General features: G+C 34.5%; 9 protein-coding genes across 13 annotated transcripts; 6 read left to right on the forward strand and 3 right to left on the reverse strand.

The window, feature by feature from the left end:
- The first annotated feature begins 7,160 nt into the window (after positions 1–7,160).
- On the forward strand, positions 7,161–10,291 carry LOC105958135 (Tetratricopeptide repeat (TPR)-like superfamily protein). The gene has a single exon (XM_012982141.2). It carries the CDS (start codon positions 7,486–7,488, stop codon positions 9,985–9,987), a length of 2,502 nt encoding a protein of 833 aa, XP_012837595.2. The 5' UTR covers positions 7,161–7,485; the 3' UTR covers positions 9,988–10,291.
- A 199-nt stretch (positions 10,292–10,490) lies between these two features.
- LOC105958136 (adagio protein 1) lies at positions 10,491–14,624 on the reverse strand. The gene is made up of 2 exons (XM_012982142.2): positions 14,067–14,624; positions 10,491–12,262 (listed from the first exon to the last, which is right to left on the reverse strand). Exons 1-2 carry the CDS (start codon positions 14,324–14,326, stop codon positions 10,663–10,665), a joined length of 1,860 nt encoding a protein of 619 aa, XP_012837596.2. The 5' UTR covers positions 14,327–14,624; the 3' UTR covers positions 10,491–10,662.
- A 1,633-nt stretch (positions 14,625–16,257) lies between these two features.
- Positions 16,258–18,583, forward strand: LOC105958123 (uncharacterized). Its single transcript, XM_012982124.2, has 3 exons — positions 16,258–16,831; positions 16,952–17,049; positions 18,185–18,583. Exons 1-3 carry the CDS (start codon positions 16,567–16,569, stop codon positions 18,239–18,241), a joined length of 420 nt encoding a protein of 139 aa, XP_012837578.2. The 5' UTR covers positions 16,258–16,566; the 3' UTR covers positions 18,242–18,583.
- Positions 18,584–19,757: 1,174 nt separating this feature from the next.
- On the reverse strand, positions 19,758–22,148 carry LOC105958134 (uncharacterized). The gene is made up of 2 exons (XM_012982140.2): positions 21,690–22,148; positions 19,758–20,099 (listed from the first exon to the last, which is right to left on the reverse strand). Exons 1-2 carry the CDS (start codon positions 21,877–21,879, stop codon positions 19,978–19,980), a joined length of 312 nt encoding a protein of 103 aa, XP_012837594.1. The 5' UTR covers positions 21,880–22,148; the 3' UTR covers positions 19,758–19,977.
- Positions 22,149–24,853: 2,705 nt separating this feature from the next.
- LOC105958133 (cold-responsive protein kinase 1) lies at positions 24,854–28,027 on the forward strand. 2 transcript variants are annotated; one of them, XM_012982139.2, is made up of 7 exons: positions 24,854–25,174; positions 25,675–25,860; positions 25,940–26,070; positions 26,581–26,794; positions 26,882–27,113; positions 27,261–27,411; positions 27,508–28,027. In XM_012982139.2, the coding sequence occupies exons 1-7, from the start codon at positions 25,144–25,146 to the stop codon at positions 27,838–27,840; spliced, it is 1,278 nt and encodes a 425-aa protein (XP_012837593.2). In that variant the 5' UTR covers positions 24,854–25,143; the 3' UTR covers positions 27,841–28,027. The 2 variants fall into 2 exon arrangements, with proteins under 2 accessions (XP_012837593.2, XP_012837592.2); XM_012982138.2 differs by having other exon boundaries at positions 24,855–25,174; positions 25,666–25,860.
- A 7,123-nt stretch (positions 28,028–35,150) lies between these two features.
- Positions 35,151–38,156, forward strand: LOC105958132 (protein trichome birefringence-like 5). The gene is made up of 5 exons (XM_012982137.2): positions 35,151–36,211; positions 36,828–37,020; positions 37,111–37,304; positions 37,377–37,532; positions 37,629–38,156. The coding sequence occupies exons 1-5, from the start codon at positions 35,271–35,273 to the stop codon at positions 37,951–37,953; spliced, it is 1,809 nt and encodes a 602-aa protein (XP_012837591.2). The 5' UTR covers positions 35,151–35,270; the 3' UTR covers positions 37,954–38,156.
- A 1,527-nt stretch (positions 38,157–39,683) lies between these two features.
- LOC105958131 (nucleotide-sugar uncharacterized transporter 2) lies at positions 39,684–43,663 on the forward strand. Of its 4 annotated transcripts, none has more exons than XM_012982134.2 (7): positions 39,684–40,035; positions 41,051–41,202; positions 41,307–41,515; positions 41,635–41,728; positions 42,380–42,546; positions 42,637–42,807; positions 43,055–43,663. In XM_012982134.2, exons 1-7 carry the CDS (start codon positions 39,963–39,965, stop codon positions 43,350–43,352), a joined length of 1,164 nt encoding a protein of 387 aa, XP_012837588.2. In that variant the 5' UTR covers positions 39,684–39,962; the 3' UTR covers positions 43,353–43,663. The 4 variants fall into 4 exon arrangements, with proteins under 4 accessions (XP_012837588.2, XP_088680243.1, XP_012837589.2 ...); XM_088824117.1 differs by having other exon boundaries at positions 39,792–40,035; positions 41,055–41,202; XM_012982135.2 differs by lacking the exon at positions 39,684–40,035 and adding an exon at positions 40,380–40,398.
- A 4,428-nt stretch (positions 43,664–48,091) lies between these two features.
- Positions 48,092–51,411, reverse strand: EIR1 (Auxin efflux carrier family protein). The gene is made up of 6 exons (XM_088824116.1): positions 50,004–51,411; positions 49,399–49,687; positions 49,202–49,287; positions 48,936–49,093; positions 48,751–48,827; positions 48,092–48,593 (listed from the first exon to the last, which is right to left on the reverse strand). Exons 1-6 carry the CDS (start codon positions 51,319–51,321, stop codon positions 48,527–48,529), a joined length of 1,995 nt encoding a protein of 664 aa, XP_088680242.1. The 5' UTR covers positions 51,322–51,411; the 3' UTR covers positions 48,092–48,526.
- Positions 51,412–54,499: 3,088 nt separating this feature from the next.
- Positions 54,500–55,942, forward strand: LOC105958122 (homeobox-leucine zipper protein HAT4). Its single transcript, XM_012982123.2, has 3 exons — positions 54,500–54,894; positions 55,150–55,229; positions 55,330–55,942. The coding sequence occupies exons 1-3, from the start codon at positions 54,550–54,552 to the stop codon at positions 55,601–55,603; spliced, it is 699 nt and encodes a 232-aa protein (XP_012837577.1). The 5' UTR covers positions 54,500–54,549; the 3' UTR covers positions 55,604–55,942.
- The last annotated feature ends 2,282 nt before the right edge of the window (positions 55,943–58,224 follow it).

Below are 58,224 nucleotides of genomic sequence, written 5' to 3' on the forward strand. Positions count from 1 at the left end.
TAATGCTACTAGAAACCACTTAGTACATTTCATAGCTTCTTGTGTTTAATTAATAATGTCTGCACCATGCATATTTTATTCACCTTATTTTAATTTGTACACATGCTAAAATATATATTTAGCCCAAAGAAAGTAACATGGCGATTATTGTGGAGATAATTACAATTAATTGTTTCTTTCCATTAAGGATATTAGCATTTTCCCCATGCGATGCTATTTTAATAGGGAGAAAAATGATCAATTTAATAAATGACTAAAAATTTAATAAAATTTAAGATTTAATGAATTCAATTTATATCGTTATCTCTTGACATTTAAGATATATGAATGAAAAATAAGAGATTGAAGTTATAATGATTTTTTACGGGCTGGTTTCAATTTTGATAATAATTGAAAAATATTGTTCAAAAGCTAGCATAAAAAACAAAATTAAAAATAAGTTATTGCTTTCTAGTTATAAAAAATGAAAAAATTTCAATGTTATGTGTGATGCAAAACAATTTTACTTTCTAGTTGGAGAATAATTGAGTTTGAATTGATTAGAGTGGAATGGAATAAAAGAGGGGTCCTTATTTAAAAGACTTTTAATTTTTCTTCATGGTTGACTATTTTATGTTCTTTGATTCCGGTCAATATCAACTGTTAATTACCGCCACTTAACGACCATTTTGTATGGTTGGCAATGTAATCCGTCCCATCACATACCCGCCCCGCCCCATCATGTCTTGAATTTATCGTCCCGTTAGTTAACGGGATGGATACGGGTTTTATAATTTTCACCCGTAACAGATACCGGACTGTGGGTTTTAAATATATGTACAATACTCGTCTCGTTCCCAACCCGTTTATATATTTTTATTAATTTTTTATATTATAAAATACTAATTTTTACAGATAAATTTTAAGGGTAAATTTTACTTTCCCCTTTGTATTTGACTTGATATCGCTTTATCCCCTTCTGCTCTCAATTGCATCGATTTGTCCCCTTGTACTTTGGCTCGATATCACTTTACCCTATTTTACTCCCAATTGCATCAATTTGCCCCCTTAGACTTTGGCTCGATATCACTTTACCCCATTCTACTCTCAATTGCATTGATTTGCCCCTTGTACTTTGGTTCGATATCACTTTACCCCCTTCTACTCTCAATTGCATCAATTTGCCCCATGTACTTGAAAAATTGTCTCAATGTGGCCCTCGCCGTTAGTTTTCAGACATTTGACCTTAACACCATTTGATCTAAGTTTGAAAATTACTAAAAAGCCAACCCTCCCAGTTTAAATAATTATTAAAATGAGAGTGGAATGGGATAAAGTGATATCGAGCCAAAGTACATGGGGGCAAATCGATGGAATTGAGAGCAGAAGGGGGTAAAGTGATATCGAGCCAAAGTACAAGGGGGAAAATCGATGCAATTGAAAGTAGAAGGGGGTAAAGTGATATCGAGCCAAAGTACAAGGGGGCAAATCGATGAAATTGAGAATAGAAGGGGGTAAAGTGATATCGAATCAAAGTACAAGGGGGAAAAGTGTAATTTACCCTTTTGCAAATGTAAGTGTTGCAGTTGCTCATTTTTTTTTACAAATTTAAAAGTGATGTTTGTTTAGTTTTTTACCAAAAAAAATTTCAAAATAACTCTTAAAGGTTCTTTTTTCTCCATATATGATCTAACTGATGCAGTAAAAAGATTTGATTGGTACAGTAAAAAAATATTTTCACTAAAAAAACAAATAACTCATTCAATATAGTCGATCTAATCTCTAATCAAGACCAACATTACTTATGTTCTCAAATTATTATCTCAAAACATGTTTCTCAAAAAAAAAAATGAAAATAACTCCCGAAACCATTCCAAGCATTGCCAATGTCCCTCATTTGGCAATCATAGTGTTGTTTGCAAAATTTTCACTACTTTTAAAACCAATTTGTGTGTGATTTTGCTCAAACTTTAACCCCAGAAGAAGAAAAAAAAAAAGATTAAAAAATGGATAGATTAATTACCAATATCTCAATTCCGAAACACGCAAATTCCTTCAAGATTAAAAAAGAAAAGAAAAAGAGAGAGACCATAGTCTGGATCTGAAACAATATTGAATGACCATCTCAATAAAAAAACTTAAGCTGTTAGTGAAATGTATCATTTAATATCAATATATCCAATAATAACAAGATATATTCTCTTGACAGTATATGTATATGCAAAATTCAACTATCGTCCCCGTAAAATCACATCTCTCCTATCGAACCGAACGATACATACATACCGAGAACCACTAGAAACATTCTCCGTACGGTGGGAGACAAACACAAAAGAATGAAAATGTGCAAACAAAGGATGGTGACTATATACATTAGTGCAAAATCTTATATGATGCTCTTTTGTGCTGTTTTGGAACAATATGCCTTCCACTTGTACACTACTTTCACTTTAAAGGTGAGGCTCTCCATCAAAATTCATCACTTCATCCAAAAATCAAAAATTTAATGGTCCCATCATTTATTTAATTAATTTATTTTATTTTATTCAATTTTACAATCTATTAAAGAATTGAAAAAAAAAAAATTTATTCAATTTAGCCCACTAGATGAGAAACACTCGAAGTGCTTGTTGCGTTCTTGTGGATTATGACATGGAAAAGGACTTTTGGGGTGAATTATTGCAAATAAAGAATAATGGGGGAAGAAATTAAAAAAAGAATCTATCTACATTCATTACCTAAATGCTTTGTTTCTATGTTAGGGCTATAAATTATCTTACACCCCATGATGAAAGAATCTTGAATTATGGCCCCCCAAATATGCTTTGGTTTTTGATTTTGTTTTGGATGAGACAAATTGACATGCAAGAAGATGGATTTTATTTTTCTTGTTTTGGATTTAATTTTCTAAGGGTTTGCTACTTAAGTAAGATTTGTTTGGTATGCTATTCATACGTATTTTATGTAGGAGTGTAAATTAGCCGAGTCGGCTTATGGGCTTGATGAGCTAAGTCAAAAGCTCGAGCTCAAACTCGATTTTTACGAGTTCGAGCTCAAAAAAACTGGCGAGCTCGACTTGTTTATACCCTTAAATTTTCCCAACTGTTCATCGTTGTCCACATACTCAATAAATGAACCGAGTTGAGTTGAATGTATACGTAATAGGTGTATGAATTTTAAAACTTGTATTTTGAATTGATTATATTGGCAAAAAAGTTTTAAAAAAGTGGTCATCATCTGCCTCATTTTATATTTATTTACTTTTATTCATCATTATTATATATTATTCAAAAAGCTTACTAAGCAAAAAATAAAAAAAGGATTAAAAATTGTCAATCTATTAGAATAACAAAATAATTTCACAGCACATCATTATCAAGTGTTGGAGCTTTGTGAGAGATTTCGGTAAGATGAGATAAAATTTATTTGATATATTAAAGGTTGCATGAGCAAATGATTAATTAAAAGTTTGAAATTAAGTTAGTGCACAGTTAAATTTTTATAAATCAATATTTTCGGAACAAACAAAATCCTATTAATTTATCGAACTAATAATTTAATATGTTTACACCGAGTCGGAAGCGGAAAAATATATTATTGAAGCGGTGTTGTTTATTTATCGAGATTTTACTGTATATAGAAAGCAATATCAAAATATATATATACACTCAAACGTGTATTCATGAAATACATTACATAGGTGCAAACATACAAAATAATATTATAAGTGAAACAAAAAGGAAAAAAGAAAGAAAAAAATCAGCAACCGAATTCCTCTTCTGTCATTGTTGCAAACAAGTGATTGCGTATTTGTGTACCTAATTCAAAGAATTCTAACACCACAAGAAACAAATAATAGTAAAATAAAAAATAATAAAAAAGGTAATTAAATATGGAAATTATGAAAGGCTTTTGGTGTATTCGAAGCGTGACACGATTTTAGACAATTAAAAGTCGTTAAAAGTACATAAAACCTAACCCATGTTGTTCCACTAACAATTACAATAATACACAAAAATTAAAAGGCCTTTGTCTTCTCTCTTTTTAGGGGACAAACAAATAAATGACATCTTCCATTCTTTCTAATGTAAATAAATGTTAAAACACTCAATTTTCTTTATTTTTTTTGTGGCTTTGTAGTGAATATATATATCCAAACATACGATTGTATGTTTTATGTTAGGTGAAAAGTTTATTTGACGTTGCATCTAGTGAAATTGGGGTGAAAATCGGAATGGAGTTTCTGAATTTCATTAATTTCAATTCGAAAGTATCCGAATTTCGAATCTTATTTTTTATTCTGATTTTCAAAGTTCCATTTTCGAATTTCCGATTTTCGATCTGATTTTAGTTCCGAATATTTCGATTACTTTTAAATATATAATATACTTTTATGATATATTTTGTAATTCCGTACTATAACTTCTGCTATATTTTATATGAAAAATAGAAATACCAAATGATCAAATAAATTAAAACCTTAGAAAAATTAATTGGTATCAGAAACTCTATGTTGCATTGAAAATATTTGTTTCAATTTGTTCTTTCTACATATGATTTTATATTGGATTTTCTTGCATTTTCCTGCAAAATTTCAAAAAATATAGAAAAGTATTGTGAAAATTCCCATTATATCCGAATTTGGAACAAGAGATTATAAACTAATGTAATTTCTGAAATTCCGCTGATTCTGAAATTTCAGACTTTTAATTGAAACCCATTTCTTACTTCCCAAAAAATAGATTTTTTCGAAAAAAACATTTCCTATCCATTCCCCCAAGTGAAATATACCGTATGATTTTTAACCGTTGATCTGCACATAATCACACACATACCTACGCGTATGTGTGTTTAATGGGTGTTATTTAACCCCGTCACTAGTTAAAAAATCACATATTGTAGATAATCAGGTATAGTATATAGTAAGACCGTGAATTAGACAGAAAGAATAAAACTAATTTATCATGCATACAAAATAAACATTAAATATTAATTGTATATGGAATAACCTAAGCGCAAAGTGCAGAAACTTAATTTGGACACTACTACTATAGCATCATAGAGTAGTCATAGTCCAAAGATTGAATATAGCAAATGTGAAAGAGTTGAAACAAGTGAAGTGTATCAAAAGCAAGAATAGCACAAAATCAGTTAATAAAGTACAAGAAAAGTTGAAATGTATGACTTCTCTTCTTAATTATGCCTATCTTTATTTATATAGGTCAAATTTATTTAAAGAATCTTGTTCGTTCAATTCATACTCACCAACTATTAGGTCACTCTTTCACTTTGTCCATGCCAATCTTTGTACGGATATGTAGAGGAATCGGGTGCTGTAGATGTTACACTCGATGAAATACACTGGCTGATTCTGCACAATTGATCTGCATATATTACGCTCGCACTCATGTGTATGTGTGCTTAGTTAGTAGTTATTTGTATAGATCAATGGTGTAAAATTACCCGATTATTTTACCAGTTATAGCATCTCATAGGCCGTGGAAATTGGAAGAGAATCTTCGAATTTTCTCCATTACCATCCAAAAAAATTTGATTTTTTTTCACTTATTTCGATTTCTGATTTTTCCGTTTTCAAAATTTTCAGATCGAAATTGCGAGTGGATATGTATATAAAATAATGAAAAAGTCTTATTTAATTTTCCAAAATATTATAATTCTTTTTAATTTTTCCGGAAAGTATATTATAATATCAATATTTCTATATATTAATACGATTATAAATATAATGTATAAATGATATACATAATTTTATGCATAAGGTACTAAAATGGTACGGTAAAGAGAAAATGCTACATTTTTCAAATTTTAAATTGTTTTAATCGATAAACGGCGATAAAATTGAATTTTCAAAAGTTTCCCCAAATTAAAATTTAAAAGTGACACGATTTTCCAAAGAGAGAAACAATCTAGGATTCGACTGATTCGGTTGAAAATTCGTAAAAAAGCAACATTTAAATAATATTTTATTCAAAATCCACTAACTTAATGTTTATTTATTTTATTAATTAAATAGCTAAATCTATATTTATTTCCAGAGCAAATAACGGTAATCTTCTGAGTTAATGCCAAATTACGAAGAAAAAAAAACTATCATATTTTGATAATTACAACTAACCCCTCAACTGTGCATTATCTTATAAAAAAAAACCCTGCATAATGGGTGTGTAGAAAAAAACGTAGTTGATATAGGTAGTTGTATTTACTCAACCGAAGGGGTTGTTTCGTAATTTGCCATTGTTTTTAAGTTTAACAATTCCCAGGCCCATAGGCCATAGGCAGCCCCATCTTTAATAGATATTTATCTTATCGAATTTGTGCTCATGGGCCAATGCCCAATAGAATTATTAACTGTAGAAGAGTTTTAGAAATGATTTTACAAAAGCTTTTGAAATGTGATTATGAATTTTTATTTAGATTATAATCACTTTCCAAAGTTTTTGCTTATTTTTGCTTTTCTTGATGCTTTAGTCATACTTTTAAAAGCATTTACGCAGCAGCTTTTTTTTTGGGCTTAAAGCTACAATTTTTTTATTTATGTCCTTATATTATTTATATTTTAATCCATTTTTAAGAATATTTAAGACAATTTACTAGAATAAGATGCCTCGTAAAGTTTATTTTATAAACACATTAATTTATAAATTAGCTTTTGTTTACATTTACAAGAATTCTCAACTTTTAGAAATAAACAATTATTTCCAACTTTACTCGAAATCACAACCTCAACTTTTGCATAAGCTTTTGCAAACACCCCATAATTCTGGCTATATTCCACTTTCTTGCACCCTTAAAATACGTTGTTTTGGTACGTTGCGCCATCGGGGAAAAAGAAAAAAAAAAAAAGTATTATTTTGCAATTTGGAAATACAATAAATCATTCATTATGAAACTCCAATTTTATTTTCTTAGTCGTATTTTTTTGGGATGCGACTGCAGTCAATGCATAATACCTTTATTTTTCTCCGTATTTCAACACAATTTTTGTACAATTTTACCGAATGAACACCCCTAAATTTATCATTTTTCGTAAGATAATACATAGTTGAGAGATGTTTGTAATTATGCAAATAAGAGGGGTGTTGTCGTAATTTACCCTAAAAAGTATAGTCAAAATGTTCTAAACGGGGCGGTTCTTTTAAAATATTACTCGAAACGGTTAGGGGTACGAAGCGGATAACTCACAAATTGCCCGAGAGACGAAACCCGTTCTTGCCCCGGCTGAACTCAACCCATCACAGAAAAAAACAGTCTCTCTCTCTTCTCTCTCACACACACACACACACAAAGATAGGAATACAGGATGGGGTGTGTTTGCTATAAACTATCTAGTGGTAACCTCGCAACAACTATCTCCATTTTATCCATCTCTTCCAACCTAAATCAAATATCCCTTTTCTTCATGTAAACCCCCAAAAAAATTCAATCTTTCCCACACACACACACAGAGTAGAGAGAGAGAGAGATTAGAGTAGTGCTCCGTCCGCCATGGAAGGAACCCTCTTCCCCAACAGACCAGCATTTCCAGTTCCGACAACAAAACCCTCCTCAAACCCTAACCACAACCGCCTCAAATTCAACACTTCCAGCCTCCCTCTCCCTCCATTAATCCCCCTAAATCAACAACAGCAACAATCCGCAACTTCATTCCCACTCGATTCCCTCCTCCAGCACCTCCTCCACATCTCCGCCCCCGTTAAATCATCCCTAACTTCTTCCCACGTCGTACCTTCCCACAATCAAGATTCTCTGTCGGCCCATTTCAGGAAAGACGACGCCGTTTTGGTTGGAACGGCCGGAAACGATGAAGGGTCCCTCGATTTTCTCCCGTTGAAATGTAAGCTCCTTCTCAACTCGATTTTAGAACAGCCCGTTTCGAATTCGCATTCGTTTTTCGATTCTGTGAAATCGGAGCTGCTCCGCGAAATCGATTTGATGAGCCTGTTGAAGGGTTTGGATATTTCCGGGGCCAGCGAGAAGGCGATTCTGCTGTTCGAATGGGTTGTTGTCAATCTTGATGCGTCCAATAGTGATAAATTGGATAACCAGATTATCGAATTGATGGTCAAGATTCTCGGTAGGGAGTCTCAGCATTCGGTTACGTCGAAACTGTTTGATGTGATTCCATACAAGGATTTCACGCTCGATGTTCGAGCGTGGACTACCATCTTGCATGCGTATTCTCGCAGCGGCAAGTACGATAAGGCGATTGCATTGTTCGATTTCATGAAGGGCAGAAGCTTAAACCCTACTCTAGTTACCTACAATGTGATGTTGGATGTGTATGGTAAAAAGGGGCGATCTTGGAATAAAATTCTCGACCTTTTGGATGAAATGAAAAGCGTAGGGCTCGAATTCGACGAGTTCACTTGTAGTACTGTGTTATCTGCTTGTGGGAGAGAAGGGTTATTGGAGGAGGCGAAGAGTTTTTTTGATGAGCTTAAGTTAAGCGGCTACATACCGGGAACCGTAACGTATAACTCGTTGCTCCAAGTTTACGGGAAAGCGGGAATTTACAACGAGGCTTTGAGTGTATTGAGAGAAATGGAGGAGAAGAATTGCCCACCAGATTCAGTAACTTACAACGAACTTGTGGCTGCGTATGTAAGGGCTGGCTTTCAAGACGAAGGGGCGGCGTTTATCGAAACTATGGCTCAAAAGGGTATAATGCCTAATGCGATTACTTACACAACTGTTATAGATGCGTACGGTAAAGCTGGAAAAGAGGACAGAGCTCTGAGTTTGTTTCGACAGATGAAGGAATCGGGATGTGTACCTAATGTGTGTACGTACAATTCCATTCTTGGAATGCTCGGGAAAAAATCACGTGTAGATGACATGATGGAGATTATATCCGATATGAAATCCAACGGCTGCAAACCGAATCGTGTGACTTGGAACACAATGCTTGTCATGTGCGGCAACAAAGGCATGCAGAAGTACGTGAACCGTGTTTTCCAAGAGATGAAGAATTGCGGGTTTGAACCAGATAGAGACACTTTCAATACCTTGATAAGCGCGTACGGTAGGTGCGGATCGGAAATCAGTGCTTCGAAGATGCACGAAGAGATGATTAAAGCTGGATTTTCGCCGTGCATAACAACTTATAACGCACTTTTAAACGCGTTGGCTCGAAGAGGTGATTGGAGGGCGTCGGAATCGGTCGTTCTTGATTTGAGAAACAAGGGTTTTAAACCCAACGAGACAACTTATTGTCTGATGATCCAAAGCTACTCTAAAGGAGGAAATATCAGAGGAATCGAAAGGATCGCTAAAGAAATCTACGACGGCCACATTTTTCCGAGCTGGATGCTCTTGAGAACTCTCGTTCTCGCGAACTTCAAGTGCAGATCGCTCGTGGGAATGGAGAGGGCGTTTCAGGAATTTCTCAAGAACGGGTACAAGCCCGATTTGGTGCTCTTCAATTCGATGCTCTCGATTTTCTCGAGGAACAGAATGTACGACCGAGCACAAGACATGATCCATTTCATACGCGAAAACGGATTGAAGCCCGATTTGGTAACCTACAATAGCTTGATGGATATGTACGCTAGGGCGGGCGATTGTTGGAAAGCGCAAGAAGTGCTTAACGGGTTGCTAGAGGGGAACGGGCGGCCCGATCTTGTTTCGTATAATACGGTTATTAAAGGGTTTTGCAGACAAGGGCTTATGCAGGAGGCTATGAGGACTTTGACCGAGATGACTAGTCGAGGTATAAGGCCTTGCATTGTGACGTATAATACTTTTGTAGCGGGGTTTTCGGCGAGAGGGTTTTTTCAAGAAGTGGATGAGGTGATTAGTTATATGATTGAGGATAATTGTAGGCCGAACGAGCTTACGTATACTACTATCGTGGATGGGTATTGTAAGGCGAAGAAGTACAAGGATGCGATGGAGTTTGTTTCGAGGATTAAGGAGAAAGATGGGTTGTACGGTGAGGAATCCACGCAGAGGCTCGTTTCGAGGATCAGGGAGAATATGGAATCTTGACTTGCTTCGACTTGTGGGTTTTTGATCTTTCACAGCCCGAGAGGTTAGGGGCAAAATTGTCCTTTTGCCTGCGGCGTCTTGATACTACTATCTTTGGGAGGTTATCGTACTATAGAGATCGTATACGACGGTTGAGTCTTCTTGTCGGAAAAACTTACTGTGCCTTTTGATGTTTTCGTTCTTTTCTTCTTTCGTTTCTCTCTTTGGAATCGATTTTGATTTCCATGGAGATGTGTTCTTTTTTTTTAAACACTTGTCTGTGAAATAATCTATGTATTACTTGTAAGTATTTTTTTGCCTGTAACATCTGGTTATTGCCATGTTTTTCATTTGCTGATATTGGCCATTATTATGAAAATAGACCATTCAGTATATATATGATAGACTAGCTGTAGCCAATTGCCAACATTGATTAGCCACTAACAAATTTATTGACATTAGAAATTAAAAAAATGATAAAAAAAAATAATTAAAAAAAAAAAAAGGAAAAAAAAAACCCAACATAAATTATACATACATCTCAATATATATTCCCACTCCTTTCTTATCATGTTTCTAACAAGTTTCAACCTTACAGAAAGAACCTGAAGAACAAGCAGATACATACATACTTTATGTAAGCTAAAACTCTCTACATATATCAACCCTTCAAATTCTACACATTTTCTTTTTAATTTATAAAACAGAGCTTGCTAGTGAAAGCTCATTAAGTTCACCAAGCATCCACTCTTCCCCGGTTTGACCGCCAAGAACAATCGCCCTCGTCCCTCCAACAACACACGTACTGTGTCCCCACGCAAACCTAGGCGGCCTCCCCGGCACATTCAGTATCCTCCACGTCGGCGACTCCTCCGTCGGATCGAGTATATACAGCTGCGAAGCAGAGTGCAGCCCCGCCACAGATCCGCCAAACACCAGTATCCTGCCGCCAGGCAAACTCACAGCCACGTGGTCCAGCCTCGGCGGCGGAGCCACCCCTCCTGGATTCCCGCCGCCTGGCATCTCGCTCCCCGTCACGCACCTCCACCGCGGCTCCTCCTCCCCCAAGTCCATCGTGAACACGTCGCTCGACCGGAACCTGAGCGGCCCACTCTTCGCCAGCCCACCGAACATCAATATTTTCCTCCCGCCGTAAACCGACAGCGTGTGCCCTAATCTTGAAGGCGGGGCCCACGCCGCCGGAATCTCCCGCCAGACAGGCTTATCCGCCGCCAGGTCGAGCAAGAACGTGTCGCTAAGGAGCACACCGGAGTCGGCACAGCCGCCGGAGACTATAAGCTTCGTACCGTCGAGTGTGCACGAGCTATGCCAAGATCTCGGAACAGGTGGGCCCAAGCTCAAGATTTCGTGCCACGTAGGTAGTTTCGCGTCCAAATCCAATACGAACACGTCGTTGAGTAACCCTTGCCTCCCACATCCACCAAAGAGGACTAGGTGGGACCCGCTCATGGACGAGAGCGTGTGGCCCCACCGCCCGGGGGGCGGTGACCCAACCTTGACGTGCTGCCACTCGGGATTCGATGAGTTGAGGTCCAAAACAAAAGTATCGTTCATCGGCTGCATATTAACACCCTCACCACCGAAAACAACCACACGGTTCCCAACGGCGCAGGCACTGAAGTTGCAGCGGGAGGGTTCAACAGCACCACCCACGGTTAGTTTCCGCCACGCTGCCGCCTCAAGAGTGGTCAGCTCTCTAGCCAATCTGCCCCACCCGAGCCTCTTAGCACCGGGCACAGTTTCCAAAACTCGAGTAGTTTCGACGCCCCACGCGTTTTGACACACCATTCTCCAAAGATCTTCGCTATTGGTTAACTCATAAAAACGCAGACAAACTGACCCAACAGAAGCAATATCCCTCGGAGTTAAAAGTGATAGGATCTTCATGGCGATTACTTCGTCACTTAACTGCATTATCCCACAAAACCCTCCTCGGCTGCTGATTTTGCGGGCCCCTTCAAATACGTTGATTCTACACCTGTCGAGTGTTCTCGTTGTTGATTCTTTGGCAGAGGATCCTGGAAGTGGGCCCAGGTCGAGGGTTACTTCTGAGAATACCTGTATACCGATGATGTGCGTTATTGCTCCTTCGTCGCCGTATATTGGAGTCATGCGCAGCCTGTTCATTAGTGGAGATCCGTCTTTCCTGAAATTTAATAATTCGCCTTGAAATTCGATCCCTTTCTCGAGGCACCTTCTTATTTCGGAAACTACTGTGGGGTTCACGAGTGGGTGCCTTCGCTTGGCAAATGGGCCTCTGCATTGCAAGAACCGGCTGCACAAGTCTCGAAATAGTCAAAGATGTGATTGAGGAGAGTATCCTAATATTCACAAATTTAAAACATAAGTAAACTTATACTATAGCAAACTTCAGAAATGATTGCACCGGAAAGTTGGGAAATTTGTAAATTGTACTACCTCTTTTTTTTTTTTTTTGATCGATATAAATTGTACTACCTCATAAGAGAAGAAAAGAAAAAAAAATGTAATATCTATCATTTTTAACCTTTTAATCTCTCATTAGTTATATTCATTCTTTATGTTTCAGCGAATTTTAAGGGAGTAATACCACATTGATCCTTAAATCAATCCGTGAACTCTATGTACATGCACAAAGAGAAACTAAATCTTGATGGAAAAAAGACTTAAAGAAACTAAATCATATTGTGCAGAAAGAATATCCAGCTCAGTTGTTATCAGAAGCAACACATCAGCTTTTCCGACATCCATGTATGAGTGCCAGCTTTTAAAGCAAACAAGAACTCATATTTATCATTGATTTTCCATACACGTATAGAAGCACTTAATAGGTTCTGCTTAATCAAAATAGAATATTAAACCTTCCAAGAGTAACAGTAAAAACTAGAATTCGTTAAACACGAAAATCTGTTCCCAATGCAATTATTTACTTGTTAGCTTAAACATACATATAATATTATTAGTCTGCAACAGTATCTAAACAGGTTTTACCAGTCATCCTAAATAAGCAATGCCTCCTAAACCACGGATTTGGGCAGTAAATAATTTTGACCGGATTTCACCCTCTTTGAGGCTGAAAATATACCAAAAACAAATTTTATATGGACCGCACAGTAGAAGTTCACTAAAGAACTAAAAAATATAACGTAAGTAATAGTTACAGCAATTCAATTTTGAAGCTTCTGTGCCAATATAATCGTTTCTTAGTAAACCAACAAAAAAGCTTATCTGTATCCATATAACAAGCAATATCAATAATATACTTCACAATTCAATTTTCAGAACAAAATCCAACATGTTACTTCAATAATCGCTTTAAGTCATGTTTGTCATTCACGCTATATCTGTATATCATCTTGAAACTCATCACTGGCTGTTCATAATGAAGTCAAATTAAATCTCAATAAGATTCCATGAACTGCGTACAAGTTTTGAAGAACTGATCTATCCTTGTTTTAGATCAGAATCAGATAACTAGAGCATTGTTATTCAAACTTAAACACCTCTACCATAACTAATCGATAATCTCATGTTTTTTCATGCAACAACAAAGACTGTGCAACAATTTCTATATCATACACCGTTGCGCACAACACAATTCAAGCCTCATAATTTCTCATATTGCCAAATCTCCTGGTTAAACGTCACCACCAAGGAAACAATAGTTATTCAAATTTAATATACAATTCACCGAGCCCAAAGTAACAACAAATACTAAGGGTTCAAAATGATAAATGTTTATTGCCCACTATTGCTACTAATAATAGAAAGAACAAGGAAAGCACACAGGCGAAACATCACGAAGTAAAATTCATAAAGTATAGAGGGACACAAAATTGAATTTCATAACCGACTGCCTAATCTCCCTAATCGGCTTAATATATCCAGTCATTCTTTTATTATTACCCAACAAAGATACAAAAATGGTCTTCCCGTTCATCCTCATTTGTCGAAATTTCAAAAATTCAGTTTCGATTTGTATACATCTATCGTCCACAAGACATGTTAATCGAACAACTAAAGAAACTGCAGCAGTTCAATTCATCAATAGACTATAAAAACCTGAACTTTAATAGAAGCCAAAAAAAAAACTAACTAACCAGTTGCGACCGATAACTTCCTCCGCGCGGTAGCCAAAAACCATCTCAAACACGGAATTGACGTAAATAATAGGATTGCCCGGCTCCAAAGCATCGGCAACAACGAATCCACACGGCGCCGGTTGCAGAAGCTTATCCACAGGGAACGGCAATCCGCCGCCGCCGCCTCTCTTCCTCAACAGAAACCCAGAACCCTCTCCAAACTCCTCCAACTCGCAGTCGCTGCTCAGATCAGACTCTGCGTCACTGTCCCACTCCATCAAATACCTCAACCACAATACGACGCCGTTGCCACCTCACCCCATACAGTAACGGTGATGATCAAATCGGTAACAGAAGCAAACACACCAATTGGATTTGGGGGAAATTGGGGGATAATTGAGATTTAAGGGGGTGGGGTGAAAATGAGTGGAGGAGAGATTGAGATTTAGCAGAGAGAAGAAATGGGGGAGTAATCTAGAGAGAGAAAATATTGAGCAAATTGGGGCATGAAAAATCTGTTCGTTGGGTTTGGGGTTAGGCAAATGGAGATGGACGAGTTAGAATGGTACAGCTGGTTGATGTTCACAAATTTGTGGTTATATATATATGGGCAAATTACGGCCACCCCTGAGTTATGGTCAAATTACAAAAACCGCCCTCATGTTTAGGTAATTACAGTCACTCCCCTCAACTATGCATTATCTTACGAAAAGACCCCTCCAGAGATAATTTAGGGATGTTAATTCGGTAAAACCGAACCGAAATTTCAGTATACCAACATTTCATACCGTTTATCGAACTAAATATACGATTTGGTTCGGTAAATAACCGAATTACATAAAATTTATGTAAAAATATTTAAAATGAGGGGGTGACTGTAATTATCCAAACAAGAAGGATTTTTTTCGTAATTTGGTCGTACCTCAACGGGTGGCTGTAATTTGCCCATAAAATGAATTGCATGTAAAGTCCAAGAAGGGCAGCCCAAAATCGGAAGCCCAGTTCTATTAGTAAAGCGTCTAAAACCTAGCAAGAAGGAGACGTCGTTCGCCCTTATGACGTACGTCGACCGGATGTAGAGCCATATAGGTTATAGTGTGACCTCGGATCGGGGTTTTAGACGAGCTGAGGCATGTTTACCTAAAAGGTAATTAGATCAGAAATCCTAATGAAGTTTGCATCTAATGAAAAGAAATATCTATATTTAGAGGGGTTCGTTAAAACTTTTACTCTCTAATTCATTTCACTAAACTACACAATAAATGTTTTAAAACCCTCTTCTGAATTGATTGTCGGAGCTTCTATGCCGAAAAAATCCTCCTAGTATTGCAGGAACAGCGGTCGATCGAGATTCCGGCGAACTTGGAAGCTCACGAAAGAAAAATCAAGCTAACAAAATAAACATGTGCCTTTGTTTTTCATAGCATGTTCTCATATCCCATGTGTTCAATCAAAGATTAAAAGATTAGGACCCTCCAAACTGATAATTAATTAATCAACAAAAAATATAGCAAGTCGGTGTGACAATTGATGATTTGATTTTGCAATTCAAGTGCAAGAAATAAGGAATTAAGGCAACTCCAACAATTTTTCTATAATTTTACCATTTTTATCTCAAATTATAAAAGTATTGTAATTTTACTATTTGGTGAACACATTCTAGCAATAATTGTTTATATTTTAACACATCACTGCACCAAAATAATTATTTTTGCGAAACTGTTATTTTTAGTATGATATTTAATATATTTAGTTATATAATAATATAAACTAAATTTTATTGTTTAAATTTTTTTGAATACAAATATGATATAATTTTAATTTTTTTTAACTCTCAAATTAAATGTCAAGAATCATTGACATTTGACAACATTACTAAAATATTATTAATTAATTAAATAAAAATGAAATATCAGTGAATTTATTGGAAAAACTAACCGTTAAAAGCAAATTTACCATTTCACTTTTTGGCTTGCCAAACCTAAATATTAACAAGTGTTGTAAATTTTAAAAGAATTTTGGCCAAATTTTGAGAAATGGTAAGTTATAACATATGAAAGAGCTGTTGGAGTAATTAACAACAGGCAAATTATACTTAAATTTGAAAAATAAACAATTGAATTTTTTTTTCCCAAAAAGATATTCAATTCAAATTCTAAACATAGTCCAAATTATTATTAAATAATTTGTTATTATTAGAAAAGAAATAGAGAAAGAGAGATATGGAGAACAAGATCCACGCGAATATAGGGTACCGTGCTTTCCAACTGTAATACCGAAAAAGCCCCTAATATCCTCTGACAATTACTTCCTTATTTATTATCAGTATTTAGTACAACCTTCTTCCACTTTTTTCACACTCAACTACACACACTTCTTCACTTCCAAAAACACACACTAAAAATTTCTGGGTTTGTCCGAAAAGTAGAAAGAGAAAAAGAAAAAGTACTGGAGAAAGAATTCTTCTTTTGATTTTCAAATTTTTTTTAAATTTAATTAATTTGTTGAGCAGCCAGAGATGCCAATCCAGAGCGACGCCGCAACGCCGCCGCCGAGGATCGGGAAGATCGGCCCGTACACCGTGTTCGTGACGCCTCCGGCAACCCCGAGTCCCGGCCCAAAACCGGAATCTCGGAGTAGAACCTCGCCGGTTCAGTTTCAGGTCGAGACGCCGGTTCAGCTGGCTTCCCGACCGCCGGTTATGGCGCCTCCGGCGCAGTTTTACAAAGAGAAGCCTTCTTCTTTCTCTTTCTTCTGGAACACCGTTGCCAAAGTTCAGAATGGTATCTTTCATTAACTCCCCAATTTTTTTTTTAATTATTATTATTATTATTTGGAGTAATTTATTTTTCAAAAAAAAAATCAATTTAATTTCCTAAATTTGATTTAATTTGAAAATTAAGCTCATGCGAGTTTGGACGAACACGTGGCACACTGGTTTGGGTTGAATCAGTCAAAGTATCAATGGGCGTTGGATGATTACTACGAAAGCAATGGAAAAGTGAGTTTTTTTTTTCTCTTCTCTATAATGAAGATTTGCAATAGATACTTAGATTTTAACCATGGTTAGTGGTTACACTTACACTCCAATAAAATTGAATTTGTATCAAATTTGAAACTCTATAAGAGTTACCTCAATAAATTTAGAATTTTTATATATGAATTTTTTGGATAGGGATAGGTAAAATTGTAAAATTGTCCATCGTTCTTGAACTATTCCATTCCTTCTTGGTAAGGTCAAATTACGAAAAAAACTCTTTCTATTTGGATAATTCCAACCACCCCTCAACTATGAATCTTTTTACACGTCCACCCTTATGAAGTCAAATTCAACAGAATCTTCTACATTATGTGGAATGTCTCTAGTTTGTATTTATTTTGTGCAAAAATGCAAATTCTGATGCACCACGATCTGATATTTACAATCTGATATTCACATCTTATGATCATCTTGTTGCAAAATGTGGAGCTCGAATGGGGTAAAACGGGTACAAACTGGAGAATATTCCACATAATTTAGAAGATTCCACTAAATTTGACACCATAAGAGTGGATGTGAAAGAAGATTCATAGTTGAGGGCGGTGGTTGTAATTGTCCAAATATGAGGGGGGGGGGGGGGGGGGTGTGGTTCGTAATTTGACCTTATCTCAACTGTGGTCGTAATTTGCCCTTTCTTCTTTAAGGATATGTTCATTAACCGAAAAGGTCTACTGTTCATGAAATCAGTCAAGCAAGTATAAATTCGAAAACTACGGATTTGTTATGCAACTTCTTGGTTATACTTGCTAAACTCGTACTTTGTTGGCCTATTCTTTTTTGTCTTTTGCTAACATTAGCATAAGTGGGTTATTGTTTAAAGTTCTTAGTCATAGCTTGGTTTCGTTTAATTCGTTGTGTCATTTATTTGTCCTACAAATAGCAGTGGAGTTGTGTCTACCAAGTACCAGACGCAATTTGGAGGTAGATGCGATTTTAAGTTGAAAAACGGGAAAGATGCGATGCAATTTGTGCACAGGGCGTTGATTTAAATATGATAAAACTCCAATTCAAACTCCGAGTTCTTTATTGTGTTATAGTTTGCCTCCAAAGTACAAAAAATAAATATGTATTTATTTTGTGTTGTTTTGGATGGCAGAATCATGTCGTAGAAGCAAAACCACAGGTTAAATCCAGCAAAATACAGAGTGTATGAGTAAAGCTTGGGAACCACCATTTTCAAGGGAGGAGGACAAGGGCAAATAAGTCATTTTGTGTTATTTCGTTTCCGAATTCGGGATTATCAAATGTTAAAATGCCTAGAAGCATTTTTTTTTTTTATTATCTACATTTAGCTGTTCTTGTTGTTGTTGTGATATGTTGGTGTAGCCTTTTGTTAATATCTGCAGCTGAGCAAACTTGCAAGAGTTGCTACAAAATGCTGTTGTTTGTGTTTTGTACTTGTATTTTATGATGTAAAAGACGAAAGCTAGCAAATATGTAAACTCGATCGACATTTTCTGTTACATGAAAAAGTGAGGGAGATGTTGCAATTGAACTTTGTACATTGATTCGACTCCTAGCTAGGATTGGTAAAAATTGGTTTTGTAAATTCTCGTGAAAATATGCTCACTTGTACGGTTGAGAGGGTGTTTGGGTAAGCTTATAAGCTGTTAACAATGGCTTATAAGATGTTTAAGAGCTTATAAAATTCAAAAAGATCTTATAATGAGCAAAAATAACGTATAGTCTCGTTATCCAAACACTTTATTTGCTTATAAAAATAAGATGTAACAACTTATCAGCTTTTAAAACAATTTAATAGATGTCAGAGCTTATCAGCTCTTCAAGATAAGCTTAGTCAAACACCCTCTCAAAACCCTCATCTCCTCACAATAATATATAAAACTCCACGAAACATCTGCTTATGAAACCCAATGTTCATAGAATTGTAAAATTTTTGCTGATATTTTTTCTCTTTTTTTGTTTTTTTTTAATATAAGAAGTATAGTTATTTTGCCTGCAAAGTTATGTATGATTTACCTAACTAGTATGATTTGTATCATGCAGATTGTCTGCAACAAAAAATAGCTAACTGTACCATATTGATTTTGTAGGAAAAAAAAAATCTAGAAATTTCGTAGGCATTTAAGAATGATTAGCTAGCAAGAACATGTTGCTTGACATAATACAATGTACACTTTGTAAGTTCACACATGATTAGCTGATCTTGATGGTGACCTAATCATAATGTTAGATACTAAAAAACGAAGAAAAAAAAAATAGTTGATTTCGTTATCGACAGACGTAGTTTCATCAAAGTCTTGAAGCTTTAGCTCAAGCTCGGCTAATTAGAAAGTTCGAACTCTTAACTTTCTCAAGCTTGGGCTCGAGCATTTGTCGAGTCGGCTCACTAGGTTGATGAGTCGACTCAGCTGATTTACATCGCTTATTCATCATACGAACACCTCTAATTACAGTTCCATCGTAGAAAAGAACCCCTAATACTTGAAATTCGAATCTTCGTCTGAAACGCTGAATACTAACAGTCCTATTTTTTTTTCCGAAACGAAACACTACCACAACAACTTAGGTTCGAAGAAAGAACTTAGGACAGAAAGTTCTTAAGCAGTATCAAAACTCAGTCTCACTTCGACTCATTAGAAAGAAAATTCTATACATAACTGTATCAGTACAACAAATTTATAATTCCAACATCTGTAACGTAATAGTAGGCAACGAAACATTCAAAGGGATTCACTATTAAACGTGTCTGTTCAAAGAGAAATAAAAATTAACCCATGCGTGTATAAATGTCTAGTGATTTACAGACCCGTTGAAACCAGTATGAGATAACCACAAAAAAAAAAAAGAGAAGAGTCGAGCAAACAGACAAGAGCAGAGAGAGAGATCTATACATCGAACGGAGTTCAACAAACAAATTATTTTTTTCTAGACAGGAGGTATGTTGGCGAATGAGAAACCTTTGTAACCCTTGTATGCATAATACGCGATCCTCGTGTAGTAGAATCCCGGCAGGAATAGAATTCCGCCCAGTATAGCGAAAAATATCCCTTCAATAAGCACATCAAGAAAATAAATCAATTACGGGGAAATCAGATAGTTGGTAAAAAGAAGAAAAAAAAAACACGTTAGTAGAAAACACATGAATGCTTCCATGGGAGAAATCCGTGCTGTGGGAGATGTACTCTAAGGCCTCGTTTGGGAATGTTTGCGGGACTGATAACATTAATGTAATATGTGGTTAATGATTATCTTATGCTTGATTTGTACTGCATATCCTTCATATGCTTGATTAAAATACGGGCCCCTTTTTCTTTATCGTGGACTTAAAAACCAAAAATTCCAAATATTTGAAAAAGCTCGATTATATTGTTCGTTCACAATTCCCAAACAAGGCCTAAGGATGCCTAACTCTCCATGATCAACCAGAAATTCTCAATACCAAAAGCAACTATACACTACAGTAATATTATCATCGTCGATGAACTGGCCAGGGATAAATAGAAACGTGGCATAAATAACACAGTAATATTTCATCGTCGAAACAACTATACACTACAGTAATATTATCATATATTATATTATACACACGACTTTCAGACTTAACATGCATTAGGATGTTTGTCGAAATCCGTTCCTCGACCAACCACAATAAGTTAGAGAAAGCATAACCAGCAAGAAAGAATACGAAAAAAGAGAAGCAGCTTCGTTCCCCGAGGGTATCACATTCTCTGTTGATAAATAAGTTGATTGATAAATGATAATGGCAATAGGTGTAATTTCATTCCATATTTAGATAACGTAAATCGTTTTAATGTCATGATTAGATACAATCCAAGGAGAAATATGAGGGAGTTCTCAACTTAAACGAACATCTTACCGCTGACATATCCATATAAACCTTAGTATGAGCTAATCAATAATTAACCATGCCCACTTAAACTTCTAGAACTTAGCCTATCTCGTATAATCGGATCCAATTCTTTTCCAACAGGAATCTACTCTCAGGTGGTGTTTGCAAAAGCTTTTACAAATAGCTTATGATAATCTATTTTTAAGAGTTTGCAAAATGAACTTATGCTTTTGCTTCTCTTAAAGTAAGCAACTTTAAGCTATAGCTTGTTAAGCACCTATTGGTTTTTTCTGTTTAAGTTGATTTTCGAGTAAATTTGCAAACACCCCCAGCTTTTAAAAATAAGTACTTAGAATCAACTTAACTCACAATCAATAACTTCACAATCAATAACTTCTGCTTTTAAATAAGCTTTTGCAAACACCGCCACAGTATACTTCAGTTTAAGTCTTGATTTTCAGGTAATACAACGGAATTATTAATTATTAATTATTAATTATTAATTTCCATTTTTAATGTTTCCCCAAGTAACAACCAGCTCGTACAATCTGGCTACAACAATCAACAATTTCAGATATGCCCTAATTTTTTAATTTCAGAACTATTAGAGGTTTTAGTAATTAACTGATTAAAACCCCCAAATTTTAACCTAATTAACAACTAATTCGAACAGAAAACCCAATCATGCTCCCCCAACCGACACCAAAACAAACCCCTTTTGAGAAGCAGTAAACCAAAAGATACAGCGAAGGGCAAAACGGGAAATTTCGGAATAAAAAAAAGGTACCGTGGGCGCGGTCGCCGCCGACTTGATTGACGGCCATGGCGATGCCGAGTACGATAGCGAGGGCGCCGAAAACGAGGAGCGCAACGGCGAGGGCGATCTCTTTGATTGGCGGCTTGTTGTTGACGGTGTACGAGGTTCCCATCATTATATCCTCGTCTGAAATCGAGAACGCGTGATCCACGTACGCCATTTATTTTTTTACCTCCAGAGATACTTTCGATGGGTTTCTTCCCTTTTACCTAGTGGGTTTCAGAGAGATTAATTCAAGAGAGAGAAAGACTGTGGTAGAGAGAGAAGGAGCTGTGAGAATCGGTGAAGAGAGAAGAAGAAGAATAATAATCAAGAGTGGAATACCGTGGGCAATACGTTGCACAAGAAGAAGAAGAAAGGGCTTTGTTGGGATTTTGGACTGGAATTCAGAATTCTTCAACTTCTTTTATTTTATTTTATTTTACTTTTATTTTGGAAGAAAAACCACAAGTCTTTTTTTATAGGGTAAATTACAAACACCCCCCTGAGGTATGGTCAAATTACAAAAAAACCCCTCTTGTTTGGATAATTACATCTACCCCCCTAAACTATGATTTTTTCTTACACCTCCACCCTTATGGTGCCAAATTCAACATAATCATCTATATTCCGTGAAATGTGCTCTAGTTTGTACTCGTTTTGTGTAAAAATACAGTTTCCGATGCACCAGAAACTGATATATACAAGCTAAAAATCACATATTATGATCATCTTGCTTCATAATGTAGAGTTTGAATGGGATAAAACGGGTACAAAAGTGATAATATTCCATATAATCTCGAAGATTCCACTAAATTTGAGGGGGTGGTTGTAATTATCCAAACAAGAGGGGTGTTTTTGTAATTTGACCATACCTCAGGGGGGTGTTTGTAATTTACCCTTTTTTATATATGTTTTTAGGAAAACAAATTTTATAAAAAATAAAAATAAAAAATTGGAAGATAAGCAAAAGCTATTTTCAAAGAATTGTTACGGGGTAATTAAATTGCACGTCAATACACTAATTTTAAGCTTTGATGAAGGCACCTTAACCTCCGTTATGTTTATCGAGTTTGTAAATGCTACACTTGATGAAATATATCGGAGAATTCTACATTGTTGAAAAATATTGGGGGCGATGGCCCCCCTGACCCTATACTAGCTTGGCCACCGCCTTTGTGAATAAAAGTCGAAATTTTAATAATTTTCCATTTGGGCTGAACGTTTTATTTGGCTTCTAAACAATCATGAAATTATGTGGGTTGAAAAACATGTGATGTGGTTCTAAACAATAATAATGGATCTGTATTATGGTGGAGAAATTGGACGATAAGATCATACAAATAATTTGGGTAAATTCCATTTTTCTCCCTTCTACTTTGGCAGGATATTATTTTACCCCCCACTACTTTCAATTGCATCGATTTGCCCCCTTGTACTTTGACTCGATGTCACTTTACCCCCTTCTACTCTCAATTCCATCGATTTGCTCCATTGTACTTTAGCTCGATATCACTTTACCCCCTTATACTCTCAATTGCAGCGATTTGCACCCTTGTACTTTGGCTCAATATCACTTTACCCCCTTATACTCTCAATTCTATCGATTTGTCCCCTTGTACTTTAGCTCGATATCACTTTACCCCCTTATACTCTCAATTCCATCGATTTGCCCCCTTATACTTTGGTTCGATATCACTTTACCATCTCTACTCTCAATTGCATCGATTTGTCCCCAGGTACTTGAAAAATTGTCTCAATGTGGCCCTTGCAGTTAGTTTTCACATCTTTGACCTTAACACCGTTTGATCTAAGTTTGAAAATTACTAAAAAGTCAACCCTCCTAGTTTAAATAATATTAAAAAAAAATTCAAGACAACGAAAAAACATAGTCCACGACGTCAGCCACTATTCATGTATAATTTTTTTTTAATTTTTTTAATAATTATTTAAAATGGGAGGGGTGACTTTTTTGTAATTTTCAAACTTAGATCAAACGATGTTAATGTCAAAGGTGTGAAAACTAACTGTGTGGGCCACATTGAGACAATTTCTCAAGTACATAGGACAAATCGATGCAATTGAGAGTAGAAGGGGGTAAAGTGATATCGACCCAAAGTACAAGGGGGCAAATCGATGCAATCGAGAGTAGAAGGGGGTAAAATGATATCCTGCCAAAGTACAAGGGGACAAATCGATACAATTGAGAGTAGAAGGGAGTAAAGTGATATCGGGCCAAAATATAAGGGGGAAAAGTGGAATAGATTATAAAAAGAAAAAAGAAAAATAAAATCCTAGAAAGAAATAGTGAAAATGAAAAAGAAAACGATATATGATCGAAAAACGTACTCTGAGAAATTTTAATTTATAATTCTTATAACGATTCAAAAGGACAAAATATTTTTTTATGAAATTTGAATGAATTATGGGTAAATTGGAAAAGTCATCCTAAAGTTAGGCTAAAAAAGAACAACCCCACCAGTCCCTACTCACTAAAATTTCCTTGACGTTTGTTCCCGATTACACCGACCCTCTTAAATGCCAATTTGATCTCTGCTGACGTGATTTTTCTTTATGTTACTTTTAAAGACAAAAATTACCATTAAAGGAATAATGGTAATACAAAAAAGTTGTGGATTGTGTTATTTAAGAAGAAAAAAAATCCTTATAAAAAGTCATATGAGGGTAATTTTTCTTTATACAAATTAACATAAAGAAATGTCAAATCCGCATGGATAGAATCGACATTTTTTAGGAAATATTCCCCGAAATAAATAAAAATGTGAAAAATCACTATATAAGGAGTTTGTGTAAGTTGGAAACAAACGTCAAGAGGATTTTGATAATTATGAATAGGAGGGAATATTTTTATTATTGAATAAATTCAGGAAGAGTTTCGTAATTTACCCATGAATTTTCAATTCCAAAATCAAACATTTTTGTACCGAAATCGGAAAAAATCGAGAATCTCATTCTAATTTATGTTCCTGATTTGTAAAATATGTCATTCTACATTTTCGTTGCGGTTGTTAACAACTTATTAATTTCAGGGGTTGCTTGTAATTATGCAAACAATGAGGGTCTTTTTTCGTAATCAGGCCTTACTTCAGGGGCTCCTTGTAATTTGCCCTAGTAAGTAGGAAGAAATACAGTTCGGTTTTGAATAGTTCATTCCCAATTCTCCATCTCTTCTAATTTTAATTCATTCATTTATTTATTTATGAATTTGTATTGTATTTGCAGCCGTCCCAGTAGAAGACAAATGGAGGGCTGGACTACGATAATACTCCACCCCTCTTTAACTACAACAGCTACCAACACTTTGATTTGTTCGATGTTCCCACGCTTTCGCAGCTTCGATTATATCCATGTATGTTGTAATAATCCCACACAAACAAAAATTTCAACTGCATATGGATCGTAGCTTCTTGCTGTGGGATTCTTGATGAGAATCATGCCTCGTTCATCACTTGAAGGTACGCACACCCAAATTCTTTTGTCGATTTTCAGACAGCCCCTTTTCATTTTTCTTTAACATGTTTTGGCTTTTGTCGGAATGATGGTGGTTTCACGGTGGCGAAAATTGTTTCTCTGTTTTGACAGTGGCTGTGGTTTTATTGATAAATATTGCATTACAACCTAATATTACTGAGTTTTTTGGAGTTTCTGGATATTGCTTACAAACTGTTTGATTAATTGCTTCATAGAAACTAGAGATAGAGAATGATGTTGTTCAACTCTGGCAAGTGATTTTTATTTGTGAATTTCAAATCTTTTAAGATGTTTTTTAGTAATTGGATTTTGCATTAGTATAGTTTTCGTGGTTAAGTCTCCAAAAGTATACTACTTTGTTGAAGAGAAACTCTTTCTTCTTACATGATTCATGTACGAGAAACAAGTAAAATCTTTGAATTATTTTCGCCTTTATTATCGAAAAAAAGACTGATTGATAGATCAACATTTCAAGTGAATGCAGTGATTTCTCCATCAGCATCACTCGATATGCAGAGTTCGACGTCGAAACACCCTTCACCAGCTCTCTTCTTTTTCCTCGGTGGAATAATATTACTCCTCGTATTACTGATCCTAATATTCATCTTCCGAAAAATTATCAAACCAGCAAAAGTGAGGATGCTCATCGCTCGAACAATTAAGCAGCCAGGTTTCTTGATTCGGTAGCTTCAGTCTTTAAAAAAGTAAATAGTTTCGAAATTATTGTCTAATGCTGAATTCTATTGCAGTTACAAAAGATGTCCTAAGTGGTAATCTTCGTACAATAACCTATTTCCACTTCAACACACTGAAGAAGGCAACCAAGAATTTCCACCAGAATAATCTGCTCGGTAGAGGTGGATTTGGACCAGTATACTTGGTAACAATTAGTAAATTGGAACCGCATTTCTGATTCCGATCCGGAATTTTCCGATTTTGGAACAGTATTTTTCATTCCGATTTTTTTTAATGGAATTGGAATATATATGAGATTCCGATTTTCGATCCAATTTTGAATTCCAAAAATTCCGATTTTTTTCCCAAAAATTTCACTTGTAATATAAAAGTTATTATCTATTTAACATTTTATGTTACTAAATATTCCAACTTTCTGAACTTTTATCCGAAAATTTCCTATTTTGGAACAAGTTTTTTCATTCCAATTTCCGAAATTCCGATTTCCAAATTTTCCGATTGTTTCTGGAACGGAATTGGAATTAGTTTTCCACTCCCGAAAAAAAATTAGATTTTTTTACAAAAGGGCTAATTCTGATTTGTATCGGTCCGATTTCTGCCTCTAGTAACAATACACGAAAAAAAACATGTTTTAATTTCCTCCTTTCTTGAAATAGTAATAGAACATCTTTAATTTTCTTTCGATTTTTAACAGGGCAAGTTAGAAGATGGAAGGTTAGTTGCAGTAAAGAAACTCTGCGTTGAGAAATCACAGCAAGGCGAATCGGGATTTCTTGCCGAGGTCAAGACAATAACGAGCATACAGCACAAGAATCTCGTACGTCTTTTAGGTTGCTGTTCAGACGGAGCTCATAGGCTACTTGTGTACGAGTACATGAAGAATAGGAGTTTAGACCTTATCATCTACGGTATATATATTTTTTGTCTAATTCTTTATTTGCTATTTGGTCCTAAATGATTTTGTCTGAATACGATTCTTTGGTCGTATAATGCAGGAAAAAGTGATGTATTTTTAAATTGGGGCACTCGGTTACAGATAATACTTGGGATTGCTCGAGGCTTGCAATATCTACACGAAGATTCGCACGTGAGAATTGTACATAGGGATATTAAAGCGAGTAACATTTTATTGGACGACAAATTTCAACCTAGGATCGGAGATTTTGGTCTGGCTAGGTTTTTCCCCGAAGATCAGGCTTATCTCAGCACCACATTTGCTGGAACCTTGTAAGTACTCTCTCTCTCTCTCTCTCTCTCTCTCTCTCTCTCTCTCTCTCTCTCTCTCTCTCTCTCTCTCTCTATATATATATATATATATATATATATATATATATATATATATATATATATTACATAATCTTCACATTTTGACAGAGGTTATACGGCACCCGAATACGCCCTAAGAGGAGAACTGTCTGAAAAAGCAGACATATACAGTTTCGGTGTCTTGGTGCTAGAAATTATTAGCTGCAGGAGAAATACCGATCTCAAATTGACATCGGAAATGCAATACCTCCCCGAATATGTAGGGCCCACATCCTTTAAATTTCCTCAAAATTCTTCAATTTTTTTGTATTTTTTTTAACTTTCTAATATGAACGAATATACTTTCTGTGCAAAGGCATGGAAGCTATACGAGAAGTCCATGTTAATCAATCTCGTGGATCCAAGGATACGAGAGGATTGTTTAATCGAGAAAGATATACTGCAGGCGACACGTGTCGCGTTCTTGTGCCTCCAGCCTCTGGCCAATCAGAGGCCGCCAATGTCTGAAATTGTGGCAATGCTGACATGCAAAGTCGAGCTCGAAGGAGTATTGCCAATGAGACCGGCTTTCTTGGAGCGCAAGAAAAGGGTTAATAATGACGAGAAATTTTCGTGGGATTCGATTTCCGAGCCTTACCCTTCTCCTGTGAAGAGCGATTCTCCCTCATTCCCTCAGTATCACAAGTAAGAATTCGTTCGAGGAAAAAATAAAAATAAAAACTTTTATATATTTATTTATTTATTCGGCTGACTTATTGCATTTTGGAAAAAATCCAGCATGTAATATGTGTAGATAAATAAACTTATATGGTGGTGGTTACCATTTTTGGCTTGCATCAAATTCAAATTGAAGATCAATTTTTTTTGCCTGTGTACATATATTGGTATGCTTTGTTATTCTTCACACGCACACGCACACGCGCACACACACACACACACACACACACACACACACGTGGGAATGGACAGCAAAAATTGAGCTGGAGAAAGTCAAAACAGATTGGTTGGATATAACCTTCTCTTACACAGAGGTTGCTCCTTGTCTAAGTTTGATAAAATGTGCCAGCAGGTAATGTTTGTCCAAATTTGGCCAATCCCTATTAATAATGTGTGTCAAATACTTGGTATATTTTCACAAGATTGATCATTTTCTTTAGAAATTTCATCAATACTATGTGTAAATTTTTAGAGGGTTACTCTTGTGATTATCTCGAGTCCAAACTAATTGCACATTCAATCAGAACTCGAATTACTGAAAATTTTATCATATATAAAAGAAAGAAACAATAGGACCAACCCTACAAAACCCTAAGGATAATTTTGTAATTCTTTCTCTACTAATTTTTTAATTGTTATTTTTCTTTATTATCTCATTACAATAGTTTGCCGCTTTCTATATTATTCAACTTTCTTTCTTAATGGTATCTTCAAAAAAATCTATTTTTTTGCTATACTAATTTCTTAATTATTATTATTTATTATTATTTTTTGCTTTTTTAAATGGTTCATTTATTTAACGATCAATTTCATAGAATGAAAATTGAGTTTATATAAATCTTTTGTTGAGTGTGTTTGTATTATCAAATTTATATGAATGTTGATATTTTACTGTAGTTTCAATAGATCACTCATAAATTTTATTTTTATAGTATAATATATTTCTTATTATAATTGTTATTGTCACGTGTTAAAAGTTATGTTCATATACACAAATAATTTATAAATTGAAAATAAGTAATATGAAATTAAAACATAAAGAATTGTTTGAAATTGAGAGCTTGAAATAGCAAATGAAAGTGACTTTATAGAGATGGGAAAAAAAAAAAAAAAAAGTGGGACAAAGAAGAGTTGCATGCATGGGAGAATTGCTGACTTTTGGTTGGATCAAAACAGAGATGACCTAATTAATTAATGAATTGAATTTTGCCTCTGCATCTTAGCAGAAAATTAAATGCTGTTATTACCTATATCAAGAAAATTTAAATTTAAATCTAAATATGTCACATCAACACCTAATTAATAACGAATCGAAACCAATTATCCATGTACATATACAATATAAAAATAAATATGAAAATTCAGAAATTCTATCTTGTCCGTTTGTGGCAGTGAAAGAAAAAAAATAAAAAAAATTCAATCCTTCAAGAAAATCAAGATTAAGAATTTCAATTAAATACATTTAGCATTCTTTAAATATATAGGTTGTAACACTTACCCCTTAATCAACAATTTAGTATAACTTTGACTTTAATAATGTGACATTTTTTTTTTCATAATGCCCCTCCAACCAGTGTGTGTGTGTGTATATATATATATATATATATATATATATATATATATATATATATATATATATATATATATATATATATATATATATATATATATATATGTATATGTATGTATATATTGATGGATTCTTATAAATATACATATTAATCAATGGATATCATATATAGTTGTGTGTGTTTACCCCCAAATTAGCAAAACCACACACTAGTGAAATAACTACCCATTTGTTTTATGACAAAATAAAGAAAAAAAAAAGAAATTCAAAAGACAAGGATGAAGAAAGCACACCAACTCTGAATTTAAATATATTTTCTCTAGCTAATTATTAATTAAAATATCCATAAACTAATCACCAATAATTAAGAGGACAAATGCTCAAGCTCAAGTGCTCCCAATTCTCAATTAAAAACAAAAATTAACAGACTTTTCTTTATATAAATCATGAACTATATACATACATAGCTACTTCATGGAAATATATATATATATATATATATATATAGATATATATATATATTTAAAAAAAGTGAAGAGAACCAAAAGAAATAAGCCCTTCAAGAGCAGTGAGAATTAAAGATAGCAAATTTATGAAATAAAGCTGAAAAACACAAAAAAAAAAAAAAGGTAGCAAAATACTAATTAATTAATTAAACTATATATAGATTACATGCAAATTATTCTCTATTTATATATATAAATTCTACCTATTGTGTAAGGGGTTTGATCCAGAGGGAACGAGGCGTTTATCGTCTTCAACGTTCGGAATCTTGTTCGACGAGCTCATGTACCTCGAGAAACGCAGCATGATCTTTGAGTTTCTGTTTCTTGCTGCGGAAGCTGATAAGGCCGTGTTTGGCTCGTGAATATTCTTTTTTATATTATCCTTCGGAGGGAGGAAAAACCGATATTCTTTCCCCGTAGAAGTAGTGTTGGTAATAATAATCTGATTGTAGACAAGAACAAGTAGGAGGAGAGAAACCCTCATTGTGAATTTTTTTTTGAGGATGTTAGATAAAAGAATATGTTTCAAAAATGGATTATGATGTAAGAATATATTATATACTTGAAAGTGACAAATTATTATTATTATTTAATTTTTTTTTAATTGGGGGTGGGGGGGTGGAAGAGCAAAAGGAAACAAGTGTTTGCAGGTTTAAAGGCAATAACTATTTACAGTGGAATTTCTGATGCATCAACATCTTCATATATCAGAGAGAAATTTCTCTCACCAAACTGCATTTATTGCATTTTTTGAATACCATTTGACATGAAAATTAACACTAGGTAAAACATTATGCTCACCTGGGATTTTAGTTTTAAATGGAAAAATATATATACTCTCTCTCTCTCTCTCTCTCTCTCTCTCTCTCTCTCTCTCTCTCTCTCTCTCTCTCTCTCTCTCTCTCTCTCTCTCTCTCTCTCTCTCTCATGCATGTCATATTATATGTATGGTCTATGGAATGGGTCCTAATGGTAGGCACCTGAAAAATGAAGGAATTAAATAATAACAAAGAAAATATTTGGTATCAAGTAAAAGAGAAGGGGGGAAAAAAGCAGTAAAGAAATTGGAGGGGCTTTACTGCAAAATTAATATTTAATACAAAGAAGGCAGAGAAGCGTACATGCATATTTATAGCTACCATAGCTTTTGAACTGTAGAGCCATAATTTGCCTTTGATTGTACAAATTTATTATGTCTGCATCCATTTATTTAAATTTAATTTTCCAGCTTATTAAATTATTTTTTTATTACATGAGTTGCTTGATTTATTACGACTACGAGTCAACTCAATAATAAATTATGAGCATCTGCCGTACCGTCAATAAAAATAATAATAATTGGTACTTGATTATTAAATTAATTAAAATATATCAATCAAAGCTTATGAAACTTGACCTTAGTCTAAAAGCATATTCGAATGCATACCATAAAAAAGAGAGGTCAAAATATTGCTTATAACTTAACAAGAAAATTGACCATACAAAGTTTGGTGGGTAGGTATAAAATAAGTTGAGGGAAGTTAGCATTACATAAATATACACACATAATAGTATATAAAGTTCAAATGGACCAAACCATATAACTTAGACGGAGGACACCAGATATCTTAATTAGAGAGCTTAGACTAGCTGTTATCAGTATATGAATAGATGCATTCCACGTATACAGTGGAGAGTACATGGAGATGTTATTTACAAACTTTAGACGGAGAAGTATACACGCATGAAAAATATACAGTGAAGAATACAAGGAGAGCTTAGTTATGAAACTCAATTGTGTTCAGTGGTTTTATATTATAGGATACTACATATTCACAGTTATATATCCCCTAAATTATGTAGCTAAACAAAGTGAACTAACAACTACTGTTCATATTTGTCCACAAGTGCATTTACAAAATAAGTAGTTCTGGTTTTCCAAACGACTATTCTGTGTGAATGTGTACGATTGTGTGTGCGTGTGTGTCACTATATGGGTGTTGTTTGCGTGACGGTGTATGGAAGAATTTCGACGATGATAAAAACGAAGAGTGAGAGTGGAGCAGATTTGAAGGGGTACGAAAGATTGCAACAAACACGGATAGAGCTAGTGATGGAGAAGATCACGTGAATAGATCGAGAACTTTTAGCAAAATGTCAAAACTTCAATGCGTATTTAACAAAAATGCCCCTTGAGATGCTCTATATATACATAATAATGTAATATGTCTAATATATGTAAAATGGACAAAAGTGACGAACTCAATTAATTTTGTCTATATAATAAAAGAGCTTACACATTAAATATATTTGTCCATTCAACTTTGTGTCGGCAAACCCAAAGCTCTTTTGAAATATAATGTTTTTTTTTTACATGAAATGAACAGTGGCCAACACATATACATGAATCAGGACACACATGTAGTTCTTCATTTAGTCGATACAAACACATAATTTAAATTAGTCCTAATTTAGTTTGTGACTTTTCAAATTGTTAAAATTACGGAATCTATATCCAAATTTTAATTATATACAATGCCTGAAATTAGCTAATTAATATTCAATAAATAATTGCAAAACCAGATCTGAGATTGTGTCAAAATGATCAAAGACTAGCGGTCGTGTAATATAAGTAATATGATAAATTACGGCCACTTACTATCTAAGTTTAAATTACGAAAAAATCTATTATGTTTGGGTTATTATAATTACCCCACCAACTATGTTACTCTGTCAAATTCAACAAAATCTTCTAGATTCAGTGGAATATTCTCTAGTTTGTACTTGTTTTGTGCAAAAATGTAGTTTCTGATGCACTACAATCTGATATTTTCAAGCCAAGAAACACATTTTATGATCATCTTTTTCTTTTTTTTTAAATGTGGAACTCGAATGTGGTAAAAACTAAAATGGGTACAAATTGGAGGATATTCTATATAATCTAGAAGATTTAACTAAATTTGACAGTACAAGGGTGACGTGTAAAAAGATTTATAGCTGATGTATAGTTGTAATTACTCAAACATGATAGTTTTTTTTCTCGTAATTTGACTTTAACTCGGGAGGTTGACCGTAATTTACCGGAATTAATAATAACTCAATCTTATGGGCCCGCCCACTCTTATAAGGCCATGGGTTTGATACATTTTTTAAGTGGGCCGAGGTATCAATCTTAAACATCACATTGTTTTTTTTCTTTTAATATTGGAGGCCACTATTTTGAACATCATATTTTTTTCATTTGTTTTGAGGATATTTTTCTCATTTTAATACCACCAAAGAAAATGAAAAGAAATGACATTAATACTCTTAATGAAAATTAAGAAAAAAAATAAAAAAAACAAAATATATTTCCTTTATTTAAGACCACACGTCAAAACCGACAAACCCTTCTTCTTCTTCGTGGTATTAAACTAAAAAAATTGTGGTACATTTAGCATTAAACTAATCAAATATTGAGGTGGTCTTGTAACCGAGAAAAAAATGGTCTTTGAAATAGCCGTCCCGTTTAGTATTTTTGATTCTTAATTAAGAATTCATAAAAGTTCTCATGTGAATAGGGGCCAAAAACTGAAATTAACAATGGCTGCGGCTATATGCAAGACTTAAACCACTTGTGCAAGACCAAATTAATTTTTTTAATGTATAAATACTATAATACCCTTACTTGTTAAAAAAAATAGAAAATTCAAAATGTGCAATACCAAAAACTCAAAAACAAAAAAAAAAAAACCCTATTACAAAACCACAAGACCAACTCTCATCTTCTCCATCAAAACCTTTTCTCCTTCCTCATCTACAAACCCACAAAACCTAAACATTCAAAATCATCAAAACTCAACAAATCTTACAAAGATGGTAAGTATTGAGTCAGAAGACATCAAAATAGAAGAATCTACGGTGGAAAAACCCAAGAAAATATGCATTTATGTGTTTTTTTAGCTAGAATATCGTTTTTCCAAAAAAAAAAAAATCCCGTGCAGACACAGTCGACATGTACATGTCGAATTTTATAGGCAAAAATCGACATTGAGATGTCGATTTTTCTAGTAAAAAATCGACACCTTAGTGTCGAAATTTAACTGTTAGCAAAGTAGTCCAAATATACTAAATTTCGACATTAAGGTGTCGAATTTATGGACATATATTCGACACCTTAATGTCGAAATTTAGTTGTTTCATATTTTTTTAAAAAAAAAAAATCCCGCGCACACATAGTCGACATGTACATGTCGAATTTTATAGGTAAAAATCGACATTGAGATGTCGATTTTGGAGTAAAATATCGACACCTTAGTGTCGAAATTTACTATTAGCAAATTAGTCCAAATATACTAAATTTCGACATTAAGGTGTCGAATTTATGGATATTTATTCGACACCGTAATGTCGAAATTTAGTTGTTTCATATTTTATTATTATTTGTTATTTGGTCTTGCATGAGCAAATAAAAGTCATTTAATTTATGGGTATATTTGTCATTTCATCTTAATAAAATGGAATCTTTTGGAATCTTTCTTTAATTTGGTCTTGCACAAGTGGTTTAAGTCTTGCATATAGCCGCAGCCATTAACAATTTCAAAAAAATCCAAACTTTTTTCATCGGCGAAAATTAAAGTTGATTTCAGTTACATTCCCAAAAAATAATCTCAAACATTACAGTTTCGGAAATTGAAATGTAATAACATATTCTAAAGTTAGAATTTTTTGAATAAATCGACAGAAATTGAAAATTCTATTTTTTTTATCACCTATAGTACAAAATAGTAAATAATAATATTGTTAGTATAAGTATAACTTCCGAAAATCAAAATCAAATCGAAAACCCTAATCTAATGTATTCCATTAGTACAAAATAGTAAAACCATACACAACATTTATTTCCTTTATCAGTGGTAGATTTCCACCAATTGATATTTTTCCACAAACAATTGAAATTCAATTTCATAATCTGTATCTTCAATTTTGCAAACTTATAAAGTTCTTCGGTCAAACCCTAATCGATGAACATACAAAATCCTTCAAATTGTATCTGATTAAATAATCATATTGTTATTACAAGTATAACTTTCGAAAATTAATATATGGTCAAAAACCCTAATTTAATTGCGCATTTCAATTTTCATTCCAAAAAGCCCGAAAAAAATCAAAAAAATTACAAATCAAAATAAAAAAAGTTATTTCAAAATCGAAAAAATGATCGAATCAAAATCAGCGAAATTCAGAAATTTCGTTCCATTTTTCGATTCAAAGAGGTAGGTGAAAAATGCAAACAAGGCTTCCATTTTAGCCCCCTTTACCTTGTTAGAAAAAAACAAGAAAGAAGAACATGCGTTTCTTCCACATATGGCAACTTCTTCCACCATTCCCAAAAACAGAAACCGATTCAAACTTCTCTCTGTATTTCTTTTTTCCCTCTTCTGCTTATTCCTCTTCATCAAACGAGCTTTTGAATCCAAACCCTTATTTTACGGAGATCTCATCTCTCTAACCCCTGCCCCCCTCCTCCTTCTCTCTCCTCCTCCTAGATCCACTCAGTTTCATGAAAATGCCGATGGTTTGAGATTAAGACCACCTGCTGTTTCTTCGCAAGTGTCCGATCCCGTCGGTGATAATGTTGGCGGCGATATTACAGCATCCTCAAAATTGTCTGAGCCCGAGGTTAGAGAAACAGTCCCGGCGGCAATTTCATCGGAGCCTGAGTTTGACGACGATTCCGGTGAAATTACCGGCGAGCCCGTGTCGGTGGGTGATGATTCGACACTGCCCATCTCATCAAAATCCGATCTTGACGACAAAACTGCTGTGAAAACCACGGCGCCGTTGGTTTCATCGGAGCCTGACTCTGGCGACGATTCCGGCGAAATTACCGGCGAGCCCGTGTCGGTGGATGATGATACGAAACTGCCCGTCTCATCAAAATCCGATCTTGATGACAAAAAATCGATCTTGGTTTCGTCAGAGCCCGACTCCGAGGACGATTCCGGAGAAATTAGCGGCGAGCCCGCCTCGTCGGAGGATGAAACGACACTGCCTGTATCGTCAAAATCCGATCTTGACGACAAAACCAGGGTGAAACCAGGAATTTTCATCGACACTGCGGTAATGGAGAAATTGAGGAATTGTGATGTTTACAAGGGAAAATGGGTTCGAGATGATGTCTACCCGCATTACCAACCGGGTTCTTGCCCGTACGTAGACGACGGTTTCGACTGTCAGGGAAACGGAAGGCCCGATTCCGACTATCTGAAATGGAGATGGCAACCAGATGACTGTGATCTTCCTAGGTTTGAAGATCATTACCTAAATCTGTTAAGTCTTGTATTTTTTTTATGGGGATTAAGAATTAATTGTGATTATCTATGTAATATATATAAATTCTTTGATCATATCTTTGCTTGCATTTAATATGGTGACTTTGCTTAATTAAGTAGTGGTTTTGGGTGTTGTCTTAATTATATGGCCATGTTGACTTTCTTTAATTGCCTGTCCTAGGTAATGAAACTAGACATTTGTGTCGAATGTTATCTTCTTAGATAGAGTCTCGATGAAGTAAACCTGTCCGAAAAATTAAATGCAATGGATCGCCTTTCACTTTGCAGTTTTAGTTAAGTTGGAATAGCCGATGTAAGATGTATACATTTAGATTGAATGGAGTACTAGAATCTTTGATCATTTTGCTTCATGTTAATTGTAGTGTATCGTGAAATTTCTAAGTCAAATTTAATTTATAAAGAGACAATTTCCCGGATGAATTCGTGAGTACGAAATTCGGACAACAACGCATGATCTAACTTGTTGAAGTCTCTCTAATTTCAAGAAATCACAGTGAATAACATTCTTCATCATGTTAGTCTTGCTGGATTTATTTATTTATTTTTGAGCCTGTGTGTGTTTGTGTAGGTTTAATGCAACGGACTTTTTGGTGAGACTAAGAGGAAAACGGCTTATGCTCGTAGGAGACTCTATGAATCGAAACCAGTTCGAATCTCTACTGTGCCTTCTTCGTGAAGGTTTACCCGACAAGAGCAAAATGTACGAAGTCCATGGCTATAAAATTACCAAAGGAAGAGGCTACTACGTTTTCAAGATCGAGGTACCTTTCTCACCCGAGGAGCTAACTACAAAGAGAATATAAAATCATAGTCTTTTCATCTTAATAATTAAAAAAATAAAAATCACGCAGGATTACGACTGCACGGTGGAATTTATCCGATCCCATTTCCTCGTTCGAGAAGGGATTCGTGTAAACGCACAAGGGAATTCGAATCCCACTTTATCGATCGACCGAATCGACAAGACAGCTCGAAGATGGCTGAGAGCTGATATTCTTGTTTTCAACACTGCCCATTGGTGGACACATGGCAAGACTTCTAAGGGGTATGTGTGTGTGTGTGTGTTCGTATTTATGTTCCAAATTTTCGTGTAAGTAATTATAAAGTTTTGATGCAGCAAAAATTACTACAAAGAAGGTAACTTTATATATCCCAAGTTCGATGCTGTGGAAGCGTATAGAAGAGCAATCAAGACTTGGGCTATGTGGATCAAACGAAACATAAAACACGACAAGTTGGTGTTTTATCGTGGCTACTCGTCTGCTCATTTTAGGTATCGGGTTTTTTCTTTTTCTTTTTTTTTTTTTTCGATTATGGGACTTCATATTTTAATACAAAATGGTTTAATTGTATATATATATGATGTTAGAGGGGGAGATTGGGATTCTGGAGGATCGTGTAACGGTGAGAAGGAACCCGTAATTCGAGGGCCGATTATTGATAGTTATCCAGAAAAGATGAGGATTGTTGAGCAAGTTCTTAGAGAGACGAAGGTGCCGGTTGTTTTATTGAACGTGACACGGTTAACTAATTACCGAAAAGATGGGCACCCTTCGGTTTACGGTAAGAATGTGACTCTTCTGAAGAAGGTGTCTACACGAAGACAAGATTGTAGCCACTGGTGTCTGCCTGGTGTACCTGATGCTTGGAATGAACTTATATACACCTCTTTGGTTGCTACACAAACTAGTTAGTTTTTTATTTATTTATTTTATTTTATTTTATTATTTTTTTTAAAGAAAAAAAGAAAATATTATTGGGTTTATAGAGAGAGATTTGAAAATAGAAGTCAATGCCACTTGGGACTATGTTATTTATAGGAACATAAATTGTTTTTTTGTAGAAAGATTCGAATTTTGATAAAAGTGGAAAAAAATTTCGGCGACGCAAGTGAAAATGTGTGCTCGTATGCGACGGAAATGTATACACACTGAGGCCTCGTTTGGTATTACTGAATAATGACGATATTTATATTTAAAGTGGATACGAGACGGGTAGGAGTACAACAATTTGCGTCGAAGCATTGCCAATTTAATTTTTTGAATATGCTCATTTAAAAAATTTAAATTTTGAATATTGTTCAAAATCTTGTGAGCAAATTGATTCATATTGTTTAATTAATAATTATAATATAAGAAGGCAAAATCTTTAATGTGTCTGGTCATAGAAAAGGGGGGCAAAATATTGATGTAGGGACCTAGGAGAAATGGGCGAAAGAAAATGAAGGGCAAGAAAAAAGTGACCGTTAAAGTTGAATTTTATTTTTGGTTAAATACGAACTGCACCCATGTACTATCACTATTATCGCATATACTCCATATACTACAAAATGTGACAATAAGACCCTTTCCGTCAAGCCATATTAAAAATCCATCCCTTTTGAAAGTTGAGACCATTACACTAGATATTGGACAACTCCGGACGAAAGTACCCCTCTAGAAGAATCCACCCCTTATGAAACTTGATCGACTATTGCACTAGATGCTGGACAACTTCGGACGAAAATACCTCCCTGGTTGTGTATAACATGTGTTCTTTCTTTCTCTCTTGTACTCAATTTACTCTCAAATTTTTTTTTTTCATTTTACGTCCAAATACTACATGACATATTTTTCTACAACCGACGATGCAATCAGAGTGCTACGTAATAAAGTAACAAAGTTGGTCAAGTAATAAAGTCAAAAAATGTCTATTTATATCATATAAATATAAGGGTAAAAATATAACTATGCTTCATAAACTAACGATATTAGAGATTTGAAGGCTGAACGTTAAATTAAATGGCCACTTTGTGATAGTTTATCGTACGGGGTGTATGCGACAATGGTGATAGAACATGGGTGCAATTTGAATTTAACCTTTTTTTATTATATTTTATTTGTTTTAAGTTGAAAGTTGAAAGTTGAAAGCCATAAAATATATAGGGTTGTGAAATCCCATAAAACCAAGCGTGACCGGTTTCCTCGGTCCCCTCCCTACTTCATCATTTCACATGTCTTGTTGATGACCATTGTCTCTTACTACTAATAATTTTTTTTCCAACAAAAACAAAATAAAATAAAAACTTTTTTTAATCTCATAAGATGTATTTTAACTTTCTATCAATCTTATTAAACAGACAATCTCATATGTGCACTGAATAAACCACGAACGAGTTCAACACTACTTCATTTGTGTTGGCAGGAGAAATCAAAATATCATTATTAGACGTCGCAATTTTCTATTTCACTAATAAGGCCACCTTCAAGCAACGCGTAAATGTATTAAAACTTGTATATTTAGATCATAAAGTAATATTTTCTTAAAAATATTTATGATAAAGTAATTAACTTATAAATTTGGGAATATTTAAAGGGCCCATAAATAATTTTTTTTTTTTTTTAAATCCCCTCCCAAACGGGCCCTATACTTTCCTTTCATTCTCTCTCTCAATCTCGCCGCAAAATCCTCTCTCTCTCTCTCTCTTTCTCTCTCTCACACACACACACAGTTTCTCTCTCTAAATCTGCGGATTACAAGAGAATTTTGTCTTACGTTTTCTTGCAGAAATACATACACATCCCATAAATGTACATTTTGTTCTTTGTGCTGGAGTGAGTGTGTGTCAGTGTCACCCACTTCACCTCAATCAACACGCACAAAAACACACCCCCCACCTGTTCGACTGAATGCATCAAAATCAGTCTCACAACAACTGAAAGAGATGTTGGGCTTTTTCTCCAGAAAAGATGTCAGGAAAATACTCAAGCGCAAAGACAGTGACGCCGGCGAAAGAGGTTCCCTTCTCTCTCTCTGCCCTTTTTTTTACCCGTAACTGTGGATTCACGCTTCTTTAATGGAGTATTGCTTTCTGTGGCAGTAAATTTCTGAAATGCTTTCCTTGGTCAGAGCTCTACTTAATGGAAGTGATTTTCTGCTATATATATGTTCGGTTTAATTGTTAACCTGGGATTTAAATTTGGTTTGCAAGACTGGATTTTTAATTGATATACCAGAAATTCACAACAGAAATGTGTGCCACCTTCCTGTTAAATTTATCTATAAAATGCTGAGCAGTAATTACTGTAAAAGCTCTAATTGTAAAATCAGTAAGTATTAAAGTGGATAAGAAGAGAGCTCAAGTCAAGTCATAAGATCCGGTGGGGAATGTCAGTATTTTGAGTGAATTTAATTTTTTCTTTAAAAAATTATATCCCATTTACAAGAAACATTCTCTCAACTAATAAAGTATTATCGATTTTAGTAATTCCATAAATTCGTCGGTTTAACGCGCACACCAATTTGAGACGTTTGATATTCGTTTTATGAATCTGACCTAGAAAAACTGGCTCTAGTTGTTTTTTTTTGGTTGCTCTTATTCATTATTTCGTGGTGTTTCGATTCACAAGAATTGAGTTCGTAACGTTTAGAAACTTAGGCATGTGAATGAGAAATGAGTCGGTAACTCTAAGATCTAGTGATGTAACTAGAAAGTTATTTCTTGCATTAGGGTGGCAATACTAATTTCTGTTACCATATAATAACCTCCAAAAATCGTCCAACGACGAAATACATAAATAGGCAAGTTAAGATACAGTTGCAAAAGTTACCCAGAACATTTATTTGGCCGAAAAGTGATATTTCACCTGTGTGGGACATGGCTTAACTATACGCAGAGAACGAGATACAAAAAGGCATTGTAATAATAATGTATTGATAGAGATATAATCGTTAAGTTATGGCTAGCTATTGTAATAATAATCTGTTTGATTATCCATTACCTTGCTTAACTATTTCCTTTCTCTTTTTAAGGTAGAGCTTTGGAGGAATTACGCTCTTCCATGTTTAGTAAATTGCGTTCGATCGGTGGGGCCAAACGCCCGCAACAATCACTATGGGGGCCCACTGTTGCTCTTACATTTAATTTTTTGGCTTCTATTAGTATTATCTTGATGAACAAATTGGTAAGCCACGTTTCTCTTTCTCAAGCCTCGTGCTTTGTGCAAATTATTACGCAAAAAAATTGAAGGCTCTTAATTACATCTTTTTTTTTCTTGGTTTTGTTCAGGTACTTGTCAACACTGGATTTAATTATCCGATTTTCTTGAGTTTTATTCACTATGTAGTTAGTTGGTTAATAATGGCGATTTTAAAAACTCTGTCGATTCTATCTCTGTCTGCTCCGTCAAAGTCAACGAAATATTCTTCCTTGTTGTCTCTTGGTATAGTTATGTCTCTCTCCACCGGTTTTGCGAATGTTAGCTTGAAATATAACAGGTGACGCGTTATTTCTTCCCTATTAATTTTGCTTGTGAGCCTTCTTATTCTTCTTTCATTTTTCTTTTTTTCTTTTTTTTTTATTTACCTCTCATATTGGGAAGACATGTTTTTTTCAGTGTTGGATTTTATCAGATGGCTAAGATTGCAGTGACCCCAGCTATTGTTTTAGCTGAGTTCGTGCTCTTCAGGAAAAAAATTTCGACTCAAAAGGTATCTATATCTCTAAATATATATTAATTAGTTGGATTCATCGTTTTCATTTCATTTTTCTTTTCGTTGTGAATGATTAATTTATTGTAGTCGCTTCAAACCAAAACTTACAGCATTCGTCATCATTGGCAAATATTGGAATTTGGGAAGCTTTTGGGCATCTGTTTCCATTTTATTTTGGGGAAATATTTTTTCGGAGAAGAATTTGAAAATAAAATAAAGTTCGTTTGTGTTTTGAGAAGAGACAGATTATACCGTAGTAATTAAACGCATGTCTAAAAGGTGTTGAAAAAATGTATTTTGGAAGAATAATTTCAAAGGTAAAGTGATTTTGATTTGTACTTTAGTGAATACAATTTTTACTGGCAGCAGTCAAATCATGTTTGTAACAGAGCGAAACTTCTGAATTTTTTTTGGGGGGAAAGTTTTTGAATTTTTGTATAAAGGTAAAATTCATTTCGGGGAAAGAGTGAAAAGAATTTGAAATATGAAACAAACATGGGCCAAGATAAATGCTCATTTTTCCATTGTCAGTGCTAACCAAACATGAAGTAAGACCTGATTATTTAATTAATCGTGGCCTATCTTTACCAACCAAATAAGGCATTAAGTATTTGGGAATCCTTGCGTAAATTTTTATGATTTTTGTAGGTGCTTGCACTTACTGTAGTATCAATCGGTGTTGCTGTCGCTACAGTAACAGATCTTCAGTTTCATTTCTTCGGTGCTTGCATAGCAGTAGCATGGATCGTACCAAGTGCAGTTAATAAAATACTGTGGTCTAATCTCCAACAACAAGACAACTGGAGCGCCCTAGCGTAAGTCGGGTTAATTTTTTAAATATATTTTTTTTTCGTGAAAACATAAATTTTTCAAGATTGGAGTTCTTACATGTCGTATTGTGACAGGCTAATGTGGAAAACGACACCTATTACTCTGTTCTTTCTGGTGATGCTAATGCCATCACTGGACCCACCTGGTGTGTTTTCTTTCGATTGGAATGTTTATAACTCTGCGATTATCGGTGGCTCGGCTATTCTCGGTTTCTTGCTTCAGTGGTCCGGTGCTCTTGCTCTTGGGTAGTTTTTTCTCTGCCCTTATCTTCGTTTTTTCCGTTCTTGATTCGCCTTTAAGTAGCTATATTATTTCCTCTGATAAAATCCCTTTTCCGATTATTCAATATAATTAAAAAACACCAAAAGGGTCGACGTAAAAAAAGTTGTTCTTGATCTCCAAATTCTTCGTCTTTGTCCCGTTGAAGCTAATATTTTGACGTTTCTTTTCGTATTATTAGAAATGCATTAAACTCTTCTCTCTCATTCTTAGGGCAACCTCGGCCACGACACACGTAGTTCTTGGACAGTTCAAAACATGTGTAATTCTTCTAGGAGGGTTTGTTCTGTTTGGTTCAAATCCGGGACCCACGAGCATTTCGGGAGCAGCCATTGCTCTTACCGGAATGTCTTACTACACGTACCTCAACTTGCAGTCGAGACAGCAATCCGCCAAGGCATCTTCGAGGCAATCTACACTTCCATTATCGAAATCTAAGCTAGGCAAGGAAGATGGTGGTGATGTCCACGTGGAGGTGGTGGATAACACGCTGGAAGAGCAGAGACCGTAACTATATCGACTCTGGTGAAAAGGCTCCTTTTTACTCTCTAACTCTGCTGCGTTCCTTTTTTTTTTACCGAGTTCCAATTTTGAGTCTGGTTTTTTTAATTGATTCTCTTGGTTCTTTGACACTATTTAGTATTTAGTGTTTAATATTGATACCCTAAAGGCAAAATTCGATATTCGATATTCGATATTTTTCTTTTTCTTTTTCTTTTTTTCCTTCTCATTTGGTTGATCACGTTAAGAAGGGCTTGTAAATGCTGAGCAATGAAAATTTTATTAGTTCAATTGATTAGTGTATAATGTATATATTATTGCATGCTTAACTTTGGTTCTCTATTAAAGATTTTTGTATTTTTTGCAATAGAGAAACCTGCACCTATCCATATATAGGAGGTGTTCAATGTACTTGGTAAACTTCCAAAATTCCACTCTCAACTAAGAAATTGTTGGCAGAAAATTCGAATTTAGGTTAAATGACACCCAATACGATTCATCAACAGAACCAATTACAAAATTGTAGTCGGTTAATACCTTAAGCGACTACTAATACGTAGTTGATCACGAATCCTATTTAGATCCGCCCGAAACCCGTCAACAACCTCCGCCGACTTACTACTAATACGTTGTTGGCGCAATTTAATTAAAAAAAACCCCCTAGAAATGGTCCCCTTCCTCGCCACACCATCACCACACCACACCGTCTCATTGCACCCCCAACGAAGAGTGATCTCCTTCTCTGATAACAATAATAGATTTACTCTCTCATGGCGAGAAGAGGTTGTTGTTGATGCTCCAAGCAGCCTCGCCGCCGGTGGTCCTGTGCTTGCTTGAGCGCCGCCATGAGTGTGTAGGAGATCGGAGGCTCCAGTGGCTTGGTGGCATTGTTTTGGATTTGGGCCGCCACCGCCATGGGGAGCTTCTGTGGAAAGAGAAGGGATGCTTCTTCATCTTCATATTGAGAGAGAAGAAACTAGGAATTTGTATGGAAAAAGAGGGAAGCGAGAAAGAAAAAAAAATCAGGGAAAAAAAAAAGAAAGAAAACAAGAACGAGATTAGTGTCGTGGAAGGGCATTTTGGGCAATTTAATTTATGAGAATGATTGTACTAAAGGTAAAGGGGTTCTCTCAAATTAAAAAAAAAATGAGGGTAATTTTTGGCTTTAAAAAGTAGCGTAAAAAAATGCCACGTTTTCAGAGGTAAAATTGACGTCTTTTCGAGAAAAAATAACTGGTATAAAAAATATTCCGTGAAAAATACACCCTCTGTCCCAATTTAAATGACGTTTTTGGTTGTTGCTCCCATATTAAAAAAAATTAATAAATGTGCATAGAGCCCGCATGGGTGTAGCTCAACTGGTTCCAGAGGTGGTAAGTTGGTGCAAGGTCCTAGGATCGAATCCTGGCAGCCGCAGTTTGGGAATTTCAACTCTAATGAGGGTTGGTTCCTTGTGGGCACCAGGTCCGGGTCCGCTACCTTAACGGACCGTTGAGTTACCATGATTTACATTCCTCCATCAATCCTTGTCGGGCCAAGGGATGGGGGCGCAAGGGATTTCGTCTTTTGGTGCAATAAATGTGCATAGATTATAGTAAAAAATAGGGTTAAATACAAAAACACCCCTGTACTATGGACTTTGTATCATTTACCCCCTGTACTATACATAAATACAAAAACCCCCTGCTATTATATTTTTTTCCAAAATATGACGAAAATACCCCATGCTAAACCTATAAATATAAGGGTTTGTTTGAGCCATTTTCCACTATATTTTTTTAACATTTTCCGTTAATTTTACTTCGGAAATTTTTATTTTTTTTTATTTTTTTCTTCAAAACATTTAATTACTTAGATTATTTTTTAAAATTTTCTGAATAAAAACCTTTTAGTTTTGTCATTTTGAATTTCTTCTTATTTTTCTTAAATGTCTTCCGGTAGTTCAAATTCTCAACAATATAGGATTGTAAAGATGTTTGTAATCTTAGGATGTTTGAACTACCGGAAGACATTTAAGAAAAAAAAATGAAGAAACTCAAAATGACAAAAATAAAAGGTTTTATTTAGAAAAAAAATGTAAGCAATTAGATGTTTTGGAGAAAAAAATATAAATACCAAAAATTTCAACGTAAAATTGACTGAAAATGGTAAAATATATGGTGGATAATGGCTCACATAAAATATATATATATATATATATATATATATATATATATATATATATATATATATGCTTTATGCTTGAGTAGGGGTATTTTCGTCATATTTTGGAAAAAATGCAATGTGAGGGGGGTTTTTGTATTTATGTGTAGTACATGGGGGTAAATGATACAAAGCCCATAGTACATGGGTGTTTTTGTATTTAACCCTAAAAAATATAGAAGATTACTAAAATTGAAAATAATACAATTAATGCTTCATTGAAAATCTAAAATAATAACTGATTTGGAACAAAAAAACTCTTCAAAAAGACAAATAATATGGGATAGATGGATTATATCTTAAGGGGTCAATGTAATTAAGCACTGAATGCTGAATGTTGAATACAACTCTGAATAGTTAAGAGTTTGCCCGAGTGTTGAATACTAAACTATCAAGTTTGTTTGATAACTTAACATCTGAATAATGTAATTTTACTGTATTAGCCTTATATATGAATTTATAATTGACTAGATGAATTATTAGTACTATTAAATATTTATCCTTACAATAAAACATCATATAATAAATCATGGAATTTAATCAATTAAAAATAATAGATTCACTTATAGTTATATGTTAGAATCGTATATTTCTTGTATAAATAATAATTTAATCCAAATCATACAAAATTACAATATATAAATTGATTCAATTAAAATCATAAAATAATAAAAAGGATTTCACTTTTTCATTTACCCTTTATTATTTTTCCATTGTATCTATACGTGTCAATAACTCAATATACTGGGTGAATAAAATAAGATAATAAATGAGTTCACACTTGAGGGCCCCATCATCAATTGAATACAAAGCCTTGGATGAATTTTCGGATTTATGGAATTTTAATGAGGATAAATTTGTCTAGAATATGTTCAATAAGAGATGAGAGGTTCAGTTCAAATGTGAATACCAAACACACTAAATAGGGTGATGTTGACCGAATAAGATAAATTACTCATTCAGAGGTAATTCAGAGGCTATCAAACACAGCATAAGATGAAAAACGAATGCCGTGGGAGGGGGGTTTGTATTTATGAATAGCTGGTGGTGTGTTTTCATAATTTACCCAAAAAAAAATACTATTTAAACGATGTGGATCAATTATTTTTCCTTAACATGGAATTAAAGGAATAAACAAGTGTGCTAATTAGGTTTTATTTGGGCGAAAAGGAATAGAATACGAAAATGAAAAACATTTTATTTAGGTGGTGTTTGAAGAAAAAAATATAAACGTTTTTTTACTCATAATAAACGTTTTTTTACTCATAATCTCTTTTTATGTTTGCAAAATAAATTTTTGCTTATGCTTCTTTAAAAATAAACTGCTTTAAACTATAATGACTTATTCGACTTTACACCCGGTGATAAATACTGGGTGGGTCTTCTGTTGGCACGTGTCATTTTTTGTATTTTATAATATATTCCTTCACTTGGGTTAACCTGTAGGGGTTTTAGAAAAATACAAAAAAATGACACGTTGCAGCAGTAAACTCACCTGATGTTTATCTTCGAGTGTAGTGTCGAAAGAGCCAAACTATAATTTGTAAAACATCCTTGGACCAATTTTTTCTGTTTAGATTGAATTTCCAGCAATTTTACAAATGTCCCAACTTCTAAAAATAAACATTTAAAACCAACTTATCTCACAATTCATAATTTCTACTTTTAAATAAGCTTTTACAAACACCATTAGAAAAATCAAATAAGTACATATTTTGAACATATACTATACTTGTAACATGCTAGATCAGAAAAAAAAAACTCAAAGAATCAAATGACAAAGTGTTCCTTTGCCCCCCTTATTACACAATAATGTGTCACATGCTATATCGATTTTAATAAAACAATTTGCATTACAATAAATTAATTTTTATTTAGACAACTTTTTTTGTTGGAAGAATGCGTGGAAAAGTGAAGCTTATCTTTTCCCAAAGTACAATTAGTTTCATGTTTAATTTATTTTCACCTAAACCATCCACATGCAAGAAGTTTAATTTGGTTCATTCCACGTCACTCATGACTTAAACTTGTCAGACACAAAAATATAATTTGTGATAATATACAATAAACAATTTCAGTTAGTCGTTTGTCTGATAAGCTATTTTGAGCTAATAAGTTGTTACGTCTTAATTTTAAAATTTTGGATAATGATCTTATAAGTTATTTTTACTCGTTATAAGATGTGCTATAAGTATTTTTTGAAAAATATCTTATTTGTTCGATCTCCAACAACTTATTTTTAAAAAAATTGTCACACTTTAGAAGAGCTTCTAAGCTTTTAAATATCTTATAAGCTCTTTTTAACTACTTATAAGCTTAGCTAAAAATCGATTCAAATCACGTTCAACTCAAGTTTTTTCTTGTTTGACTTCCGCGTAACAAGATCTTGTCATTAAATTATATTAAAAAAAATAATCAAAGACAAGAATAATTCAAAGAGTATCTTTTTGCATCCTGTCGGAGATTAGATTTCTCTGTCTGCCTGAGTTAACTGTAATTAGATTCTTAATTAATCCATCCAGCTCAGCAGTAAATTGTCGAAATATAATAACAAAAATAATTAAATTAATAAAACAATGTAATACAAGGGAGAAAAAACACTAAGATCTGCTTTAATATTCCTCTAGAAAATTGTACTAAATTTTCTAAACTGTCTAAGAAAACCAAAAAAAAAATAAAAATTACCAGAAAATTGAAGACAAGGAATTAATTAATATTGAAATTTTGTATAGTAAAGCTCAAACAAAGAGCCACATGCATGCATGCAGGTAGCATATGGTTTTAATTTCCAAGTTGTACACTGACTCCAACGTGGAAAAAATAATAATTTAATTTAATTAATATATTAATTATCCTGCATGCATGAATGCCATTATCTTCAGTTTACTCCATGGTATTGATTAATTAATCCGTCCCTTCTTCTTCTTGAATTCAGCAAATTTCAATTTTTCCCTTTTCTATTCTGCTACGCCAAACAGAGCCTTACAGCCCAAGAAGCACATAGTACAGAATTGTTATGGGCAAAGCAATCAGCATCCCGAAAATAACCCTATATATATACCAAGAAATAAAACACAATGTAATTAATTAATGGATGATATATATATATATATATATATATATATATATATATATATATATATATATATATATATATATATAGTAGGTGAAAACATGTGTTTGTGTGTGAAAAAAGTTAAGCTTACGCAGTGCTGAGTATGTCTGGATGAACATTGTATTCTTTAGCAAACACAAAGGGGACAATTCCCTGTGGAAGAGCAGCCTGTTTTTGCCAATGAAATTAAATAAGTATATATATTATTTATTTACTTCATATATTAATTAATTTAAAATTCAAGATTATTTTTTTATTTATTTATATTTTTTGGACCTGAACAATTGCTATGTGCAGGAGAACTCCTCGGAGGCCGATTGCGATGGAGGTTGCGGCGATGACAGCTGGCCCTGTCAAGAACCTAACCGCCATCGAAAACGTCGCCACCGATTTTCCGCAAGCTATGATTTTCGGCTGCAACGCCATGAATAAACCTGCCCAAAAAAAATTAAATAAAAAATTAATTCGAATAATAAAACTAAAATTTAATTTCAATAATTTTTCATGAATTTAATTCCTAATTAAGAAGATTAATTAATTACCTAGACTAAACATGGCCATGCCGAGACCTGCATCGGACAAAATCGATATCGACCCTTTCACGATCGAAGGCATCTCGATATTCCACCTGCATACCCATCATATATTTATAAAAATTAAATGAAATATTTAAGAATATTGTAATTAAAGACAAAAAATAAAAAATAAAAAATAAAAAAAATATTTTAAATTTAATTACCTGAAGGATATAAGAGACCAAATAAGGCCAATAAGACTGGAATAAGTATTAGGGTTTCTAATGAGCTTCCTCCAAACCATGATTAGTATAAGCCTAGTCATAACACTTGCTGGGGGCATTTGTGTCTTTTTACCCATCATCTCACCACCTTCCTCCGGATCCATCTCCATCTTCTTCTGGCATGAATTATTATACGGCGACGCGTTCGCCGGAAACTTCGACGCTACATTCTCAATCTCCATCTCCTTTTCGTCCCCTGTTTTCATTTTCCCAACTGGACTTCCATTTTCTATCCAAAATATTAAAAATAAATTCATCAAAATATATATATATATATACATATATATATATATATACATATATATATATATATAGTAGAACCTCAATAAATTAATACTCGATAAATTAATAATCTCGCTTAATTAATATTTTTTTTCTGATTCCAACTCGGTAAAAACGTATTTAATTGTTAGTTCATTAATATTTCACTAAATTAATAGAATTTTGTTAGTCCTGGCTATATATATATATATATATATATATATATATATATATATATATATATATATATATATATATATATATATATATATATATATATATACCTCTTGACGGAGCATCAATGGTGGTAGCGAAATCACCGGAGGCGGCTTTGTTAACGGCATTTCTCATATTTGCTTCGGACACGGGCGAAGCGCTCGAGCTCCAAACAAACATGTGCAGTTCTTTGTTCGGATTATTGCTATTCCCACTACCACCACCACTAACAATGCTGCCGTTGTTATTACCGCCACCACCACCGCCGCCGCTGCTGCCACTTTCCTTCCTCCTCGGGCCACCACCGGAGAACATGGGATTCGGGGGAGGATACGAATGCTGAAAAAGCTCACCACTCATACTCCTCCCAGTGTTAATATTATTATTATTATTACCACCACCACCGCCGCCGCCGCCGCCGCTCCTCTTCTTCCCCATCTTCATCATCTCCTCGTCGAAATTCGACGTGCGGGGGGTGACCCCCTTCGACGACTGCAACGAGAAAACATCCCCTCCGCCGTAGCTGTTCGTGTACCCATGCTTAGGGCTGGCAGTTTTGTTATTGCCTGCAAACATGGCGTAGAAATCCGTCTGGTTGAAGCTGGAGGCGCGTGGCGTCGGCTCACGCGAGGACTGGACGGAGTAAATCTCGACTCCGGTGAGATTCGAAGCCCTCGGAGTAATCGCGCTGGAGTTCAAACCCTTGTTGTGGTGGTTGTAGGATGATATCATCGATGCTGACGTGGACCTCTTCACGACGACGTGGAGTTTGCCGTCGTCGCCGATCTCGGCGTCGGCCTGGAGGGGCTCCCGGCCGTTGAGGGAGAGGACGTCGGAGTCAACCTTGAAGGAGGTGATGGAGGCGGCGGTCTCCGGGAACTGGTCGGTGATGAGTAGCTTGGCCCCCCTGTACTCGAACATGAACAGCATGAGCGTGTACCACACGACGCTCTGCATGACGACGATCTGCACCATAAGGTCGCCGGAGAAGTCGCCGTACATGGCGCGGAGGAGCGGGATGCCCATGACGAGGGTGTTGGGGAGGGTGGATAACGAGAAGAGGGTGATCATCCAGTCGGAGGAGACAGCGGCGGCGCCGGACCTGGTGGAGAAGGCCTGCCAGAGGAAGAGGGCGGCGAGGATGACGACCTTCTGGAGGGAGTCGGCGGCGATGAAGTGGTAGTTCATGGCGTAGATGTTGTTGGAGGAGATGAAGTGGAACCCTAGGAGTGGGACGGCGAACACCGCCACGAAGCGGTTGATGCCGGAGCACTGGTCCGGTGTGAAGATCTTCCACCACCGGACCGAGCCGTAAGCGAGGATCATCGCCACGTACAGCGGGACTATTGCTGCTAGTACATCGTATATATCTTTACCTGTAATCATCGTTTTTGTTTTAGAGAGAGAAAGAAGAAGAAAAAGTTGCAGAGAGATTTAGAGAGAGAAACTAATGGTTATGTGAACAAGACTATATGTAGAGGAGATTATATTAGTCAGTGAAAGAAAAGAGGTGGGGTGGGTAGGTGGGGGGTGGGGGTGGGGTTAATATCGACATTTGCTAATCACGTGCATCGAAGTGACGGAAAAGAAATAAGTTAATGTTGGTGGTTTTTAAGTTATAATTTCTGTGAAAGCATATGAAAATCAGAGTTTGCAGCTAAGAAATGGCAACTTGTTTTTTATTTTTTTATTTGGTTTTTGTTTTTCAAACATTTTTTTTTTGTTTATGATTTTATAATTAGAAGAACGTTAGAAATGTCAATGGGGGGCGAGATCCGATGATAAAATTTGAAGATTCGTATCTTCCTAGATAGAGAGGAAATCGAACAAGTTGAATTCACATATATACATACGTATACTTAATATAAATCGGATTCCACTAATTTTTTGACATGTTGAACTCTTAAGTTTAACTCTTAATAAATCACGCTGATTGCTGATTATAATTAGGGTTAGAGGGGTTACGGGTTATGCTGTGGTTTTTTTTTTTTTTTTTTTTTTTCAATTATTAGAATCCTGATTATATTTTTATTTAAACTATCCACGTGTCAATCATTTTATGGCATCCGATATTCCTATTAAAACAGGCCATCCGATCTAAATTTGCACCCATTAAGAAAAGATAAATATTATTAGGCAGTATTGGATAAGTATTCTTCTACCATAACTACATAAGGTAGCGTTGGAAGATCCTCCGAATTGTTTGGTGATTCCATGACCATCGGGTTGTCGCCTTCAAGAACTATATATCGAGTGCGAAGGTGATAGCACGGCTTTGTCGTAAAGTTTCCATTGCTCGGGCAATGCCAGATATACCTATCTTTCGATTTATGAGAACTGCTAAAATACGCTTTCGATTAACCAGTGAAAATAGTCTATATAAGTTGGATATTTCATAAACAAGTCGTTGAGTCTATGAATCTGAAATCCTATATACGGAAACGTTGAATTTACCGGTCTTCTAGTGATAATTCAAAACGGGGTGTGATCAACTAGCCACGGATCAACCCAAATCGATGATACTAGCGCTACTTCCAATTTTCATGCGAAATCCAGTGTTCAGAAAAGGGATCCTCTCCATTATGCTTCGCCATATTGCAGATGACCTTACGGTACTTGCTGTCAGAATATTTCATTCAGGAATATACAGTTAAATATCTATAAATTAGTATAGTTGAGACTAGTGAAATTCCATTAATTTGACGAAATTTTAAATTATCGAATTAATAATTTAGAATGTCGTCACTAAATGGGATCGGGAACAACTATTATTTAAGCGAGGTTATTAAGTTATCTAGGTTCTACTGTACTTCGCGTTGAGCACCGGGGCCAGCATGGTGTGTTGTTGATTCAGAATCCTTCCCTACTTGTTTAGCAAGGGTAATTAGAATATTAGATGGTACACCTGTCAATTACATTTGGTGGATTTCAACATTAGATTTACACATAATTAATCGCATATACACCGTTATGTGTATATTTAGTGAGTGATTATTTAATCAGATCTACGATTAAAATCACCTAATATAATTAATCAGATATAACATCTAATTCCCTATTTATTCGAGTCTCAGGATCCTACCAAATTCCCTTACAAAATTTGGTCAAGCCCAATTACTCTTTCTAGCATAAAATGACCCATTCAGCCCAATTCCCTATTTATTATTATTTGAGATGTGGGGTTACACCGGAAGAGCCCATTCGGCCCAATTACTCTTTCTAGCATAAAAAAAGAAAAAAACTTGAATAATATTTATTTTGCGAAATTAAAATTGGACCAAACATGGCAACATGTTTATTTTATTCCCAAATAATTATTTTTATTTGGGAATTACATTTTTCTTTTTAAAATGATAACAAAATTTACAATCACTCGAAATGTGTTGAATTTTATATTTTATATTATTATATATTATAAAAATAAAAATAAAAATAAAAATAAAAATAAAAATAAAAAGTAGGCTCGCAAGCAACTAAGAAAAGGCTCAAACTCGGCTATTCACAAAGTTCGAGCTCGAAAAACTCAAGTTTAAGTTCGAGAATTTGTCGAGCCGACCCATAAAACTTACAAGCCGACTCAGCTCATTTACACCCCTAGGCTACCAGAACAACAATTTTCAACCGTCAAATAATAATACATAAAACATAATTAATTGCCATCAATATATATTATTACAATTGTAGAAGACTAATTGACTCTCTAAGTATAACAAAATTTTCAAGAAACTTGTCAAATACATGTCATCTAAAAATCAAAATTAGTTCCCTCTATGAAACACACACACACACATACATATATAATAATATAATTCAATCACATAGCAAAATAATTTGGGCTAGATAATTAATTGGTAACAGTAAAAATAGATAGGCAGCACACTGTTTATGCCCTGAAGCTCAAGATTGTTAATGAAACCAAACATATATTCCTCGTGCCTAATTAATTTTTTCCGTACACTTTTTTTCCATTTTTAATCCCGGCACAACCGAGTTTCAAATCCTCGGTTTGTTTAATTTTGTGTCTCCAAACTATTTTATTTCACATTATGAGAGAGAGAGAGAGAGAGAGAGAGAGAGAGGGGAAATAAACTTTTCATATTCGTGCAAAATTGCCCCTCAAGAAAGATTAATTAATCAGAGAAGAAAGACTAAAGAATTAATGGTTGAGAGGTTACAAATAATTAAAACTACTGTAATTAACTATTTTTGACTGGCTTTAATTTTATACCCCAACACTAATTTGCAAAATACTACCTAAATGCAGACAAAGACTCATCTCCTTAAATTAATTAAAGCCTTCAAAAAAAATTATTTGTCAAATTAAATTAAAAATAAATAAATAAGTCAAAGAAGAGATGAAAGTGTAGTTAAAATGTTTGGTTTCCTCGTAGGAGTCATACTCCTAACGCACGTCATTATTATTGCATCACCTTCACCTTGACATTCATAATTAATCACAACACACATAATAAATACATAATTAAAATTCTGATTAATTAAAACCCCCCACTTTTACCCACATATATATAAATAAATAAATCAATAAGACAGTATATAAATCTCCAAACTAGAAATCTCTCTCTTACCACTCCAATAATAATCATAATATTATCCATGGATAATAGAAATGATGAAGTTTGCCTAGGTCTTGGTTTGGGATTAAATGAAGAATATACTACGTCGTCGCCAGAAAAGGCTCGAAATAAACGAGTGTTTTTTCTCGATCTTTCGATCCCGATTCACGAGAATGGAGATTCGAGCTCGAGATTGAAAGTATTGGGGAAAGACGAGAAGAAGGAGAGAAGAGATAACGGGTTTTTCGATAGTGGCAAAGATGATATGATTGATGATCATAGCATGAATTGTTCGATGGATTTTAGCAGGAAGAAATTGAGGCTTAATAGAGATCAGACCACCTTGCTTGAAGACAGTTTCAGACAGCATACTACCCTTAATACGGTCTCTCTCTCTCTCTCTCTCTCTCTCTCTCTCTCTCTCTCTCTCTCTCTCTCTCTCTCTAATCTCTCTATCTCTCTAATCTCTCTCTTTAACCCCTCTCTCTCTCTCTCCCTCTCTCGCTAATCTCTCTAATCTTTCTCTCTTTCTCTAATTTCTCTCTCTTTCTCTAATCTCTCTCTCTCTCTCTAATATCTCTCTCTTTAATCTCTCTCTCTTTAATCTCTCTAATCTCTCTCGGGAAATGGGATATGACAGGTACAAAAACAGGCACTTGCAGAGAAATTGAATCTTAAACCTAGACAAGTTGAGGTTTGGTTTCAGAACAGAAGAGCTAGGTAATTTTCTCATACATTATTTTTTTTTTATATTTTTTTAAATATAAATAAATGTATGTATGTATATATATAGATATATATTTGTTGTATGTATATGCAGGACAAAATTGAAGCAGACGGAGGTAGACAAGGAGTTTCTGAAGAAGAACTGCGAAAGATTAAGCGAGGAGAATTGGAGATTGAAGAAAGAGCTCTTAGAATTACGAGCATCCCTCAAAATTGAGAAACCCCCGCCGCCGCCACCGCCGGCGGCAGCGGCGGCGGCGCCGCTGCGGTGTTTCAATCATAACAAGAATGGGGCGGCATCACGCGAGGAAGGTAGGGGCGGCGGTGAAAAGGAGGAAGCGGCGGTTATGGAGGAGGGTGGTCCATGAAAACCCTAAACCTAATGATCATTGATCAGCGAAAACGGCTTGAATAGCTCTCTAGGGTACGTTTGTAGGGTGGAGGAAAAGAAAAATATATTCATTTTACACCCCTGTACTATACGAAATATATCATTTACCCCCTAATGTTTTCTATACATCACTCGGGGGTAAATGATACCTCATTTGCGTAATATAGGGGAGAAAAATGAATTTTTTAAAAGAAAAAGAAAAGGAAATTGAATTTAATTGAATATTGATGTGATACACTCATATACATGTACGTATATTTTGGTAATGATTATTGACCGTATTTAATCAATATTAAAAATATATAAGTTTCTAAAATGGCGGTCTACTCTAATATTTCTTTCAATTATTACTTCTTTATTTAATTTTTTGTATGACTTTGATTGAGAATATCATTATTTTTGGGGACCAAGAAAAAAAAATTCCGATTCATTAGACTCGTTATATGATGACTACTTACTTTAATATTAATCATATTATATTGGTAAACTACGACCACTTCTGAGGTAATGTTAGATTACGAAAAACTCTCTCATGTTTGGATAATTATAATCACATGCATCTCTTAATTATGAATTTTTTTTACATGTCTATTATTGTGGTGTCAAATTTAGTAGAATCTTTTAGATTATGTGAAATATTCTCTGATCCAGTTTGTATCCACTCTACCCCATTCGAGCCTCCATATTTTGAAACAAGATAATCATAAGACGTGTCTCTTAACTTGTAAATATTAGGTTGTGGTGCATCAAAAGCTGCATTTTTGCACAAAACGAGTATAAACTAGAAAACATTTTACGGAATCTAAAAGATTATGTTGAATTTGACACCAAAAGAGAGGACGTGTAAGAAGATTCATAACTGAGGGGTGTGATTGTAATTATCCAAACAATTTTTTCGTAAGTGGACCTTACCTCAGTGATGGCTGTAATTTACCCTATTATATAATCTGAAATATATCGCATATATTAAATCGGGTGAAATTAGTTTTGCTAATTACGCCTTCCGCCTAAAAGTTGGCCAAGAGTGTACTTTCATAATTAAAAAAAGAAAATCAAATTAACTGAAATAAATAAGTAAAACTAAGATCTTGTGACTTGTAATAGATGGTGGAGAACTTCATTTATCCAATAAATAGTTAGGAGCTATGTAGCTTTTTTATTGAGAGTTGTAGCCTCACAAGACATAACTCCCTAACTCTAAGTTCAATTATTAATATTTCTCAAACATTCTAGCTAGCTAATTCAATGCAACTTAACATGTACTACTAGTTACCCGCTGCACAAATTTTTAGAAACTCAATAAATATGTCTTAATTTTAGAAAAAAAAAATATATAAAAGATTAAAATAATCTTTATTATTTAATGATTTATAAAAGAGAGCTAATACTTGTATTTAATTAATAAGGTTAAAATAGGAAACATGACCTCTCTTTGGGGTCGTCTTTATCATAATGCACTTAAACCGGAAGTTTGAGGCTCCAAATGCGATGAAACTTAATTTTTAAGAGCTTATTCATATATTTTAGTAATTTCAATTTTAATAATATGTACCTATGATATTTAACTCCAAGTAGAAAGTCGACAAACAATAATCATACATGTAATAATTGCTACCTTATATTTGTGTATAAAGTACAACAAAAAATTCTTAAATTTTAATATTTTATGATTTTTCTTTTTTACAATTTGTGTACTCAGTATCAGTACCAGTTATTAGTAGCATCATTCCAATAGATAAACTATTTGGGTGACTAGAAAAATAAAGCCAATTTATTTTTGAAATCATATCTTAATTTTAATAAGTAAGAAGTTCTACAAACAAATCACATACAATAATACTTATGCTTTGTATAGTACTTACGCATGCATTATATCTATGATTCTAGATTGTTTTTTCAATGCAACCGGTAAGAATAATGTACAATCTAGATTTTATTTCAATTATGCAATACTCCCTTCGTTCTTTAATTTATTTGTCGTTTTTCACCATTGCACAAGTATTAAAATATTCAATAAATTGTCTAGATTTTAGTAAAATGTGACTAATATTGCTTGCTTGATCTTACAAATTAATTAAAAAAATGAGGTTGTATATTCACTAATTAAACTCTGCATATAGGTCATAATTATTTTCCCTAAACACCATTCCCGCCGATATTAGCACCTATGATAAATTATTGTAATAAACACTATAATTATTTTAAAATCAAAATCAAGTGATGGCATTATCACTAGGAAATGAAAATTTCAAAAAGATAAAAGATTCATGTAGGGTATTATCACTAGCGGAGTTAGAATTTAAAATCAGCGAGAGCCGAATGTATTAAAAAAATTCAGGGGTAAGTCGTCAATACTATTACAAAATTTGTTTTATATATATAAATATTCAGAATCTGGAAAATGTTGGAGGGGGGCATGACCCCTGTTACTATGCTAGATCCGCCAATGGATATTCTTGTGTATATACATTAGATATCAAATTGATTTTTTTATGCAAATTTCATACTAAGGACACTAGTAGAAAAATGGCTTGTTTCTATGATTTGTTTTGCAACGGCAAAAATTCGTAATAAAATGTATCTTTTACCACGGGACAA

The sequence above is a fragment of the Erythranthe guttata genome, chromosome 10 (genome assembly GCF_056151865.1).
Source record: "Erythranthe guttata isolate IM_541 chromosome 10, IM_541, whole genome shotgun sequence".
Lineage (NCBI taxonomy): Eukaryota > Viridiplantae > Streptophyta > Magnoliopsida > Lamiales > Phrymaceae > Erythranthe > Erythranthe guttata.

Excerpts from the sequence above, each read along its gene's own strand:
- LOC105958135 (XM_012982141.2), top strand. The coding sequence starts at position 7,486 with ATGGAAGGAACCCTCTTCCCCAACAGACCAGCATTTCCAGTTCCGACA.
- LOC105958136 (XM_012982142.2), bottom strand. The coding sequence starts at position 14,326 with ATGGAGTGGGACAGTGACGCAGAGTCTGATCTGAGCAGCGACTGCGAG. Across the intron at positions 12,263-14,066 it reads GAAGTTATCGGTCGCAACTG|CCGGTTCTTGCAATGCAGAG; the intron begins GTTAGTTAGTTT and ends AGACTTGTGCAG.
- LOC105958123 (XM_012982124.2), top strand. The coding sequence starts at position 16,567 with ATGCCAATCCAGAGCGACGCCGCAACGCCGCCGCCGAGGATCGGGAAG. Across the intron at positions 16,832-16,951 it reads CGTTGCCAAAGTTCAGAATG|CTCATGCGAGTTTGGACGAA; the intron begins GTATCTTTCATT and ends TTGAAAATTAAG. Across the intron at positions 17,050-18,184 it reads ACTACGAAAGCAATGGAAAA|AATCATGTCGTAGAAGCAAA; the intron begins GTGAGTTTTTTT and ends TTTGGATGGCAG.
- LOC105958134 (XM_012982140.2), bottom strand. The coding sequence starts at position 21,879 with ATGGCGTACGTGGATCACGCGTTCTCGATTTCAGACGAGGATATAATG. Across the intron at positions 20,100-21,689 it reads CGGCGGCGACCGCGCCCACG|GGATATTTTTCGCTATACTG; the intron begins GTACCTTTTTTT and ends TGCTTATTGAAG.
- LOC105958133 (XM_012982138.2), top strand. The coding sequence starts at position 25,144 with ATGAGAATCATGCCTCGTTCATCACTTGAAG. Across the intron at positions 27,114-27,260 it reads ACCACATTTGCTGGAACCTT|AGGTTATACGGCACCCGAAT; the intron begins GTAAGTACTCTC and ends ACATTTTGACAG. Across the intron at positions 27,412-27,507 it reads TGCAATACCTCCCCGAATAT|GCATGGAAGCTATACGAGAA; the intron begins GTAGGGCCCACA and ends TTCTGTGCAAAG.
- LOC105958132 (XM_012982137.2), top strand. The coding sequence starts at position 35,271 with ATGGCAACTTCTTCCACCATTCCCAAAAACAGAAACCGATTCAAACTT. Across the intron at positions 36,212-36,827 it reads GATGACTGTGATCTTCCTAG|GTTTAATGCAACGGACTTTT; the intron begins GTTTGAAGATCA and ends GTGTTTGTGTAG. Across the intron at positions 37,533-37,628 it reads TACTCGTCTGCTCATTTTAG|AGGGGGAGATTGGGATTCTG; the intron begins GTATCGGGTTTT and ends ATATGATGTTAG.
- LOC105958131 (XM_012982134.2), top strand. The coding sequence starts at position 39,963 with ATGTTGGGCTTTTTCTCCAGAAAAGATGTCAGGAAAATACTCAAGCGC. Across the intron at positions 41,729-42,379 it reads AAAAAATTTCGACTCAAAAG|GTGCTTGCACTTACTGTAGT; the intron begins GTATCTATATCT and ends TGATTTTTGTAG. Across the intron at positions 42,808-43,054 it reads TCCGGTGCTCTTGCTCTTGG|GGCAACCTCGGCCACGACAC; the intron begins GTAGTTTTTTCT and ends TCTCATTCTTAG.
- EIR1 (XM_088824116.1), bottom strand. The coding sequence starts at position 51,321 with ATGATTACAGGTAAAGATATATACGATGTACTAGCAGCAATAGTCCCG. Across the intron at positions 49,288-49,398 it reads TGGTCTCTTATATCCTTCAG|GTGGAATATCGAGATGCCTT; the intron begins GTAATTAAATTT and ends ATGGGTATGCAG. Across the intron at positions 49,094-49,201 it reads CATGGCCATGTTTAGTCTAG|GTTTATTCATGGCGTTGCAG; the intron begins GTAATTAATTAA and ends TTTTTTGGGCAG.
- LOC105958122 (XM_012982123.2), top strand. The coding sequence starts at position 54,550 with ATGGATAATAGAAATGATGAAGTTTGCCTAGGTCTTGGTTTGGGATTA. Across the intron at positions 54,895-55,149 it reads AGCATACTACCCTTAATACG|GTACAAAAACAGGCACTTGC; the intron begins GTCTCTCTCTCT and ends GGGATATGACAG. Across the intron at positions 55,230-55,329 it reads TTTCAGAACAGAAGAGCTAG|GACAAAATTGAAGCAGACGG; the intron begins GTAATTTTCTCA and ends ATGTATATGCAG.